Source organism: Mesoplodon bidens (assembly GCF_964165515.1).
Source record: "Mesoplodon bidens genome assembly, chromosome: X".
Lineage (NCBI taxonomy): Eukaryota > Metazoa > Chordata > Mammalia > Artiodactyla > Ziphiidae > Mesoplodon > Mesoplodon bidens.
The window spans coordinates 31533156-31605244 of NC_138163.1; positions in this window are offsets into that span (position 1 = coordinate 31533156).

Genomic DNA, 72089 nt, shown 5'->3' on the forward strand with positions numbered 1-72089 from the left:
GATTTATCACATCACCTATGAATTGCATTCCATTTCCTTTGAGACAACAGAACCAACTGCATTCTTCAAGTGTCTCAAGCCTTTTCTATAAGTAAGCCTTGCTGTTGCACAGGGTGGTAACATTGTCTGTAATAAATGAACTCTCCAATTTGTCTTAAGAATACTTATTGAGTTAATATGACTCAGCTTTACCATTATCAAGTCTGTAAATATCTATCCTATCCTTGACTCCTATTCCTCCCATCCCTAGCCCTGGATTCTATTAAATACTCTCTCCTCTGTGGTCACATAGTATCTCAAGTATATTTCCATTGTGGCACATAGCACATTTCTTTTTCATCAATGTCTTCTTTCCCCACGCATTGTGAGTTCCTTGAAGGCAGTAACTTTGACTGTTTTGTTTGTATTCCCATGGTGTCCCACTCAGAGGGAGCTCTCAATAATTGACTCTAAGATGAATCAACTTTACTTCGCATGCCATTGTGATTCATGAAAGTGTTTTAACAGGGGTGTGGCATTATAACTCTGCTTCAAGACTATTATCCTGGTAGCAGTGTGAAGAATGGGTTAGATGCCTAAGACAGAGAGTGAGTACACTAAGAACCCCTTAAATGAGCAGTAAAACAAAGTAAGCTTTAAAGTGAGCTTTTCCATTATCAATTAGGTTTTTTTTCCTTTAAGCTTTTAATGATCATATATAATCATCCTATTAAAGACCAGGAGAGGTTAAAGTCATGCTCTTTTGAATATTTTGCAGATGTAGCACTTGGCAAGTACAAAATTATGATGAACAATGAACAATGTTTCCTTCTATGAAGGAGTAACTGGTTGTTTCAAGGGCAGGAGATTATCCTAGGGGCCAGAGAGGAAGATCAAAGGGAATACTACCACCTTTAAGCTTCTGAAGCAATAGCTTACTAATTAGCATCCTCCAAACAAATAGCCTACATGTAGACACACTCACATGGAAATAAAGGAGATAATATTCTACCAAGAAGATAAACTATGGTCCCCAAGGGAATAACCAGCCTGTAGGATTTGTGACACTCCTGTACCTTTGAAGAAGTACTGACACTGGTCTGGGTAAGAAAGGTGTGGGAATTACAAAGATCTCAGCAGCTCAGTGTGAACTACTGTGCTTGGAAAAGTGGGATTCATGTCAATCTTTATTCAGGGGAGAGGAGGAGAAGAGGGATACTGTACATGAATGAACTTTGCTCCCTGGGTCTTTTGATCAGTTAGCCTTTTGTGAACAAATCTATTAGGCATGCAAAGGAAGACATATAAACTGGAATTAAGGGCTTAGTAACTGTCACATGCTAACTCTGTATTCAGGGTGAATATTTTTTTAAATCGTATATACAGGGAAGTACTTTGTATATGTGTGCTATACCCCATACTAATATATGTGTGTGTGTGTGTGTGTGTGTGTATACAGTTTTAAAGAACTTAAAATTATTTCCTCCAAGAACTTTTCTTATATTATTTTTAATGCACAAGGTAAATACAGGGTAATAAATGGTAACAGACATGGATTGTGATTCCTTTGCTCCATATCTTAGCTTTGAAGACACTACTTCTGGAATCTCCTTTATTCAAACACTGGTGTTCCTATACTCCATAGTAGTAGTTTAACCTGAAAAGCTAGGCTCTCAAAGAAGAATTTTGGAAAATGTCTCAATATTTAGTTAACCATAACTAAAGTCACTTACAAGTACTATTTTAATGTTTGACCTCTAGGGCTCATAATTCTGATGGGAGAAAAACGTGAAACAGCTGACAGGGCTCGTTCTCTACTTCCTAGACTTTTGATTACACTACATTCCGTTTCACACTGGCCTCCTACAGCATTGCAAAGAATGAACCCTCAACAAAGTAAACCCTCTTCCTCAGCTAATGAGTACTCTTGAAGTTTTAAATGAAGTGAGTACAGGCACACCTTGTCTTATTGTGCTTCGCAGATACTGCGTTTTTTATAAATTGAAGTTTTGTTGCAACCCAGCCTCAAACAAGTCTATTGACGCTATTTTTCCAACAGTATTTGCTCACTTTGTTCCTCTGGGTGTCACATTTTAGTAATTCTCGCAATATTTCCAACTTTTTCATTATTATTATATTTGTTAGGGTGATCTGTGATTGATGATTCTGATGTTACTATTGCAGAAACATTATGATTTGCAGAAGGCTCAGATTATGGTTAGCATTTTTTATCAATAAAGTATTTTTTAATTAAGGTATGTACATTGTTTTTAGACATAATGCTATGGCACACTTAAGAGACTATAGTAGAGTGTAAATATAACTTTTATACACACTAGGAAACAAAAAAATGTGTGACCTGCTTTATTACAATATCTGCTTTATAGTCGTGGTCTGGAACCACACCTGCAATATCACTGACATATGCCTGTTGTTGACTGAAGAAAAACACACAACCAAAAATTTTGAGTTAAACTTTATTCAGGGACCTTACTGAGAACTATAGCTGGGTAGACAGACTTTCAGCTCTGAGGGACTGCTCCAAAGAGATAAGGGAGGAGGAGCCAGAATATATAGAAGTTTTTGCTTAAAAAAAATGTAGTTGAACATCAAAAGATTACTGTTAATCCAAAAAACAGACATCTGAAATTAATGATTTTAGTGCTTTTCTACGTATGAGAAGAAGCAAGAGTCAGGGCTCTTTGAAATTATTCCTTAGAATAATAAGGGGGGGGGCGCAGCGCTGCAGTAGCTAATGGCTTTATGGCTGGCAACATTCTTTGTTTACTGGAATGGCAGGCAACATTCCCTTTACACACTGTACTTTGTGTTTAGGCTGAATTTTATGAACCTTTCCCTAATTCCCTGATCAAAATTTAATCCTTTTTTTTTTTTTTTTTGCCTCAATCTGACAAATGCTGTTTCAGAGCAAAAGTTGTGGTAACGTGTCTAGGGAAAAAAACCTCTTTATTTGGGCTTCCCTGGTGGCACAGCGGTTGAGAGTCCGCCTGATGATGCAGGGGACACGGGTTCGTGCCCCGGTCCGGGAAGATCCCACATGCTGCAGAGCGGCTGGGCCCGTGAGCCATGGCCGCTGAGCCTGCGCATCCGGAGCCTGTGCTCCGCAACGGGAGAGGCAAAAAACCTCTTTATTTGCCCTTGCTTCAGTTTTCTCAACTGAAAAATGGGACCGATAATTACTATTTGGCTCTGCAGAAGGGTTTTTTTTTTTAATAGATAAGCCAAGACACGTTTAAAAATCATATATGTTCGCTTGTAACTCTAACTGTTATAATAATTCTTATTAATAATTACTGGCTAGTGCATATGGACAAATATGAGGTAGAGATGATTTTGAATTATGTTTAAAATTTAGAATTTCAGCAGAGAATAACTCCAACTCTAGAACCATCTGTCTATTCTGCACAACCCACTGACCTAGTCTCTGAAATCAAGCAGAGCACGAACCTGTATTCACAACAAATGGGAGCTATGTGTTTGTAGCTTGCCATGCTCTGTTTTGAATCTTCCTCCCCAAATCCAATTACTCCAAAGATATTGTCAAGGAGCCAAATTGCCTTATTTTTCTTCCCTCCTGCCTACTTTGTGAGGTGCTGAGAAGTAGCTCTGAGCCCTAAGGGTAAGCAGCCAGAGACCTGAGACAAGCTACAGCCACTTATAGCTGAAAACTTGTTAATTGGCCTTCAGATAATCAAGAGTTTATAGAAAATTTAGATCTACTGATACTCGCTGAGTTTTACTATAACTACACGATCTTTGTTTTGCAGTCATCAATCCGTAAAGAAAAGAAATTAGCTTTCAGAGTGGAGAACTAAATGATAGGGCAGCTTTGCTAAGGAGAATGTTTTTCCTTATTGTCTTCTAATACAATGCTTATCAAAAGTGTCTTTGAATTAAATGGAATCCCTTAGAACATTATGAAAATTAATGATGAATTAAATGAGAGTTCAGATAAAAATCATAATGCTCTATAAGAAAATACAGTATAAATAAGAAGCTTTATATCCATCCATTAAAAAAGCAACAAAATATTTTTAATAATATTATGAAATATATTTATTGTATATTTATAGTTAACATTGAAATAATATTATGATAATAAACGTTCTGGAACCAATTCCAATGTGCATGTGTGGAGATTTCCCCACACCATAAAACAAGTCTCTAACATCAGCAGGGGTTCTACAATTCAACTCAATTCTGACACTATCTACCAAGAGATAGCATCAGGTTCCACAGGTTAAGGGCCCAGTCCCACAAGACTGCCCCCCCCACTTCAGTGCCAATCACAAGCCCAGGTTGTTACTGACTCACCTGTTACAGATTGGAGTTCCCCATGACCCCATCTTTGGGTTCAATTAATTTGCTAGAGCAACGCACAGAACTCAGAGAAACATTTTACTTACGTATTACTGGCTTATTATAAAAGAATGTAACTCAGGAACAGCTAGATGGAAAAGATGCATAGGACAAGTTATAGGAAAAAGGCATGGAGCTTCTGTGCTCTCACCAGGTATACCACATTCCCTGAACCTCCACATGTTCAACAATTGGGAAGCTCTCTGAACTCAGTCCTTTTGAGGTTTTATGGAGGCCTCATTACATAGGTGTGAATGATTAAATCATAGGCCATTGGTGATTGATCCAACCTCCGACCCCTCTTTTCTCCAGGAATGTCGAGGGTGGGACTGAAAGTTCCAATGCTCTATTCTTGGTTGGTTCCCCTGGCAACCAGCCCCCATTCTTAGGTGACTTCTAAAAGTCACCTCAGGAACTGTAAACCTAGTTGTGGAAAGTGGCTCGTTATGAATAACAAAACATCCATGTCACCTTTATTGCTCTAAAGCTATTTCAGGAATTGAGGACAATAGACCAAATATGACAAAAGATGCTCCCATTGCTCTTATTGCTCAGGAAATTCCAAGGGTTTTAAGAGCTGTGAGCCAGGTACTGTGAGGAAGACCAAATATATATAAGAAATATATTTTAGTCACTTGAATGACCAAATATATATTTCTTATAAATCACAATAGCATAGATTGAAATGGAGCAGGACCCTATGGGATTCCCAGGTACAGATCCATGTCCCTGTTTCTTGTTTGTAAGAAAAAGGCTTCATTCAGCTTCCATGAACTTCCCTGGGTTCCAAAGGGCAGATTCAAACAGTTGCTAATCAGGGAAAGGAGGGAATGCAGAAACAAAGAAGGAGCAGTCAAGAAACAATAGTGCAGCCTTGGGGCAGCTTCCTGGTTCCTCCACAGGAATATACATAACATCTTTGAATTCTTCTGCAGGAACTAAGGTCCCTATCCAGGTGGAGGATGGTATCTTCAGGCTGAGCACAAAATTCCTGGAGCTCTACCCTGTTATCTGACCACCAGCCAATCAAAAGGAAGTCAAACACCCTGCAGCCCTCACCCCAAATTTTGCCTATAGAAACTCCCTGAAAACCATTGGGGAGCTTGGGGTTTTTGAGCATGAGCCATCCATTCTCCTTGCTTGGCCCTGCCATAAACTTTTCTTTGCTCCAAACTCCTACGTTTCGGTTCGTTTGGCCTCACTGTGTGTCAGGCACAAGAACTTGCATTCAGTAACAATTTAATGATAAGTTTTTATAGGTTATTTAGATTTAAAGAGCTTAAAATATCTTATAAAATTTTCCTTTATGCCATTGCCACTGTTGGGGCTCAGGGCAGGCCACCCCAAAATTTACCACAATGGCATATTGATTATTTCAAATTAAAGTTACTTAAGAAATGGCCAACACAAGAGTAACACTCTGACCCTCCTCTCTTGTCTCCCTGAAAGCAGGAACCATATTGCTCATGTAAAAAGTGCACTCCCTTTTTTTTTTTTTTTAAGTTTATTTATTTATTTTTTTAATTAGTTTCTGCTTTATAACAAAGTGAATCAGTCATACATATACATCTGTTCCCACATCCCTTCCCTCATGCATCTCCCTCCCTCCCACCCTCCCCATCCCACCCCTCCAGGCGGTCACAAAGCACCGAGCTGATCTCCCTGTGCTCTGCGGCTGCTTCCCACTATCTATCTACCTTACGTTTGGTAGTGTATACACGTCCATGCCTCTCTTTCGCCTTGTCACAGCCCACCCTTCCCCCTCCCCATATCCTCAAGTCCATTCTCAAGTAGGTCTGCGTCTTCATTCCCGTTTTGCCCCTAGGTTCTTCATGACATTTTTTTTTTAAATTCCGTATATATGTGTTAGCATACGGTATTTGTCTTTCTCTTTCTGACTAACTTCACTCTGTATGACAGACTCTAGGTCTATCCACCTCATTACAAATAGCTCAGTTTCGTTTCTTTTTATGGCTGAGTAATATTCCATTGTATATATGTGCCACATCTTCTTTATCCATTCATCCGATGATGGACACACCAGTGGACCTACTATATAGCACAGGGGACTCTGCTCAATGTTATGTGGCAGCCTGGATGGGAGGGGAGTTTGGGGGAGAATGGGTACATGCATATGTATAGCCGAGTCCCTTTGCTGTGCATCTGAAACTATCACAACATTGTTAATCGGCTATACTCCAATATAAAATAAAAAGTAAAAAAAAAAACTTTCCCCTATCAGCTATTGGTTTACCTTGAAATTCAGTCTGTATAGTGAGGGGAGTTTGGGGGAGAATGGGTACATGCATATGTATAGCCGAGTCCCTTTGCTGTGCATCTGAAACTATCACAACATTGTTAATCGGCTATACTCCAATATAAAATAAAAAGTAAAAAAAAAAAAAAAAAGTGCACTCCCTGCATCAAGAGATAGACGAGCACACTTATGGCCAGTGATAGGGAATTTGGACTGAGAATCCTGTTTAAACAAACCTTGTTACTTTAATTTGCTACCTCAAGCCCAAACTCTGCTTAGACTCTTCTCTAACCAAGCACCTGTTATCAAAGAGAACTTGGATTTACTCTCCCACCATGCTGCAAAGCCAATTTACTGATACTGGGTTGTAGTAAGGAAAGTACAGAGTTTATTGCAGGCACGAAGCAAGAGGAAAGGATGGCTCACAGTCAAAAGACTGAAACTCCCAGATAGTTTTCAGGGAAGGGTTCTTAAGGCAACATCAGGGCTGGGGTTTGCAGGGTATGTGATCAGCTCATAGACTATCTTCTGATTGGTTGTTTTTGGTGAGGTAACAGGGTGATGTTTCAGGAATCCTAATCATCAACCTTCTGGTTCCAACCAGTCTGGGGTCTCTCTGCTTGTGCTCAGCAAGTAGTCACTATCCTCCACCTAGGTGGGGGAGTGGGTGTCTTAGTTCCTGCAGAACAACTCAAAGGTATGCATCAGATTATTATTATGTATATCCCTTGGGGAGGAATTAGGACTATGTTTTATCTCTGAACTATTGTGTCTTAACTACTTTTCTTTTGCTTCTGCATTTCCTCACTTCCCTAATTAGTAACGGCTTGAGTCTGCTCTTTGGAACTCAGGGAAGGCCGAGGAGACTAAAGGTTTTATCTACAAACAAAAAATGGGGAACACAGAGGGGCTTGGTTTCATAACCCAAACTTAAGTTTCTTTGTCCTGTCAATTCCTCACAAATTTATTGTTTCTTTGTCTAAAAAGTATAAAAGCTACCTGCTTTGGCCACTTCTTAGGTGCCATTTCTATGAGACCTCTATGCCCAAGACTTAAAATTTCTTTTTCTCCTATTAATTCGTCTTGTGTCAATTTTGTTATTAGTTCAGCCACAAGAACTCAAGAAGGATTGGGGAGTTGGGAGAAATTTCCCCCTCCTTGACACCACTTATATCACAATGATAAATTTTAAAAGGTTTATATCTATTTATAGATACTTCATGGGCTAAATACCCATAAAAGTTGTATGTGCATATAGGTAAAGTAACAAATGATGAGCACATATTGAAAATTCATAATTAAATGTTTTCTTAAAATACATCATTGAACAAAGAGGAAATAGTTTAGGGTTGTGGAAACCAGAGAATTGAGTAATCCCTGATTTCCTAAATTTCATATTAAATTAACACCATACTCAACTTACATTCAAAGCCCTGTAAAATTTGGCACCAAACTAACTTTCAAGCTTATTTTCCTTAATAAATCTACTTCAAATTCAATTAAGTTTATTCTCCAAGCAGTTATTTATTCACTTATTCAACAAATATGCATTAAAATCTTTCAATATATCAAGTACTGTGGTAGGTATTTGGAATAGAATATATAAGACAGTTATCTGGCGCTCAAGGACTCTAAGTTCTAGAGGGACAAAGAGACATAGAATCACATAATTACAAAACAATGTGGAAGTGCAACCAGTGAGAGGTATGCAGGATATTAGGAAAGTACAGAAGATAATGAAATAAAACATGGTCTGTGGATAGGGAAGTGCTTCAAGAAAGGGCTTTTGGAGGAAGTAACCTTTGGGTGAAGTCTTTAAAGATAAGTAGGACTTAGTTCAGTAAATAGACATATGGGCTGAAGGCGTAGGGCAAACTAGGCAAAGAAACATGAACAGAAGCATAGAAATGAGTAGTAGTATGGTATGGACAAAGGACTATAAGTAGTTTGGTATTGTTGAAGCATGAAGTAGGGAGTGGTAGGAAATGAGGCTGGAAAACTAAACAGGCTAAATCATGAAAGGCACATAATATAATCTTTTACGTCGTTGCTAGGTTTGGAAAGTTTAAGCAAAGGTTTTAGGCAAAGCAATTTTCATTTTATATTCACCTTAGTGGGCATATAATAATTACAAACAAGATCACGAAGGCTGAAACTATTCCAATATTATCATGGGTATAGAGGAGGAGATGGCTTCAAGAAAGGTTTGATAAAATGTTGTCAAGACACATGGATAATTGAGTTTATCAACTGGACACGGCCATCCACTTCTGACAACAAAGCTGACTAGATAATGGGAAAAACCTACTACTATAAATATCAAGAAAGGCTAAACAAAATATAAAGTATAATAAGAAAATACATTATAAGAGAATACTATGAATGATTTTATGCCAATAAATTATATGAATTAGATTATTTCTTAAAAAATAACTTTTCAAAACTGATACAATATAAAATGGAAAAGTGAGTAGAATTATAATCAGTAAAGAACCTGGGGACTTCCGTGGCTGTCCAGTGGTTAAGACTCCACACTTCCACTGTAGGGGACATGGGTTTGATCCCTGGTTAGGGAACTAAGATCTCACATGCCACGTGGCATGGCCAAAAAATAAAAATAAAAAAATAAAAAATAAATTGAAAAAAGAAGAACCTGAATCAGTAGTTTACAATCTAAGGAACCCATGGGCACACAGAAACATACACACACACTAGTCCCAGACAGTTTCATCATCAAGATCTGAAACCCATATTACACACTTTTCCCTTTTTGTGATATAATTCACATACCACAAAATCTACCTTTTTAAAATATGGAATTCTGTTTATTGGTATACTCACAGAGTTGTGCAACCATCACCTATATTTAATTCCAGAATATTTTATTACCCTAAGAGAAACCCAACAGCTATTAGCAGTCAATATCCTTACTCTTCTACCCTCAGCTCTCATCAGCCACTAATATGTTTTCAGTCTCTATGGATTTGCCTGCTCTGGACATTTCCTGTGAATGGAATCAAACAATATGTGGCTTTTTGTGACTGACTTCTTTCACTTAAGAAAATGTTTTCAAGGTTTATCCATGTTGTAGCATGCATTAGTACTCCATTTCTTTTAATGGCTGAAAAATGTTCCATTGTTTGAATATATAATTTTTCTTCCCCTACAATAACAACTTGAGGAATACAAAGATCAATACCAAAAACTCATCTGCATTCCTGTGCACCGTAGGGGAAGAAAAATCGTTTTGCTTCTACCTGTCTAGTTTCGTGACTGAGAACCCCCTGTAATAAGAAGACAGGTTAACAGGAGAAAAACAAACAGAAGGTTAATAATATGCATACTTCATGGGAGAGACCCAGGAAACTAAATAATTCTCCAAAATGGCCCAAGCCACCACCTTAAATATCATCTCCAGCTAAAGACAAAAGATGTTGGCGGGGGGAGGGAGGCCAGTTATGGGAGCTTATCAAGAAAAGCACAGTAAACAAGAGTAAGGCAGTTATGCAGATTTAAGCCATTGCCTTCTCCATTAATAAAAGATTCTAGAGTTTTAGTCATCCTCCTCTTCCTGGTACAGAAAGGGAGAGACACATTTACAGATGGAGATTTCTATCATAAATGTAAATAAATATCTCTTACAAAAAGGTAACGTCTACTCCATTTTTCAGAGCTTCTCCTGTGGCTGCTATTTCTTAAAAATACCAGGTGTTCCCTGGTGGTGTAGTGGTTAAGAATCTGCCTGCCAATGCAGGGGACAGGGGTTCAAGCCCTGGTCCAAGAATATCCCACATGCCATGGAGCAACTAAGCCCGTGCACCACAACTATTGAGTCTGTGCTCTAGAGCCTGCAAGCCACAACTACGGAACCCACGTGCCACAACTACTGAAGCCTGTGCACCTAGAGCCCGTGTTCTGCAGCAAAGAGAAGCCACCACAACGAGAAGCCCGCACACCACAACAAAGAGTAGCTCCTGCTCGCCACAACAACTAGAGAAAGCCCATGCGCAGCAGCGAAGACCCAACGCTGCCCAAATTAATTAATTAATTAAAAAAATAATCAGCTGAAAATAATCCTTATGCCAAAGAGGCATGTTTTGGGGTGGCATATTCTGATCCCCTTCTGCACCAATAATAAGCAATAAAAATTTTAACTTTTAAGGTCCTATTTATAAGGACAACCAAAAAATACAGTGCCTAGGAATAAAACTAATAAAATTAGGCAAAATATTTTTGCATAAATCATAAATATGTGCGAAAATTATAAAATAAAATTAATTATATGGAGTGTATATTGTAGTCTCAGAAAGGAAGACAAAACAGCATAAATGACAGTAATCCCTTAATTAATTTATAAATTCAATGCAATTCCCCTGAAAATTCTAAAAAAGATTTTTTGTCATGAAAATTGACATATAGATCTGAAAACGTATATAGATAAACAAGATATCAAGAATAGACAATATAATTTTGAAAATCAAGGGGGTACGTGCACTACAATATATCAAGATATTATAAATACTTGGTAAGGAATACATTATTACAAGGATAGACCTTCCCCAGTGGACACATGAGCCCATTCAAATATAAGGATCTGATATGTAAAAGAAAGGGGTACTACAAATAAGTACAGAAAAATATGGATTTTTAAATAAATGGTACTGGGACAATTAGTTATACTTAAGAAAATATTTATATTTATTTCATATTTTAAACTACAAACAAACATAAATTTCAGATTGAATGCAGATTTAAACATGAAAAAAAAAGAACACCAAAATTTTACGAAGAAAAGATGAGAAAATATATGTGATTTTGGAGTAAGAATAGATTTTGTATATAAAACACAGACAAATACCCTTAAATCTTAAAAAAAAAAAGAGTAACACATTTAGCTATATTAAAATTAGGCACTTCTGTACAAAAAAGATAAGTACAAACAAAATTAGAAAAGCACCTCTCAAATTGGAAGAATTCTTTGCAATGCATCAGACAAAAGATTATGTTTAGAATGATAAACAATATATATATCACAAAAGACTAAGAAAAATATAAAAATTCAAAATGAAAGACAAAGAATGAACACAGGTAATTTATAAAAGAAGTAACCTTGATGGCTAATGCATATATGAAAATCAGGAAAATGCACATTAAAATAAATGAGACAGCTTTTCATACATATTAGATTAAAAAAAAGTAAAATCCAACAATATCAGGTGTTTGTGGAGTTGTGAAACAATGAGACCCTTACATGCCACTGGTAAGTGCACAAATGGGTACAACTACTTTGGAGAAGAAGGAGAAATAGATACTAATGATAAAGATGAGCATACCAAGCAATTGCACTCCAAGTTATTCCTTAGAAAAGTTCCTATACATGTACACATGGAGACATTTTTTAAAGAATAAAAATTGTAGCGCTAGTAGTAAAAGAAAAAAAAGAAAACAAATTCAATCAAGAAGGTGGATCATGGTATGCTTCTACAATGGATTATTATAAAGCAATAAAAAATGATTCAAAGCACATGGACCTATATTATAATTATAAGGCTGAACAAAAACATCAAATTTTAGATGTATATGTGCAGGATCATTCTATTTGTTAAAGTTTAAATCATGTATATATTCAGAATATGTGTATGGATACATATGTTTGTGGATACTTTGTTATGAAAGTACAAAAACATTCTTGGATGTTTTTGAATACTAAGTTCAAAATATTGGTCACTTCTTGGGCTTCCTTGGTGGCACAGTGGTTGGGAGTCCGCCTGCCGATGCAGGGGACGTGGGTTCGTGCCCTGGTCTGGGAGTATCCCGCATGCTGCGGAGCGGCTGGGCCCGTGGGCCATGGCTGCTGAGCCTGCGCGTCTGGAGCCTGTGCTCCACAGCAGGAGAGGCCACAGCGGTAAGAGGCCCGCGTACCGCAAAAAAAAATAAATAAATAAATAATATTGGTCACTTCTAGAGAGGGAGGGAGAAAAATGGTACTTTGGAGGTATTTACCTACATATATATCTCCAAGGATTTGTTTATTTAAAACAAGGACCTAAAACAAATACTGCAAAAACTTAAGTCTTGACAAGCTGGTTGATAGACACATGAGTGGATTTTATGTTATACTATAAGTTTTATGTTTATCTAAATTATTTCACAGCATTATTTTTTGAGGGGAAGGCAATTCAACAACATTGCCAGGTTCTATCTAGGATGAACGGATGGTGTGTTTGTGACATTAGGCAAGATAGAGAATAAATAGAATAGAGCATGTTCTGGAGGTAAGATGATGAATTTTGTTTTGCTGGTGTTTGATTTGACAAGCCTTGGAAAATCTAGGAAGAGAATTCCAACAAACACTTAATAAATATGCCCAAATATAGTATCAGTGCAGCAATGGGGTTAGAGATAGAGACTTGATGTTCAGAACTTATATGGCTTTGATGAAACCATGTACTTTTACAAGAGTCCTGGGGAGAATGCATAGACTGAGGCAGTCAGTGTTTTGAGGGCAAAGCCATAGACAAATTAATTTCTATGGCATAGGTAAGGGAAATAGATCCACAAAGAAGCAGGAGAAATAACTGTCAGAGTTATTGGGAGAACCCAGGTATAGTTGTTTCCCAGAAGTTAGTGAAGCATGGTGTGTTAAGAACAAGGAAGTTGTCTACTCTCAATTAACAGAGATGACCAGGCTGATAGCAACTGAGTACTTGTTGTATGTGCAGCAACACAGAAGTCCTATAAATTAGCTAATACTCTTGTTTCTATTTTAAAGATGAAGAAACTGATGACAAGAATACAGGTAATTTACCTAACATAATGCCGATATTAAACACACCCCCAAAATTCAAACTCAGGTCTGAAGGCCTCCAGAGACTAAGCTTTGATAAGACCCAAGTCTTTTTATCTCTGTATGTTTAATGTCTGAATATAGTTACTGTTCAATACGTTGAACAGATGCATGAGTGAAAGAGGACATACAGATGATTTTGAGAGAGTTTCATTTTTCTCTAGTGGTGTTTATTGAGTACTTGTTAGGAAGAAGAGATTTACATGTAACAATTATTTTCTTTGCTTGCATGACAGATGAATTGGCATCCATTAGAGTTTTGTGCAAATATCATGTGTTGCAAATCAAAGTAATTTCTGAAAGGTATGTATTATTCCAAACTGGTTGTTTACAACATTTTCAGAATTACAATGACCTAATGATTTGCATTACTCCTGAAATATATGAGATATTTTTATTAAATAAATCAAAATAACTTATTTTCATCCATCTTTAATACTTTTCTGTCACTTTATTTCACATACTGGAAAGCTCTTGAGTCCATTTAACTATCCTCACGATTGATATCACCTAAGAACAAACTACAGTTATTTCTTGCCTACACTACTATAACAGCCATCCATTTTCCCGCATCAGCCGCTCTAATTTATTCTGCACAGTTCAACAGAATAATATTACTGCTTGGAATATTCCTCCCTCCCCCGCAACCAGTTATCTCCTATTCATATTCCTATTTGAGTCCAAATGTCTCCCCCTCAAGAAAGCCCTCTTGATTCACCAGATCTACTCTATGCTTTCATAGCATCGAGCACTTTTATTTTTCATTTTGAGATAACTGTAGATCCATACACAATTGTAAGAAATAATAAGAGTGACTGAGTACTTTTTACTCAGTACCTTTTACTCTCCCAATCATAACATTTCGCAAATATATAGAACACAGTAGTGTTATGATGTGATTTCTTTTGTGTTCTGATTCCTACTCATCTTCTGTGAAACACGTAGGATTTAAGTTATGTTCAGCTATGTTAAGTAGTTTAAATGGAGTCACAGTGGCCCATGTAAACTTCGATAGTAGTGGTTTTGAAACGTCTGGTATAGGACTGCGAGTGTGATAAATCAAAGACTATTATTTTAGATAAGGACTTTGTTTGGCCACATCCACAAAAATTCTTTGATTCAATAATTTGTCATTATTTACTATGTATCTGGTACTTTTCTAAGCACTGAAGATGCAACAGTAATAAACCAAACAAACCAAAACAAACCCTTGCCCTCTGGAACTTACATTCTAGTCTATGGAGCTAAACAATCTTCAAAAAGTAAATGATATTCAATATTAATTTATTGATAAGTTCCATGCATATGAATAAAGCCTGGGAAAAGGCTAGACAGCCCAGGGGCACTGCAATTTTCCATAGCATAGTCGAGGAAGGTTTCATTGAGAAGATAACATTTGACTAAAAACCTATAGGAGGCGAGGGAGTAAATCAGTTGGGTAACTGGGAAAAGAACATTCTAGGCAGAAGGAACAGCACATGTAGTGTCTTCCCAGAGTGTCTGAGTAAGCAAGTGCTAGAGGTAGGTGAGCAGGACGGGAAGTATTAGGAGATGAGGTCAAAGAAATAATGAAGAGCTAGATCTGCACTGTCCAATACAATAGCTACTGACCACATGTGGTTATTGAGCCCTTGAAATGTGAATAGTTCAAACTGAAATGTGATGTCACCAGTTTTTGGACACTTAGTATAAAAAAGAGAATGTAAAACATTTCATTAATAATATTTTATATTGGCTACATGGTAAACTCATAATATTTTATATATATTGGGTAGAATTTATTAAAATTAATTTTGCCTCTTTTTTAATGTGGCTATTAGAAAATCTAAAATTGTATAAGTTGCTCACATATATTTCTATTGGAGAGTACCAGAACTTATCATATAGGCCATGGTATGTGATTTTAAAGCTTTTGTCTTTTACTTTGAGGTAGGGAACTATGGGAAAGCGTTGATCAAAGTTTAAATTGTCTAATTTCCACTTAAAAGATTATCCAGTCTGCTCTGTTTTGAATGGAATGTAAAGACAATAATGGAAGCAGAGAGACCAGATTTAAGGCTATTACACTAACTCATATGAGAAATGATGCTAGCTTGGGTCATTTGGTAGTGGTGGGTATGATGGGAAGTGATCAGACTCTGGATTTATTTTGAAGATAGAACCAGTAGGATTTCATGACAAATTGAATGATGTGGAGCATGAGAAAAAGAAAACATCGAAAATCACTCCAAAGTTTTTGGCTTGAGTTACCATTAATGGACACAGAAAAACTGCAGTTGGAATAGATTTGGAGAAGGAGATCAAGAGTTTGGATTTGAATATATCAAGTTTGAGATGCTTACTAGACATCGACATGGAGATATTGAGTAGGCAAATGGATATAAAAGTCTAGCTTTGAGGAAAAATACCTAGACTGGAGATAACATTTGATATTTAAAGACTTTTAAAACTGGATGTGATCACCAAAAATTAGTTTAGATAGAACAAAAAAAAAGATGTAATAAATGAATCTTGGAGCCCTCCAACTTTACGAAGTTAGGGAGAAAAGAAAGCCTGCAAAGAAAATTCTCCTTCCATGCATTTTACTGCTAAAAAATTGTTTTTGTTATTGAACTTCATTATATGAAGTTATTAGACATTCCCTTTGCAGTTATTAAAGCATGATTCCTTCTTTCCTTTAATCCCTCTGGTTTTCAAAGGTCCCCAGCCCTTGGTCATATACTTCATGCCCTAAAATGACCAGTGACTAATCTAAAAATCTGACAAATTAATGTTAAGTGAATGATAATGATTTATTGGTTATCACATCCAGATAGCACATTGACCTTTTAAAGGGGGACTTCAAATGTTCTAATTCAAGGATTTAGTTATGGAAAACTATTCTTAGGCTTATGAAGTAGACCTTTTTGTGTCCTGGGTCAACCATAAGAAGTAGATGACTAATAACTAATGATGTACTGAAAAGAGCACTGCACCAGGGAGTCAGGAACCCCAAGTTCTATTCCCAGCTCTACCATTCATCAGCTGTCTCCCCACAGCTGGTCTGAATAAAGTGATTAGCAGCTTCTGGTAAAGTTGTTACTGGTTAAAAGTAAGGACAATGTAGAGGGCTTTCCAATATTTAAATATATGCAATTTTAATAACTATCCTTATTACTGAGAGTATTTTCTAATTGTTGCATTAAAATGGGTGATAGTAGATGGGAATTGGTGTAGTAGGTATGATAGTAGATGGCATTTTAAAGATTTTTACTTGGCACATACACACACACACTGGTGGCAACCCCTATTTATGGTTTATCTACAAATCCATTTATTTATAAATGTTTCTCCTCCATGAAGTCCAGAAGTCTGAGAACCACTAATATTAGATAGGTCACTTCAGCTTTCTGGGCTTTGTTTGTTCTGTATACATAACTACATAGTAAGAGTATATATAAATGCAAGGAAATAAAACACACTGACCTCAATATAAAGCAATCTTTAGAATGAAGGAAGGAGAAATTAACAGGGATTGGGCTTCAGCTGTAGCTGTAATATTTTAAAAGAAAAAGATATGAAGCAAATATGGAAGTATGTTAATGTCTGTAAAAATGGGTGGTGAGTACATGGGTATTATTGTCCCTTCTACTGATATTTTGAACAACATCATCATAAAAATAAAAAATAATTAAAAGTAAGTCAGACTATGCAAATATGTTTTGGAATCAGAATCAGAACAATGTTCAAATCCAATCTCTGTCATTTGCAACTTCCATTCCCTCCAATAGCTTTCCAACAAGCTATTTGACCTTGGAAAAGTCAATTAACCATTTTACTTACTCCTCAGTTACTTTTTAGTGATAATAACCCCTACCTTGCAGAGTTGTTGGTTTTTTTTTGGTTGTGTCGGGCCTTAGTTGTAGCACACGGGATCTTCCTTGCGGCATGCAGTCTTCTCTCTAGGTGTGGCGTGAGGGTTTTCTCTCTCTGGTTGTGGCACTCATGCTCCAGGACATGTGGGCTCTGTAGTTTATGGCACACAGGCTCAGTAGTTGTGGCGTGTGGGCTTACCTGCCCTGCAGCATGTGGGATCTTAATTCCCCAACCAGGGATCAAACCTGCAGCCCCTGTACTGGAAGGCGGATTCTTTGCCACTGGACCACCAGGGAAGTCCCCAGAGTCATTATAAATTAGACTCTTGAAGGCAAGGAACAAGATTTCACTCACTTTAACTAGTAAGGGTTTTATCGTGGTTTTAGGCGGGTGGTCAGGCCTCATCAGAATATCCATGCAATGAAAATGTCATAAGAACTTAGAGAGTTGAAGAATTAGAAGTGTCCCAACCAACTCCAATGACTCACTTATTTCTTACCTTTGTAAAAAATTAATAAACAAAAACCTCAGTTAAGTAGAATTAGGAAACCAGAAGGGGGAGCTCTCGTGCCCTGTGAAGATCGCAGAGCCCAACAGGAGGAAGAATGACTCTTCTTTCCTGGCAAGGACTCAGTCACTGAAAAGCCATGGACTCCTGGTTTACTCTAGCCCTGCCAACTTCCCTTTCCTCTCTGGAGAAGCCTTCTCCTTCCCTTGCCACGTGGGGGACTTGCACATGGCTTGCCATCGTTTCAGACCCCAAATTGCAATTCTCTGCTGATTCCAAATAAGCCTGTCTTTGCTGGATAAATAACTGACAGTCTTTTTGTTTTAGGTTAACATTTTGGTGGTCTGTGTGAGGACCAGAGAAGATCCAGGATGGCTCCAGGGCTGGTGAGCAAACAGGTGCAGTACCTACAATTGAGACCACTGAGCTCAATGCTTTTCTCACCAACCCCAGAAATTGAAGATATGTCTTGCTCTTGGATCTGAGCCTCTGCCCTCTTTGTGTTTGAAGCTGTCCAGGCTTTATTTGGATCTACTTTATGGTGTCTTTCTTTCTGGTTAGAGCCTAGTTCTGTATTCAAGTACTTGTTTGGCACTTCAGTCTGATTTTGAAATCAGACTGTTGCAACAGAAACCAGTTGAGAATCCTTCAGCCCACTCCTTTGGGTACAAGGGCTGTTTCACTGAAACTGTCCCAGTTCAGCTATCCGCCCATTCCTTTGGAATAGGAGCTGTTCTATGTGAACTGACTGAGAAGCCTTCAGCCTGGATACTTTAGGACCAAGTTGTTCGCTTAGAACTGGCTGGTATTAAACCTGTGGGTTGTTTGAACTTTTGGGTTGCAAGCTGTTTGAATTGAGCTGTTTGAAAAATTGTTATTTTACTCTAGAGAAAAAACCTCTGAGAAATGGGATCCCAGTTATCTAAGCATTTTGAAGGCGCCCCCTCACAAGGGGCTCTGCCCAATTTTAGGTTTAAAATTTATGTTTATGAGGTCCCTCCTCATGCACGTTTCTAACTAAGTGGAGAGACCTAACCAAAGGAAATTTAGAATATCAATGGCCATTATGGGGAACTTTTGAAATCCCTAAACTTAACTTTCTTAACACAGAATTGGAATGCAGTGGCTCAAAATTTTCCAGAACTGAATGGTATGCCAATTTCAATTGGTAATTTGAGGCTTCCAAATGTAATCAGAGCTTAAAATTGCCTCTGGAAAAAAAGATTTTAAGATTAACTGAAGCATTAAAAGATTGCAGAAAGATAAAATGGCTCCTGAAGCCTCATGCTCCACTTCTCTGGCTTCTTTGTCTCAGACTCCAACTCCAGTGCCATCTTGTCTCTCCCCCTCAGTTCCTAGTGGTCAGACTCCACCACTGGTCCCATTTTCCTTCCCTTCCATGCTGCTTACACCTCCTCTATACCCTCAGTTCCCCCATGCTAATTATTTTCCCAAACTTCTTTTTTTCTCTGACATTTCTCCCCAGTCCCTTTCCTATCCTTTCAACTTGTCAGAACCTGTTCATTTAAAATTAAGTCTTCTGAGGACCTAGAAGTTAAACCCTTAATTTCTTATATTCCCTAGACTAAACCTTAACTGCCAGCCATAGTCAAAGATTTTCCCCAAAGTAACTGAAGATCCTCACAGCTTTGCTGAAGAATTTAATACAGTCATTCAAACTTATCAACCTGGGGTCTCTGACTTACATACGTTAGTGCATTTGCTTGTCTGTGAAGGCCAGGCCCAGCATTGGATGAAAACCACTAATTGGGAAAATCCTGACAGGTCTCCAGAAGTACAAGCAGGAGACCAGCCTGTTAACTTATTACATGATCAGGCTCATGCAATTGCTAGGCAACTTCAAGCAATTCCTAAGACTTTTCCAAACCCTGTTGATTGGAACAAAATTCAGGCTTGCACACAAAAGTATGATGAATATGTTTATGACTGTTACAGTCAACTTCAGACTGTTTATAAAGAAAATTCTGGTCTTCCTTCTGCTGTTGATAACACTGCAGTAGCTTTTAACTGTATGTTTACTAATGGGCTGAACTGGATCCTTCTAGTAAAAAGGATAAGAATGAAGTGGGAAACTATGTCCACTCCAGATTTAGTTAATCTGGCAAAGCAGCTTTGTCCCACTGTAGATGAGTCACCTAAAAGAAGGATCACCAAAATTCTTAATCTTCAACTCCAGTAGTTGAAGGCCCCTAAATGAAACCAAAACTCTCCTAGTTTCTGCTATTATTGAAAAGAGCCAGGACATTGGCAAAAAGATTGTTACAAATTTAAGCACTTCAGGTGCCTTCAGCCTTCTAATCAGCCTTTCCAACATTCTCCCAATTCTCAGTGATGGGCTTCCAAGGAAATACATGGGCTCTTCCCAATCCTCCTTCTTAATTGGCTTGGAAAAATATGTCTCCATATTAGGGATGAATCTCTTCCAGTCCAACTAACACATGAGCCACACTCTCAGTGTTCAAACCCACTACTATAAAGCAGCCCCTGCCTTGGAGTAGTAAAACAGTTCAAATGGTGGGGATCTCTAATGAACCTCAAGAGGTTCCTGTCTCTGAACCTATTCTGTTTTGTTTAAGCCCACTAAGGATACCTACCCTTTTCTCCTTAGTTCTTCCATCCCTACACATTTATTAGGCCAAGACTTCTCAGAGGAGTATCATGTTGAAATTTCTTTCTTCCAAAAAGGGGAAATAATTCTGGATTGACAGTAGTCATCAAAGTAACCAACCAGGTGAATTAAATGACCCTTTGACATCTTTCGTTTGTTCTGTTTCTGATGGTACTAGGGCCAATTATGGAACCACTAATCATTTGTCCCTATTAAATCAGGTACCACTTTCCTTAGCAAAATCTCCAACAGATATTGGCAAAATTCCCAGTGCACCTCCCATCAAGTTTCAAATAGACACCTCAAAATCACTTCCCAGAAGTAATACCCTATAAGTAAAGAAGTCCTTCAAGGCATAAAGCCCACAGCAGAAGATTACAGGCTCAAGACTTCATTATCCCTTGTGCTAGCCCCTGTAACACCCCCATTTAACTGGTGAGAAAACCTAAAGGCCAAGGGTGGAGGTTTGTCCAGGACCTACAAACAAATAAACAACATTGTTATTCCCTCAACAGTGCTGTTTTTAACCCTCATAGGTTTCTAACTTCCATTCCCACCAGAAGTAAATTCTTTACTGTAATTGATTTATGCAGGTATTCATTCTTTAGTATTCCAGTTGGTGAAACTAGCCAATACCTTTTGACCTCCACTTGGGAAGAAAAACAATTTACCCGGACAGTAATGCCTCAGGGTTTTACTGAGAGTCCTTATTTCTCACAAATCCTGAAGGCTCATAGGGATGATATAAAGTTCCCTAGAGGTTCTATCTTGTTGCAATATGTAGATGATTTTCTTTTTTGCTCTCCTTCTCAAGGCTCCTCACAGGAAGAGAGGATCACTTGCTAAAGCTTTCAGCCTTCAAGGGACATAAGGTTATGAAAGAAAAACTGCAGTGTGTCTAAACCCAGATTTGATGTTTAGGGCATCTGATACCAGAACAAGGAGTACAACTAGACCCAGATAGGCTTCATTGTTTTGTAAGTTTCCCAAAACACAAAACTAAGAGCCAACTGTGAGGTTTTCTCGGACTAGTTGGTTGTCAAAATTGGATTCCAAATTTCTCTCTATTGCCAAACCTCTGTAAGTTTTACTAAAGAATAACAACCCCAACCCAATTTTATGGGAAAAACTGGATATATATATATATATATATATATATATATATATATATATATATAGGGTACTCACTCCAAAACACAGGCACAACCATTGACTCATGATATAATACAGTTAGCAACTGGACCCTGTGGCATGGGCATACTCCTCTTCTCTTAGAGCCATTATGGCCACTGCCTTTTTAGTAAAGGCCATTGAGAGAATAATTGTGGAGTTCTCTTTAACCATTTTTGCACTTCACCCAGTAGAAGCCCTCCTGAATTCCTGTCACACTTGTTGCCAAATCTGGCTCCCTGTGCACCAATGCCAAATAGAAATATGGAGACAGAGAACTGGAAGATAAGAAATAGAAAGGCTTTTTTATTTTCTTTGCCAGGCAAAGGGAAAACGCAGCAGGCTAGTGCCTCAAGAACTGTGCCCCCCTTCTTGGGGAATCAGAGAAGATTTTATACGTGGGGCTCGCAGTCCGGGGTATATGATAAGGATCAAAAGTAGTGAAGGTCTTGCATTTCTTTTTTCTGCAAATTCGTAGCCAAAGCTGGCATCAGGCACCTCAACAACAGGTTCTGGTGTCCCTGAAGTCATCGGCCCGTCACCTTCTTTCTGAAATAAAGAGTGCTACAAGGGAGTGTAGGGGGAGAAGAAATGCCAGGTGCAAAGGATAATTTGTATGGAGTCAGAGAGTAATCAGCTTTGTGAAGGACAAGTCTAGCTACAAGTGTTTGTTAGTAGTCACAGCTAAAGAATAACCAAGATTGCCTAACTCCTTCAGGTCCGTTTATGTTGTTTCCCCAGCCTGTTCGTTTTTTCCTTATTTTCCTTGTTTATCAGAAAAGTTCTCATTTCTATTTTTGCTGCAACACACTCAACATTTCTCAGCCGCCTCATCTCCTATGAAATCCTTTTGTTACCTGCTCCGCACATAACTCTTTTACATTGTTATAACCTTAACACTGATACTCTTCTCCCCTCCATCACCAATGAAATCCATTATGACTGCATAATGATGATGGAGCACCTCCTGACTACACTACTGCAACTCCTCTAGATGTTACTGAGGCAGTATTTTTGCCTATGGCTACTTAAGTGCAACAGGCTGAATTATAAGCTCTTACATAGGCTTGCATTTTAGTCAAGGACAAAACTGCCAGTATTTACACTGATAGCAGATATGCTTTCAGAGTAGCTCATGATTTTGGAATGTTATGAAAACAACGTGGCTTCCTTGCTTCCAGCAGAAATAATATTTAAAATGACCTCTATGTTTAGGAATTATTGGATGTAATACTTTTACCTACAACTTTAGCTATTATTAAGATTAGGGGACATTCTAAACTTGACTCTCTGTAAGCTAAGAGAAATCACCTGGCTGACATTTCTGCAAGGAATGTTGCCCTTAAAGGAACCAGCAACAGCCAAACCTCAGTCATGGTCCAAAGGGATATTTCCTGAAACGATACTTTAGAAAAAATGGCTAGAGAAGCCCAACAGTTATCTTCAGAAAAGGTAAAACAAGATTAGAAATTCAACAATTATTTGTTTGATAAAAAAACAGAGCTCTGGTTCACACCAAATAACAACCCAGTCCTCCTGGAGACTCTAAAAGTTCCACTCCTTACCACTGTACTTGGATTAAACCGTTGATCTACCAGAAAGACAATAGCCTCTGTGAATCATTATTGGTGGGGAACCATTAACAAGGACACAAAAAGCGTCTACCTCACTTGTCCCACTTGTCTGAAGTACAACCCAGGGAAGCCTGTTCATATTGCTCCTGGACATTTTAAACTGCCTAATGGACCGTTCAAGGTCTGGCAAATGCATTTCATACAACTTCCTTCATCTCATGGATATAAATATGTTTTAGTCATGGTCTATGTTTTCACACTGGTAGCCTTCCCTTGCAGACAGGCTACTACCTGTTCTGTGGATAAAGCCCTTTTGGAAAAGGTTATCACTACTTTGGGAACTCATTTCAAACTTCATAATAACTGAGGAACCCATTTTACTGGTCAGGTACTTTGACGAGTCTGTGCTCTTTGGTCACTTTTACCACTCTTTCACTGGTTTGACCCTCAATCCTCTTAATCAAACACACTAATGGCATCGTTAAGACTCAACTGGCAAAATTTGTAGGGGTTCTCCAAATACCTTGGCCAAAAGCATTTCCATTTGTCCTTCTAAATCTCAGATCCATCCCTTTCAGGACTCATAAACTGTCACCTTTTAAGATAGTCACAGATTGCCCAATGCACGTGGCTCCTGTTTCTTTTAACCCACAACTGATAAAAAGGAGAGATACTCCAATATTGCAAACTCCTAATTTCTTCCCTTAAAAATAACCATGTTTTGGTACAGCAATCTTTTCACAGTGTGCCCTTGGAAGATGAAGACTTTGAGCATCAAACCTTAAAAATTGGAGATTTCTTCTATTGAAAAAGACACCTCCAGAAGAACTCTATTCACCTGCACTGGAAAGGCCCATATCAGATACTGCTGAGTGACCCTTGTGCCACTGAATTCCAAGGAATAGAGTCTTGGATTCAAGTGACACATGTAAAGAAAACACCGAACTGTGACTGGACCTGCACGTTGCCTGGTGACCTGAAACTGAAGATTTTCTGGAATTGAAGCAGATGACATTTAATGAGACAACTTTTCCAAATATCTGGACCAGTCCTGTTGGAAGTTTGTCACCAAACCTTCGATGATGACATAACACTTCAGATGATCTCCAATGTCTATGATCTTGATAACTAACATATGAACTTTATTTATTTATTTTTATTTTATTTTTATTTTTTTTATTAGTTTCTGCTTTATAACAAAGTGAATCAGTCATACATATACATCTGTTCCCACATCCCTTCCCTCATGCATCTCCCTCCCTCCCACCCTCCCCATCCCACCCCTCCAGGCGGTCACAATGCACCGAGCTGATCTCCCTGTGCTCTGCGGCTGCTTCCCACTATCTATCTACCTTACGTTTGGTAGTGTATATATGTCCATGCCTCTCTTTCGCTTTGTCACAGCTTACCCTTCCCCCTCCCCATATCCACAAGTCCATTCTCAAGTAGGTCTGTGTCTTTATTCCCGTTTTACCCCTAGGTTCTTCATGACATTTTTTTTTAATTCCGTATATATGTGTTAGCATATGGTATTTGTCTTTCTCTTTCTGACTTACTTCACTCTGTATGACAGACTCTAGGTCTATCCACCTCATTACAAATAGCTCAGTTTCGTTTCTTTTTTTTTTTTTTTTTTTTTTTGCGGTACCCGGGCCTCTCACTGTCGTGGCCTCTCCTGTTGCGGAGCACAGGCTCCCGATGCGCAGGCTTAGCGGCCATGGCTCACGGGCCCAGCCTCTCTGCGGCATGTGGGATCTTCCTGGACCGGGGCACGAACCCGTGTCCCCTGCATCGGCAGGCGGACCCTCAACCACTGCGCCACCAGGGAAGCCCAGTTTCGTTTCTTTTTATGGCTGAGTAATATTCCATTGTATATATGTGCCACATCTTCTTTATCCATTCATCCGACGATGGACACTTAGGTTGTTTCCAGCTTCGGGCTATTGTGAATAGAGCTGCAATGAACATTTTGGTACATGTCTCTTTTGGAATTATGGTTTTCTCAGGGTATATGCCTAGTAGTGGGATTGCTGGGTCATATGGTAGTTCTATTTTTAGTTTTTTAAGGAACCTCCATACTGTTCTCCATAGTGGCTGTACCAATTCACATTCCCACCAGCAGTGCAAGAGTGTTCCCTTTTCTCCACACCCTCTCCAGCATTTATTGTTTCTAGATTTCTTGATGATGGCCATTCTGACTGGTGTGAGATGATATCTCATTGTAGTTTTGATTTGCATTTCTCTAATGATTAATGATGTTGAGCATTCTTTCATGTGTTTGTTGGCAGTCTGTATATCTTCTCTGGAGAAATGCCTATTTAAGTCTTCTGCCCATTTTTGGATTGGGTTGTTTGTTTTTTTGCTATTGAGCTGCATGAGCTGTTTATAAATTTTGGAGATTAATCCTTTGTCAGTTGCTTTATTTGCAAATATTTTCTCCCATTCTGAGGATTGTCTTTTGGTCTTGTTTATGGTTTCCTTTGCTGTGCAAAAGCTTTGAAGTTTCATTAGGTCCCATTTGTTTATCTTTGTTTTTATTTCCATTTCTCTAGGAGGTGGGTCCAAAAGGATCTTGCTGTGATTTATGTCATAGAGTGTTCTACCTATGTTTTCCTCTAAGAGTTGGATAGTTTCTGGCCTTACATTTAAGTCTTTAATCCATTTTGAGCTTATTTTTGTGTATGGTGTTAGGGAATGATCTAATCTCAAACTTTTACATGTCCCTGTCCAGTTTTCCCAGCACCACTTATTGAAGAGGCTGTCCTTTCTCCACTGTACATTCCTGCCTCCTTTATCAAAGATAAGTTGGCCATATGTGCGTGCGTTTATCTCTGGGCTTTCTATCCTGATCCACTGATCTATCTTTCTGTTTTTATGCCAGTACCACACTGTCTTGATTACTGTAGCTTTGTAGTATAGTCTGAAGTCAGGGAGCCTGATTCCTCCAGCTCCATTTTTCGTTCTCAAGATTGCTTTGGCTATTCGGGGTCTTTTGTTTTTCCAAACAAATTTTGAAATTTTTTGTTCTAGTTCTGTGAAAAATGCCAGTGGTAGTTTGATAGGGATTGCATTGAATCTGTAGATTGCTTTGGGTAGTAGAGTCATTTTCACAATATTGATTCTTCCAATCCAGGAGCATGGTATATCTCTCCATCTATTTGTATCATCTTTAATTTCTTTCATCAGTGTCTTATAATTTTCTGCATACAGGTCTTTTGTCTCCTTAGGTAGGTTTATTCCTAGATATTTTATTCTTTTTGTTGCAATGGTAAATGGGAGTGTTTTCTTGATTTCATTTTCAGATTTTTCATCATTAGTGTACAGGAATGCCAGAGATTTCTGTACATTAATTTTGTATCCTGCTACTTTACCAAATTCATTGATTAGTTCTAGTAGTTTTTCGGTAGCATCTTTAGGATTCTCTATGTATAGTATCATGTCATCTGCAAACAGTGACAGCTTTACTTCTTCTTTTCCAATTTGGATTCCTTTTATTTCCTTTTCTTCTCTGATTGCTGTGGCTAAAACTTCCAAAACTAGGTTGAATAAGAGTGGTGAGAGTGGGCAGCCTTGTCTTGTTCCTGATCTTAGTGGAAATGGTTTCAGTTTTTCACCATTGAGGACAATGTTGGCTGTGGGTTTGTCATTTATGGCCTTTATGATGTTGAGGAAAGTTCCCTCTATGCCTACTTTCTGCAGGGTTTTTATCATAAATGGGTGTTGAATTTTGTCGAAAGCTTTCTCTGCATCTATTGAGATGATCATATGGTTTTTCTCCTTCAACTTGTTAATATGGTGTATCACATTGATTGATTTGCGTATATTGAAGAATCCTTGCATTCCTGGAATAAACCCCACTTGATCATGGTGTATGATCCTTTTAATGTGCTGTTGGATTCTGTTTGCTAGTATTTTGTTGAGGATTTTTGCATCTATGTTCATCAGTGATTTTGGCCTGTAGTTTTCTTTCTTTGTGACATCCTTGCCTGGTTTTGGTATCAAGGTGATGGTGGCCTCATAGAATGAGTTTGGGAGTGTTCCTTCCTCTGATATTGTTTGGAAGAGTTTGAGAAGGATGGGTGTTAGCTCTTCTCTAAATGTTTGATAGAATTCGCCTGTGAAGCCATCTGGTCCTGGGCTTTTGTTTGATGGAAGATTTTTAATCACAGTTTCAATTTCAGTGCTTGTGATTGGTCTATTCATAATTTCTATTTCTTCCTGATTCAGTCTTGGCAGGTTGTGCATTTCTAAGAATTTGTCCATCTCTTCCAGGTTGTCCATTTTATGGGCATAGAGTTGCTTATAGTAATCTCTCATGATCTTTTGTATTTCTGCAGTGTCAGTTGTTACTTCTCCTTTTTCATTTCTAATTCTATTGATTTGAGTCTTCTCCCTTCTTTTCTTGATGAGTCTGGCTAATGGTTTATCAATTGTGTTTATCTTCTCAAAGAACCAGTTTTTAGTTTTATTGATCTTTGCTATCGTTTCCTTCATTTCTTTTTCATTTATTTCTGATCTGATTTTTATGATTTCTTTCCTTATGCAAACTTTGGGATGTTTTTGTTCTTCTTTCTCTAATTGCTTTAGGTGCAAGGTTAGGTTGTTTATTCAAGATGTTTCCTGTTTCTTAAGGTGGGATTGTATTGCTATAAACTTCCCTCTTAGAACTGCTTTTGCTGCATCCCATAGGTTTTGGGTTGTCGTGTCTCCATTGTCATTTGTTTCTAGGTATTTTTTAATTTCCTCTTTGATTTCTTCAGTGATCACTTTGTTATTAAGTAGTGTATTGTTTAGCCTCCATGTGTTTGTATTTTTTACAGCTCTTTTCCTGTAATTGATATCTAGTCTCATAGCATTGTGGTCAGAAAAGATACTTGATACAATTTCAATTTTCTTAAATTTACCAAGGCTTGATTTGTGACCCAAGATATGATCTATCCTGGAGAATGTTCCATGAGCACTTGAGAAAAATGTGTATTCTGTTGTTTTTGGATGGAATGTCCTATAAATATCAATTAAGTCCATCTTGTTGAATGTATCATTTAAAGCTTGTGTTTCCTTATTTATTTTCATTATGGAAGATTTGTCCATTGGTGAAAGTGGGGTGTTAAAGTCCCCTACTATGATTGTGTTACTGTCGATTTCTCCTTTTATGGCTGTTAGTATTTGCCTTATTTATGTATTGAGGTGCTCCTATGTTTGGTGCATAAATATTTACAATTGTTATATCTTCTTCTTGGATCGATCCCTTGATTATTATGTAGTGTCCTTCTTTGTCTCTTCTAGTAGTCTTTATTTGAAAGTCTATTTTGTCTGATATGAGAATTGCTACTCCAGCTTTCTTTTGGTTTCCATTTGCATGGAATATCTTTTTCCATCCCCTTACTTTCAGTCTGTATGTGTCTCTAGGTCTGAAGTGGGTCTCTTGTAGACAGCATATATATGGGTCTTGTTTTTGTATCCATTCAGCCAATCTGTGTCTTTTGGTGGGAGCATTTAGTCCATTTACATTTAAGGTAATTATCTATATGTATGTTCCTATTCCCATTTTCTTAATTGTTTTGGGTTTGTTATTGTAGGTCTTTTACTTCTGTTGTGTTTCTTGCCTAGAGAAGTTCCTTTAGCATTTGTTGTAAAGCTGGTTTGGTGGTGCTGAACTCTCTCAGCTTTTGCTTGTCTGTAAACGTTTTAATTTCTCCATCAAATCTGAATGAGATCCTTGCTGGGTAGAGTAATCTTGGTTGCAGGTTTTTCTCTTTCATCACTTTAATTATGTCCTGCCACTCCCTTCTGGCTTGCAGAGTTTCTGCTGAAAGATCAGCTGTTATCCTGATGGGGATTCCCTTGTGTGTTATTTGTTGTTTTTGCCTTGCTGCTTTTAATATGATTTCTTTGTGTTTAATTTTTGACAGTTTGATTAATATGTGTCTTGGTGTATTTCTCCTTGGATTTATTCTGTATGGGACTCTCTGTGCCTCCTGGACTTGATTAACTATTTCCTTTCCCATATTAGGGAAGTTTTCAACTATAATCTCTTCAAATATTTTCTCAGTCCCTTTCTTTTTCTCTTCTTCTTCTGGAACCCCTATAATTCGAATGTTGGTGCGTTTAATGTTGTCCCAGAGGTCTCTGAGACTGTCCTCTGTTCTTTTCATTCTTTTTTCTTTATTTTGCTCTGCAGCAGTTATTTCCACTATTTTATCTTCCACCTCACTTATCCGTTCTTCTGCCTCAGTTATTCTGCTATTGATCCCATCTAGAGTATTTTTCATTTCATTTATTGTGTTTTTAATCGATGCTTGATTCATCTTTAGTTCTTCTAGGTCCTTGTTAACTGTTTCTTGCATTTTGTCTATCCTATTTCCAAGATTTTGGATCTGGGAAATAGAATCTTGGATCATCTTTACCATCATTATTCTGAATTCTTTTTCAGGTAGACTGCCAATTACCTCTTCATTTGTTAGGTCTGGTGGGTTTTTATCTTGCTCCTTCTCCTGCTGTGTGTTTTTCTGTCTTCTCATTTTGCTTATGTTACTGTGTTTGGGGTCTCCTTTTTGCAGGCTGCAGGTTCGTAGTTCCCGTTGTTTTTGGTGTTTGTCCCCAGTGGCTAAGGTTGGTTTAGTGGGTTGTGTAGGCTTCCTGGTGGAGGGGACTAGTGCCTGTGTTCTGGTGGATGAGGCTGGATCTTGTCTTTCTGGTGGGCAGGTCCACGTCTGGTGGTGTGTTTTGGGGTGTCTGTGGACTTTTTATGATTTTAGGCCGCCTCTCTGCTAATGGGTGGCGTTGTGTTCCTGTCTTGCTAGTTGTTTGGCATAGGGTGTCCAGCACTGTAGCTTGCTGGTCGTTGAGTGAAGCTGGGTGCTGGTGTTGAGATGGAGATCTCTGGAAGATTTTCGCCATTTGATATTATGTGGAGCTGGGAGGTCTCTTGTGGACCAGTGTCCTGAAGTTGGCTCTCCCACCTCAGAGGCACAGCACTGACTCCTGGCTCCTCAATTTGGGATGATTTGTTGTCTATTCATGTATTCCACAGATGCAGGGTACATCAAGTTGATTGTGGAGCTTTAATCCGCTGCTTCTGAGGCTGCTGGGAGAGGTTTCCCTTTCTCTTCTTTGTTCTCACAGATCCTGGGTCTCAGCTTTGGATTTGGCCCCGCCTCTGCATGTAGGTCGCCGGAGGGCGTCTGTTCTTCGCTCAGACAGGACAGGGTTAAAGGAGCAGCCTCTTCGGGGACTCTGGCTCACTCAGGCCGGGCGGGAGGGAGGGGCACGGAGTGCGGGGCGAGCCTGCAGCGGTAGAGTTCGGCGTGATGTTGCACCAGCCCGAGGCGTGCCGTGCGTTCTCCCAGGGAAGCCGCCCCTGGATCCCGGGACCCCGGCAGTGGCGGGCTGCACAGGCTCCCGGAAGGGCGGTGTGGACAGTGACCTGCGCTCGCACACAGGCTTCTTGGCGGCGGCAGCAGCAGCCCCAGCGTCCCACGCCCGTCACTGGGCTCCGCGCTTTCAGTCGTGACTCGCGCCCGTCTGTGGAGCCCCTTTAAGCATCGGTCTTAATCCCCTCTCCTCGCGCACCAGGAAACCAAGAGGGAAGAAAAAGTCTCTTGCCTCTTCGGCAGCTCTAGAGTTTTCCTGGACTCCCTGCCGGCTAGCTGTGGCACATTAGCCCCCTTCAGGCTGAGTTCTCGCCGCCAGCCCCAGTCCTCTCCCTGCGCTCTGACTGAAGCCCGAGCCTCAGCTTCCAGCGCTGCGCGCCCCGGCGGGCGAGCAGACAAGCCTCTCGGGCTGGTGAGTGCCGCTCGGCACTGATCCTCTGTGTGGGGATCTCTCCGCTTTGCCCTACCCAGGTATGTGGGGAGTTTCTTGCCTTTTGGGAGGTCTTGGGTCTTCTGCCAGCATTCAGTAGGTGTTCTGTAGGAGTTGTTCCACGTGTAGCTGTCAACATATGAACTTTAGATAAAAGTACCTGAGAGTTTTCCCTTCTACCTGTCTTTCTTACTAGAATGTGACCTCAATAGGTTTCCAGTCTGTGTACTTTTCCTCTGATGTGAGACACTACACTCAGGAAAGGTCCTTCCTGGTGCTGAGGGGAAAAAAAAACAGCAGAAACCAGAAAACCTGACCCTTGATCTGTGATGCTTTCAGAGAAAGACCTTGATCAATAGGAGGAAATGTAAAAAAACAGATAATAAACAGAAACGTCAATTAAATAGAGTTGGGAGACCAGAAGGGGGAGCTCTTACACCCTGTGATGATAGCAGAGCCCAACCGGGAGAAGGGTCTCCTTCAGGCCAAGAACTCAGCCAATGAAAAGCTATGGACTCTTTGTTTACTATAGCCCTCCCAACTTCCTTTTCCCTTCTATAAAAGCATTTCTCTTCCCTTACCATGTGGGGGAATTACATGTGGCTTGCCATGGTTTCAAACCTCAAACTGTAATTCTCTGCTAACCCTCCATAAACCCATCTTTGCTGGAGAAATAACTGGCAGTCTATTTGTTTTAGGTCAACACCTTCTAAGCAAGAATTGATGACTCTTCTACAATAATAGTTGATTGGCTTTTCTTTCCCCGCCACATTTACCACTCCTACCGTTACCTGCTCAGTCTCCAAGCCTTTTTTCACTCATAGCTTCTGCCACTTCATGCTATTTGCATAGTACCTTCACCTTGGAGTTGTTTTTGCTTTGGCACCTGCCACTAGCCAATAAAATCTCCTTCTATATCACAATCAACTTGATTCCCTATGCAGACCTGGAGGACCAGAAAGTCATTCAAGAGATGATCATGACTAAACTGAGCCCTAAAGGAGGAATAGGAGTCAGATAGGCAAAGTTACAGGGGAATAGGAAGAGAAAGATAGAGTATTCCAGGCAGGGAGAGGAGCATGTCCAAAGATCTGAAAGCCAGAGAGAGTGTAGGAGGCTTTGGGTCCCAGAGTTTGGTGGAGCATAGAATTTGAGGTGGGAGAAGCAGTCATTGTGAAAGTTGACCAATTAAAAAATGCAAAATTTCAGTATGCATTTATATTTGTAATGGAGAAAAGTAATTTTTCCTCTATCCTTCTAGGTTTTTGACTGAGACCCCTCTATATTAAAAGACAGATTAACAGAAGAAAATCAAACAGAAGTTTAATCACACACATACCTCCTGTATACATGGGAGATACCCAGGAAAACTGAGTAACTCCCTGAAATGGCCCAAGCCATCACCTTAAATACCATCTCCAGCTAAAGAAAAAAGAAAGATTGGGGGCAGAGGGGGCAGAGGCCTGTTTTGGGAGGTTACCAGGAAAAGCAAAGTACACAGGGGTAATGTTGCTATACAGATTTAAGTCTTTGCCTTCTCCATTGATAACAGTTTCTAGAGATTTAGAGTCATGTTTCTCTTCCTGCTACAGAGAGGGAGACAACCTTACAAATGGACAGTTTAGTTATAAATGTAAATGTTCCTTACAAAAGGGTAACTTCTACTTGGTTTTCAGAGATTCTCCTGTTATTGCTGTTTTTCTTTTCTTTTCTATTTTTAAAATAATCAGTTCATGATAATCCTATGACAAAGAGTAATATTCTGGGGTAGCATATTCTGTTTCCTTCATGTTCAACAAGTCATAATACTTGAGGTTTATCGAGAACCAAGATCATACTCTACAGAACGTGCAAAGTTTTTACCTGATGTGCTTAACTTTTAAGTACAGTAATAGCAGGCAAATAATTACTTTCATGTATAGTAAATTTTCATTCTTTTGTAGTTGGAAGAAGACCCATCTGAATTGCCAAAATTATGAATTATGAGATATTTTAAGAGGAATAGTTTTTAAACTTTCAAGGTTATAAGACTTTAATATATACAATTAGTAGTCAAATTTGAAAAATGCTTTCATATAAATATTATTTAATTGTTCTTACTCTTCTATAAATTAGGTCTTATAATATGCATCTCTATCTTTTTTCCTATAAACTCACTGTCTCAGAGAGGCTAATAACTTCCTGGAGTTCTCAAAGCCAAATCATGGAAGAACCAGGTCTAGAGTCATTTGTTTCATTCCAAATTCCTTGTCTTCTTCATTGCGTGAGCTGTCTCTGAAAATAACGCCCTAGCTGTTCTTTAACAGTAGAGCATTTACAGTTAAGGATTATTTTCTTTTTCTTTTCTTTTCTTTTTCTTTCCTTTTTTCTTTAAATTAATGATGAATAAACTGCAAGCTGCTCTGCTGACTGTACATGCTGAAATGGAGCAGGACCTTGTGGGGCCCTCCTGGGTACAAATCATTTCTGTGTCCCCTGTTTCTTGTTTGTAGGGTTCATTCAACTTCCTTGACCTTCCCTTAGTTCCAAAGGGCAGATTCAAATAGTTGCTAATCAGGGAAGGGAGGGAATGCAAAACAAAGGAGGAGCAGTCAAGAAACAATAGTGCAGCCTTAGGGCACAACTACTACTCATATAGAATATAACGTGAATGATGCCTCCCTTACTTAGAGTTGTAGAACAAGGGCAGAGATCAACCAACATTCCTGTAATTAACAGTTGACACTTACAAGGCAACTAAAATCATACTAGGGCTAAAAGTGAGTTTAGAGACCATCTAAATCCAACTACTTCACTCTATAGATGAAGAAACTGAGGCACACAGATTTTAGTTCATATTTATAAGACCAGAAATCAATCTTTTTGATTCCCAATGCACTGTTTTTTGCACAATACACAAGTTTTAAGTATAGTTTTTGGAGATGGAGGAAACTAATCTCCCAAGAAATGAAATTCTTTGTTTTGTTTTTTAAATAAATTTATTTATTTATTTTATTTTTGAGTGCATTGGGTCTTCATTGCTGAGCACGGGCTTTCTCTGGTTGCGGCGAGTGGGGGCTACAGTTCGTTGCGGTGCACGGGCTGCTTACTGCAGTGGCTTCTCTTGTTGCAGAGCACAGGCTCTAGGCTCACAGGCTTCAGTAGTTGCAACACTCAGGCTCAGTAGATGTGGCTCGCAGGCTCTAGAGTGCAGGCTCAGTAGTTGTGGCGCACGGGCTTAGTTGCTCCGTGGCATGTGGGATCTTCCTGGACCAGGGCTCGAACCTGTGTCCCCTGCATTGGCAGGTGGATTCTTAACCACTGCACCACTTGGGAAGTCCCAAGAAATGAAATTCTTAACCTAGTAAGCTAGTAACCTCGGTATTAGTTTGTAGATGAAAAATTAATCAGTCAGTCTAAGAAAGAAATGAAAAATTTTATTCGAGCCAAATTTGAGAATTATAACCCAGGAGCAGCATCTCAGAAAGCTGTTCCTCCTCTTAGAAGTTACGGCACAGATATATAAGATTTTTGGGACAGCGGACAGTTCACACAATCCAGATCTAAGCGTCACTGTGGCTCCTTAAAAGATGAAGAAGGGGGCTTCCCTGGTGGCGCAGTGGTTGAGAGTCCGCCTGCCGATGCAGGGGATGCGGGTTCATGCTCCGGTCCGGGAAGATCCCCCATGCCACGGAGCGGCTGGGCCCGTGAGCCATGGCCGCTGAGCCTGCACGTCCGGAGCCTGTGCTCCGCAACGGGAGAGGCCACAACAGTGAGAGGCCCGCGTACAGCAAAAAAAAAAAAAAAAAAAAAAGATGAAGAAGGAATGTTATTGACACAGGAGCTAGATGTGCCACAGGCTGAGCAGCTTGAGACAGATACTCTTAAGATGAAGAGGAAGAGGAGCTGAGCCCTGCCCAGATAAGAGACCAAATATTTCTCATTCTTGAGGTCAAGGAGACCTTCCTGACTACACAGGTGCAAAAAGGCTCCTTGGAGGTCAAAAAGGGAGTGATGTCAACCTGCCCATTGGTCCTCTTCTCTAGAACCCATCTTGGCTAAGGGATGCGCATGCACACACATGGGAGGACCCTGAGATAAACCGAATACGGACTCAGAGCCAGGCAAAGCAAGATGGTCTGCCAGAGGAAACCTGGGAGAAACACCCCACATAAGTGATTCAAACTACCATGAGGGCTCGACTCCCTCTCTGAGTCCGCCCATGTGTCTATCCACATGTACTCCTCCTAAGAAACACATTACTTGTTTCACTACTTTCCGTCTTTTTATGGAAATTTATTTCTACAAAGCTGATGGGCAAGGGCCTTGTCCCTGGCCACTGGTCATCGTGGTCCTGTGGCTAGGATTCAGCGCTCTCGCTGCTGAGGCCTGACTTCAGTTTCTGTCCAGGAACCGAAATCGTGCTTCAAGCCACTGCAGGCTGAGGTCCCCGAGATCATTATCTTTTAAGGCGTTGTCTTATTGATGCGAGGAGAATGTTGCTCTTTATGGTTGAGTAGGTATTTTTGCCGATGGAGGAGATTTGGTAGATGCATCATGCAGATACACAGTGCACAGTACGGGAGACAGAGGAGGCCAAAGGGCAGAGAACATTTTTTTGTGTGTCAACTTTTCTTGTCTTGCCCTAAAATATGAATTTTATTCCACAAGTCAAATGGTTAATATAGTACAGTAATATTATATAGTGATATATATAGATATTATTTATTATCTATGATATTTACTATTTAGATCAGTTGTTCTCAAACTTTGGCATGTGTCAGAATCACCTGGAGGACTTTTTAAAAACAGATGTTTGGGGCTTCCCTGGTGGCGCAGTGGTTGAGAGTCCGCCTGCCGATGCAGGGGACACGGGTTCGTGCCCCGGTCTGGGAAGATCCCACATGCCGCGGAGCGGCTAGGCCCGTGAGCCATGGCCGCTGAGCCTGCGCGTCCGGAGCCTGTGCTCCACAACGGGAGAGGCCACAACAGTGAGAGGCCCGGGTACCGCAAAAAAAAAAAAAAAAAAACAGATGGTTGGGCTCTACCCCCAGAGTTTCTGATTCAGCTGGTCTAGAGTGGGACCTAAGCATTTGGATCAGCAGCTACCGGATCAGGGACCACACTTTGAACCCTATTGTTTTAGATCTAAGCCCTTAAAGCCAAGTTATCTGCCACTGAAAACTGTGTGAACTGTGTGGCGCATTAATCTTTGAGCCTTAGTTTTTTATCTGTAAAATAATAATATGTACCTTATATGGACTTAGTGTAACACAAAGCAATATATGTAAAGAGCTTGAAGAAGTTCAGTACAAACTTCCCCAAGATGTGTCACTATGGCGTGTGGATTATTTTGAGCTAAAGGCAATTGAGACCCTTCAGGCTCATGAGAAGCTTTTGCTCCTCCCTTTACATTAACCTAGAATAATTTAAATCGCGGGGGTCTTTTCCAGAATGAGAGTTATTATCAGAGATAAATTTTATCTGAGTGACTCATCTGTATGGCAGGGCAAAGATCTAATTACCAAACGTATGCTCTTCTTATTGCCCTGTGAATTGCCCTCCTCCCCTTTGAAGCCCCAGGGTCCCTCTCCCACTCCTTAGCTCAGGGTGACATATAAACCTCTCCTTACTTTTCTGTCTTTGAACCCCTCAGGTATGTGGGGTTTCCATATGTAAGAAATTAAATTTGTTTTTTTCCTGTTAATGTCTCATGTTGATTTGATTATTAGAACCAGCTGAAAGAACCTTCAGAGGGTAGAAGAAAATTCTTTTTTCCCAACAAGCTATATGCCTGGTGTCTAAGGATACATGGTTACCATCATTATATTTTTTATCGTTATCATATTGATTCCCTAAGCATTCAGATTCACCAGACACAGGTAACTAAGTTAATCAAGTATAGCCTAGTAGGGTTCCTTTGGGACTCTATTTAATACATGGAAAGAATGATTCTGTTGGCATAAAAATACTTGTAATTCTGTACCACTGAAAGTACTTGAAATGGTTTCCTAGTTAAAGTAAAAAGTTTAGCCAGCCCTCTTTCCCCCATTAAGTTTAATAAACTATCAATTTGTTTGGTAGAACCCTTCTTTATCTTCAGAAGGTAACTAGTTTAAACTGTCATCAATTTGAGTTACTGAGGTCTGCATTAATGAGGTGTTACTGTGTGTAATATGTTTAAGTGTGGGTGTCTTTGTTTAGGAAATAGAGTTTTTATGGAGGTCAAATACCCTTATTGATTGTTTGACAAAAGTCTTTTCAAATGCAAATGCTTCCTGTTTGGAGGTAAATAATCTCAGACAGTTGAGCAACACATAAAAAGAAAGCCAACTCTTTTAAACCCCAAATGTCAGCTGGGTGGTAAAAAGAATTTTGTTGAATGTATTCAAGGGGGAAAGTAATTTTTTTCCTGAGCTCTCCTTGCTACTGTGCCACTCTATATTCTGGGGCTTGCCTCCTGGCAGATTGTTTCATTATCCAGCAGTATCATTAATCTTTTTTATTAGCACCTTAAAAAATAAACAAACAATGATTTTGTTATGTTTGACACAAGTAGTGCATTTTAATTTTGTAGGCTTGTATTATTGACTTGAAAAAAAACTGCAACAATTCACATTGAAATACCACACTCAATTCTTAACAATATGAAAACACTACTTGATGTGTAGGAATATAATGGCATCTGTTATGCATATTAAATGAAGCAAGCTATTTTTGCATCTTCCACATGGAGCTTTAGATTAACTAGGAAAGTTAGTATTAATTACCACTGAAAAATTAAAACTTGTCATTCAATTTTGTACTCTCCATGAAAACTCTCCATGAAACTGAATCAATGCTCCATGAAATATACTCAGAATTATTTGATGAAGACCACACAAAAGAATGCATATGGATCGGTTAAATGATAAATTTCAAAGTTGGTAAATAAAAATTAAAGATATCTGTTGCCCTCACACAGTATTTTTTCCAGCTTCTTAAGCCTAGATTTTCTTAATATGTGTATTAGGCATGAATAAAAATCATTAATTACAACAAAAAAAGGGTAACTAAACATAGCAAAAACTAATATTGTTACCGAGCCCAAGCTCGCTCTGCTCGCCCCACTACAGGCCAAAAAATCGGAGACGAGGTGTGGAGGCAAGGACTTTATTTGGAAAGCCGGCAGACCGAGAAGATGGCAGACTAGCGTCTCTAAATAACCATCTTATGGGGTTTAGATGCCAGTTTCTTTTATAGCACAGAGAGGCGGGAGGAGATGAGGAAGTAAAATAAAAAGGCCGTAAGTTTTGCAAACATCCCCTGGAATGGCCAGCCTTAGGGGAGGGGATGTGTTAATTTCTTCTTTCTTGCAGCCATCCACAGGTGGACAGGTTCCGAACGTTTCCCTGAACAAAGGCACTTTGGTTTTAACATTCAGGCAGAGGGGCAGGGTTCCCCGAGGCAGGCCATTATGTATAGACAGTGTTCTTTTAGTGAGCAAAAGCAACGGGAAGCAAAGGTTAAAGTAAAAGAAACAGATCCAACATGTAGTCAGATTTGGCTCTTCCCTGTTACAGCATTAGTTAGATGGTAATATTTGCTTTTATTCAAGATTTTCATATCTTTCATGTTACAGATTTGTTTACTGTATGCAGGTTTTCCTAAATCTGTGCACATATGAAAATTTTCTCAGAGATTTTTTTTAAAGGAGTGATTTTAGAGGCTACATACTAAATCATTAAATCTCAGTCTTCAGGGCTGAGGCTCAAGAACCTATATATATATATATATATTTTTTTTTTCTTCACTAGTGGTTCTACTGCAATTAGCAGGTCACCAGGCATTTGAAGAATATTATTATAATGAACAATTCATGAGTGTTTTTATTCTAAAGGATTTATATATGATCTTAAATGTGAATTTCAGCTTCTGAGAAAAATAAAAAAGCAGAAATATCAGAGATGTCATCTTATTGTTTCCCAGAAATTGTCTATAAAATAATCAACAACAGAGCTAAAATAAATGTCAAAAATCAAATATACTGTACATTCTTATACATATATCTTTCATAATCCACCATTAGCTGACATGTTATCAAAACTTGACTGCAAAAGAACACTTACTTTGAAGCCAAGTTCCTGGAATGGAGGTAGAAATAGATCCTGGCCTCTTCTCCAGCTTTTGATCAAGCCGTGCCTTAATAAAAGCACAACATGTAACCCAAACATTGAATGAGAGTAAGAATACATTCACCAAGTAGCCTGATTATCAGCCCTTATTATATGTCAGCATTTCAATGACAACAAAATTACCTCCTTCATTGAGCTCTAAGGTTCCTCGAAAAATGGGAGCAAGTCACCCTAGATTTTTGAAACTATCTTAGGATTCAGATACAAATCTAAGAGGCAAAATGTTTTCCCATGGTGCTGGTCTCTGAGGATTAGAAATTAATTACAACCATACAGAAAAAACTACTGTAAAATAAAATACAATGAAAAAAGAAAGGTCAGAAAAATGCATTTGATGTGGTACTACAAATTTGTAGTAAATACATTGTTTCATAAATGGTTTTAGAAAAATTAGCTTGCTATATGAAGAAAAATAAAGCTATTTATACATATCCAAACATAAGCATAAGTAGATTAAAGACCTAAACTAAAAGATGAAAAGAGGGAGACTAACTTTTTAATCTCATAGTAGGGAAACAGCTCTCAAGCAATGGCAAAAAAGAATATACCATTAAACAAACAAACAAAAGATAAGATTATATATTTAAAAATGTGAATAGAAATTATGTATAGACTCCAACTTCCTTAGTTTAGCAAAGCAGCCTGATTTGGTCATTTTCACTTTTTAGCTAAACTGCTCTCAGTTGCACCCCTAATTAGGCTCAGCTTGAGTGGAAGATAGCTCAGCTGTTCTGCATAAAAATTGAAGTTGAGTGCTAGAGTCAGAGCTGAAGGAGCTAGTGATTAGATGGAAGGAGGAAATGAGAACAAAGAGAGGGAGAGAGGAAGAAAGAGGGAGGGGGGAGAGAGAGAATTTTAAGGAAAGACATATATTATTCATTTTCAGATTTCCTTCTGTTTGTTGCTGATATGTAAAAGCCTCCTACACTCCCCTCTGCTGTTCCGTTATCCTTAAATCTTCCATTCTATAATACTATTACATACAATGGCTATGGGTAAATACACAAAATCAAGGAAGGGAGACCATGTTTCACATGTGGGTTTGTGCAAAGTGGCAAAATGGAAACAGCCGCAAGAACCCATTTTGGTAGAATTTAAATATTCAACAAAAACAGAAAAATAAGAGAAAAATGACCAAGAGTACATCATGACAAAGATATCTGGAAGGATGAAAATTTCTTCACTATATGTGTGATAGGGTTTCAAGCAAATATAGGTGCATCACAAATGGACAGGGTCATCCTAAACTGACAAACTCGTATAGGACACAGATTAGGCCAATCAGATCCTTTCTTCCTGGATTTGAATATTGAGAGTGGAGTAACACAAAGGTCAAACGTGGTTGGTGTTCATTCATCTCAACAATGATTTCTTGATGAGGCTGCTCATTATATCCTACTCCCTAAATTTCCAAAGTTGCCTCAGTCCTTTTACTTTCCAAATTTATGCTGCAATCAAGAATTTTTAAAAATGCACCTGTAAAACCTGTTTGGTATACGTACCCCAAGTTTGTGAGGTGGGAACTGCATACTTTTTACTACCAATATTCCATTCAAACTATAACTTCTCTGTTCCCATGTTAAAGCATTATTCCGATGTCTCTGCCATCCAGTTGTGTATCTATCTTATTCCTCCTTGTCTGTGACTTTTAAAAAAACTTTTGGTGATTATTTAATATTCATTAAAGGTATTGGTACCTACTCACAATTTTCTTCTGTACCCCAATCCCTGCCATCAATGCACAGTGAATTCTATGTTTATATGTACAGTAAGTAACTACAATTTTTTTTCATGCCACTTCAGCCACTCACTCCCACATCATGAATCTTGCTATGTCTCATAATTCTTCTATTTGTGAAATAATTAATTCAAATAACCTACTTTATAATGACTTCTTTTAATTCCCATTCTCTCTCTCTCCTCCCAACTACATATGCTCTGATCTCATTGAATACACCAGTCCCTTAGTACTTCATTTTCTCATTTTATTAGACCCTCATGAATTTATTTCCTTTTCCAGCCAATGTGTTCCTCCATGACTTACCATTTCATTTTCTTACTATCACCCTTAATTCTCTTGGCCGCTTGTCCTGCTTTTGCATCTGTCCTTCACAATCTCCAACCCTGGATTAATTGAAACTTCTGCCATAGTCATTGTTACACCTGAATAGTTGAAGATTGAAAGGAATCTCTGTGGATTAGTACCATAATGAGTTGATGGCATTCAATCTCTCCTTTATCCTTATTTTTGATCACTGTACTTTTCCTTGAACTATTCCTAACCTTTTCTTCAACCTTTCACTCTATCCCCTTATCTTTAGCCTATAAGCATGCTTGTCTCTTCCATTACAAAGAGACCCTCTGTATATCTATTTTTCATTTACTTCTAGCTAAAAATCATCTCTCTCTTCTCCACTCCCATAAGCTCACCTGATTGTCTTATGCTCTTCTTTCTCCAAATAAAAATGGTTATCACATACTCTTGCTCAAAAAGCCTCACATTTTGATGTAACATCCTTCAGTTATAGGAGATCATACTTATTCTGTTCACTTACTGGTTTACCTTCAGGTGTCAGTTAAAACCATTTCACCATCCCTGATTTTGTGACTTAATTTGCTTAGTGTATATGGTAATGATTTCTTATAGGACACTGGTTCTCAGCCAAGAATACTAAATCAGAACTTCTGGTGGTGATTTCCAAATATGAGTGTTTTTATTTATTTATTTTTTGAAGTTATTAACTTTATTTACTTGGTCATGCCATGCAGCATGCAGGATCTTAGTTCCCCGACCAAAGATCGAACCCGTGCCCCCTGCATTGGGAGCGTGGAGTCTTAACCTCTGGACTGCCAGGGAAGTCCCAAGTGTTTTTAAAATGTAACCCAGGCAATACTGATATGCACCCCTGGTTAAGAAAGAGCAACTGTTTAGATACTCTAAACATAAATAGTAAAAAGCTTCAAAACTTACTAACCATTTTATAAGAAAACAAAATTAAATAACTTTTTATTTTGATAGTTCACACAAGGGAAAGAGGAAAGAATTTCAGTTATGGTTGTCTGTAGTTTCCTTAACACCACTGGAAGTATCTGAGGAATAGGGACTGTGCCTTATTGTTACCCAACTCAGGTCCAGATGCTTGCTGCTTGAAAATCAATACCCGAGAGGCATTTGTTGGTAGAAAGAAAAGTTGCTTTTAATCAGAACACCGGCAATCTGGGGAGAAGACAGACTCATGTCCCCCCGCAAAACCAGCTCTGAAGATTCTGTTCTGCCATGAAAGTCTTTAAAGGGAAGTAATCTCAGTTAATCATTGAGATAGGGGGTCAGAGTCATCACCATCCCCCACTGCACGTAGGCTTGTTGACTTCTTGACATCTTGTGATCTTTCTTTAGATGCTACCTTGTTCACACAGTTTGTTCTTAAGATTACTGAAGGGGAAGCTAGGGAAGAGATCTGGTCATCTGTTAATTACTTATTCTTCATTTCTTTGATCTACGGAAAGAACCAACAGATAAGGCAAGGTATTGTGTGATCAAAAGTCTTGAAATGTATTCTAGGGCCAGAGATGAATAGAGCACAAGGGTGCCTGGTTTAAGGTTAGTTACAGTATAGCTTTGCTACAGTGACAAGAGAAAAAGGTTTTCCTCCTGAGAGCAGTTTCTGCAAAGAGCTCCTTACATTCTATCTTGGTATCAACCATGCGCTTGGAGACAAGGGTGGGTGGCATGGGCTTTGGATTCATACAGGCCTTGAACTCATCCTACTCTAGCTATTTACCTTTGAAAAAGTTACTTAACCATTCTGAACCTCAGTTTTCTCATTTGTAAAATGAGATAGTAAGAATACCTACCTCATTGAACTGTTGTAAAAATTAAATGAGATAATGTATGCAAAGAATTTAAGCCCCTGGCACATTTTAATTGCTCAAAAAAAAAGTAACTGCTTCTGGTCTTGCTCATAGTACACATACTAGCTTATAGTACACATACTAGGCACTTGAAGTCCTGATGTTTCTCATGTTTGCACTTAGAAAAAAAATTACTACCATTTGTGTAGTACTTTACAGCTTACTAAGTGTTTTAGCTTATGCTATTACAATCTATCCTTGCAAAGCTCCTTAAGTTAGGCATATTATACATATTTTACAAATTAGAAAATTTAGCCAAAAATTGGCAATCCAGCTTACATAGGAAACCTGAATATGAGAGAACATAATGTGTTCAGGGAACTTCCATAGATTGCGAAGGAAGAGTACAAAAAGATGAGGCTTGAAAAGTAGTATACTTGAACCTATAAATCATATTGTGATTTATAACCATGCTCAGGTTAATACATACATACACAATCATTTTATTTCAGAGTTGCCTCCAGAACTAAAACCAGACTGGACAAAATAACATAAATGGTTATTAAACTAATCTAAATCTCTAGGTTTTCTTCTGAGATGCGTAAATATTTATAAGACTTTCCCATAACATCATCTGGTTAGTGACACAGTAGAATCAACGTAATGATATATGGAGAAGATTGATAAATAAGCATCTCACCTACATCTTTCTATTTATTTAGACTATTGATTTCAGACTCTAGCTGATCTTCTTTCAAAAAGCCACACTTTTAGTTCATTTGATCAGCATGGGTTTTGTTGATTTTATTTTTTAACCAACAGGTGTTTGTTTCTTTCTACCCAGCTGAGGTGCGGATTACTATGGAAGAGCTGCTGGACACTGTTCTCCTACAGGCTTCATATATTCTTCCTCTCCCTTGGATTTCATCCAAAGCCAATTTTGTTTAATCTGCCTGCTGCTGCTCTAGAAGTGACATCTGTTCAAATTTACACTCTTTATCATGGCTGACATGTTGTTTGTGTGTCTGTTTACCTCAAGCCTAGTTCCAACTGCCTCTTGCTGATAATTTGTGATTTCTTCCTTCAGTCTATCATAGGTTGGTAGGCATTGTGTTTGTTTATGCAACCTGACTCATATACCTAACTTTCTGTCCCTTGTACTACTTGCAATTATGCCTTGAAGGGAGCTGGAACTTATAAGACAGGAAAAATATAGATTAGTGAATTGAGTGGGAACAAAAATAATCTTCCTGCTTGCTCACCTTCAGATACCACCAAAATATGCTCCAGTAATTAGGCAACCTGACCTCCATGAAACCCAGAAAACATATATCAAAGGACTTAACCACATACTGTCTTTGCAATGTGTGTGAAGAGAAATACATAGCAAAGAATGCTCACTTCCAGTTCTCTTTTTTAGAAGAGGTCCTGGCAAAGGTTGAGAGTGAGCAGAATAAAAATGTATTCCCACAGTAAAAATATGAAATTGTAATTTTGCCTCCAAATTTACTACAACTGGATCTAAGCCAATTAATTTTAAGAGAATCCTTTAAAATTGAATATAAAAATAAAGGTGAGAAAAGAGTAGACATCATTATTCCCTGCATATCACAGTAGTGAAAAGAGATTAAGATAATATAAGAAGCAGTAGCAGGAAGGCAAATTATTTAAATTCTGCAAGGTGAATTAATTTTGAATACTGATGTTAGTAATATCAAAGAATACATTATGTATTAGTAAGATCATATATATGAACAATTAATAGCAATTAGAGCAGAAACCCATGAGAAAAAGTTCAATAGAAATAAAGAGTAAATGCATATAGTAGAAGGGGCACATCTGAGCAATAGAGAGTAGCAGAGCCAGGCATACCGATGAAAAATACTGTGGATGAAAAGCCAGAATGGTAAAAAAAAAACAAAAAACTGATGTTATTACTCAAAAAAAATCTGAATGATTATTGAGTATCTCATACTGAATTTTTTATATGTCTAGAAAATCTTCTGAGATTTCAATGACTTTCATGACATCTCCCAGGGAAGAGAATCAGCCAAAGAAAGATATGTGAGCAATATTTATGTACAGTAAAATAGTTCCAATTGTCTACACAGGAAACATTTACATTCTCTATCAATTCTCTGCCCAGGTTCCAGATATTGGTATCTATTTCATTGGCTGTCTATGTACAATGTAAGAAGAGTTGCTTTTCTGAACTATGACATTATTATAAATGTCTCAGAACCATTTACAAGAATAAGAAGGGACTACAAGATTAAGAGGGGAAAAAGGAAAGTGACTTTCAGTTCTCAATGTTAGATTATTTCCTTTTCCTTAATGCTCTTCCATGCTATATAGTCCATCTAATTTATTTTTCCACTTAGGCTGTCTGGGCTAGGTACTGATAATATGACGATACTTTCAGCAATGGCAGTGAACAATTATGACACTTGGAATAATTTCAGTGGTGCTGGGAACACCTTTGCTGCATTTTTTTAGGTACCATATTAGTCAAATTTTCCTTTATTGAGGAACCTTGGCAGATAAGGGATTTCAAAACCTGGTTTTCTCTAATTACCTGAGATATATGAAGATTAGTAGCAGAGAGGTATAAATTATATCACCTTGAAGACAGATAGGTTAATGAAAAAAGAAACCAGATTTCAGCACTGTAATTTTTAACTCAAGTACAGGTTAAAAGGAAATTAAGTGCCCTAAGGTGGGCACTTGTTTTGGAACAGAAACATAATAATGGATCTGATTGATTTCCATAAATTCTCAGCAAATGTCTTCATGTTTATATGTTGAAATCATGAATTCCACAACTCCTGCTGCAGTAAGTCAGCCACTACTTGGTGGGGGAAAGCTATGACAGTTGAAATCGTTGGTGAAGACATTTTTAATGCTATTTTGACCTAGAAAATTGCTTCATTATTAGGGAATTTAGCAAGTGAAACCCTTGCTAAAGATCTGAGAGTCTTCTTCTTATAGATGATTAATCAACATGTAGAAAACTGTATTGTCCACCTCTCATATGTAAAAGCCCTACGGCATATACCCAGATTTTTGCATAGTCAAAGACCTTCCTAATTTTTAAATTCTTATTTAATAAGTATATATTGTTAAAATAAGTGTACGATCCAGGACAATGATCTCCCTAGTTCAGTGTTCTATCTCTGGACAATGGGTTCCAGGAGGGGCTTTTTGTTTTTGTTTTGCTTTATTTCCTTTTTCTTTTAAAGAACATAATTACTGCAGACAATGTTAACCTCAAAAAGTTAAAGGTACGTGTTTTTTTTTTTTAACATCTTTATTGGAGTATAATTGTTTTACAGTGGTGTGTTAGTCTCTGCTTTCTAACAAAGTGAATCAGTTATACATATACATATATCCCCATATTTCTTCCCTCTTGTGTCTCTCTCCCTCCCAACCTCCCTATCCCACCCCTCTAGGTGGTCACAAAGCACCGAGCTGATCTCCCTGTGCTATGCAGTTGCTTCCCACTAGCTATCTATTTTACGTTTGGTAGTGTATATAAGTCCATGCCACTCTCTCACTTTGTCCCAGCCTACCCTTCCCCCTCCCCGTATCCTCAAGTCCATTCTCTAGTAGGTCTGCATCTTTATTCCCATCTTGCCCCTAGGTTCTTCATGACAATTTTTTTTTTTTTAGATTCCATATATATGTGTTAGCATACGGTATTTGTTTTTGTTTTTCTGACTTACTTCACTCTGTATGACAGGCTCTAGGTCCATCCACCTCACTGCAAATAACTCAATTTCGTTTCTTTTAATGGCTGAGTAATATTCCATGATATATATGTGCCACATCTTCTTTATCCATTCATCTGTTGATGGACAATTAGGTTGCTTCTATATCCTGGCTATTGTAAATAGGGCTGCAATGAACATTGTGATACATGACCCTTTTTGAATTATGGTTTTCTCAGGGTATATGCACAGTAGTGGGATTGCTGGGTCATATCGTAGTTCTACTTTTAGTTTTTTGAGGAACCTCCATACTGTTCTCCATAGTGACTGTATCAATTTACATTCCCACCAACAGCGCAAGAGGGTTCCCTTTGCTCCACACCCTCTCCAGCATTTATTGTTTGTAGAATTTTTGATGATGGCCATTCTGACTGGTGTGAGATAATATCTCACTGTAGTTTTGGTTTGCATTTCTCTAATGATTAATGATGTTGAGCAATCTTTCATGTGTTTGTTGGCAATCTGTATATCTTCTTTGGAGAAATGTCTATTTAGGTCTTCTGCCCATTTTTGGATTGGGTTGTTTGTTTTTTTGATATTGAGCTGCATGAGCTACTTGTAAATTTTGGAGATTAATCCTTTGTCAGTTGCTTCATTTGCAGATATTTTCTCCCATTCTGAGGGTTGTCTTTTGGTCTTGTTTATGGTTTCCTTTGCTGTGCAAAAACTTTTAAGTGTCATTAGGTCCCATTTGTTTATTTTTGTTTTTATTTCCATTTCTCTAGGAGGTGGGTCAAAAAGGATCTTGCTGTTATTTATGTCATAGAGGGTTCTGCCTATGTTTTCCTCTAAGAGTTTGATAGTGTCTGGCCTTACATTTAGGTTGTCAATCCATTTTGAGCTTATTTTTGTCTATGGTGTTAGAGAGTGTTCTAATTTCATTCTTTTGCATGTAGCTGTCCAGTTTTCCCAGCATCACTTATTGAAGAGGCTCTCTTTTCTCTATTGTATATTCTCACCTCCTTTATCAAAGATAAGGTGACAATATGTGTGTGGGTTTATCTCTGCAATTTCTATCCTGTTCCATTGATCTCTATTTCTGTTTTTGTGCCAGTACCGTACTGTCTTGATTACTGTAGCTTTGTAGTATAGCCTGAAGTCAGGGAGCCTGATTCCTCCAGCTCCGTTTTTCTTTTTCATGATTGCTTTGGCTATTTGGGATCTTTCGTGTTTCCATACAAAAAATTGTGAAATTTTTTGTTCTAGTTCTGTGAAAAATGCCATTGGTAATTTGGTACAGATTGCAATGAAAATGTAGGTTGCTTTGGGTAGTATAGTCATTTTCACAATGTTGATTCTTCCAATCCAAGAACATGGTATATCTCTCCATCTAGTTGTATCATCTTTAATTTCTTTCATCAGTGTCTTATAATTTTCTGCATACAGGTCAGTTGTCTCCTGAGGTAGGTTTATTCCTGAATATTTTATTCTTTTTGTTGCAATGGTAAATGGGAGTGTTTTCTTAATTTCACTTTCAGATATTTCATCATTAGTGTATAGGAATGCAAGAGATTTCTGTGTTTTTGAAACACAGGTGTTTTTGAAACGTCCTGTTCTTCTCATTAATAAACTATTATGGGCTTCCATTCAAATATTTAAAACATGCTTGAAACTACTATATTTTTTAACATTTAGGTGGTTTTTTAGAGCAGCGATTTAATAGAAAACCAGCCCTAATAGTTAACAAACTGTTATAGTACCAGTTATACCAAACTTTGTGAATCACATTGATGATGGGGATAATAAATCAGGAAATAGTTCTGACAGTATGTTCCACATTGAATTTTCTATGTAAATATCACTTTAAACATTAAAATTGGTCTGAGTTGTTTGGTTTACATCAATTACTTGCAATGACTACTTCACAGATAAATAGGAATATTAGATTAATTTAGATTTATCTCGATTCTAGAGCACTTCATTTTTCCACGGTATTAGATTAGGTTTTGGTTTTCTCTTGAGCTGATGTGGTGATGAATGGTCTGTGTATATGTGGCTTCAGTTATTTCTTGTGAAGATAAGATTTGCATAGGGTACTTATAACTTGATTTCTTTGGCACAGACTATCATACAGCTTAAACTACCTTTTGATGTAAAAATGCAATCTCTTTAATTTCCTTCAAGAGTAATAATTGTAGATATACTTATGTCATTTTGCTTGTTGAAACATTACTTCTTTCCTCACTTGAAATAATGAGACACTTTTTGCACACTGCCAACCATGACATTCAAAGGCAAAATAATGCCATTATGTCTTCTCTCAAAAGAGTGGCAAAAGAGATTGAACAAACTGGAAGTGCTATCATTTTGAGGATTTTCCTGCTGCTGTAGAATAATATATGCTTCTGGAGTCACTATATAAATTCAACCTCTTTCCAAATATATCGATAGTATAGCAAATATGGCTCATTAAGACATAATAGAGTATACAATATATATTCCATGTAAATTACAATGTTTGAAAAAATAAAGTACGTTGACTATGGAAATATTTGCATGAAGTAAAAGTATTTGAATTTATTAGCATTTATTTTTTATAGAATTTGCCAAAACAATACTTTCCTTGGAACTTTTTTTAAAGTCCAAAATCCTTGTCAATGAAAAATAAGTCTAATTATACTCCTCATATTATTTTAAAATATTTAATGTATATTGCTCTTTTAATATATAAATGTTAGGAGAATTGGGAATTTAATGTTACTTGTTAAGAACTATATTTGAATTTAGAAACTATTAATTTCTCATTTTTTTCCAGCATTGCTCCTTGCTACCATTCTTCACATAAGGAAAAGTTCACATTTTGCTCTATGGTTTTGTAAGAAGTACTACACTACAGTTGAGCATTATCTCCGATTCAAAGGGTATCTGAGAAATCTGCCCAAATGAGAAATTGCTTTCTAATATGCTCATTGTTTATTTCTTAAAATATTAAAATGAATCTATCTTCTACATGTGTTGATAAAACAATGATCAGAAGTGTAGTACTTGAACTCTCAATAGTTGCAAAACAGTAGTGTTTCCCCAATGTGTTGGAAATACAAATTCACTCGTAAATGCAAGTTCACTTCTTAATGGTCCAAGACAGCTGTTGCTGGGTGGACTCTGGGGCTTCTGTTTTTGTGTCTCCTTACATCACACAGACATGACATATTGTGAACTCATAATACCTTGTTTTTTCTTTTTAGTGAATGATTTATAGTAAAGTATAGAAATGGTATCCACAAAACTAATTGTGCTAACACAGCATATGTTGTTATTTAACTTGTCAGACATCTGGGGCTACATTTTTTAAAAAGCTTAACAGAATGTTAAAAATGTTGTGATATGTATATGTATAATATATTTTTGTAAACTTAAAACTTGTTTTACATATGTTAAATTATCATTTAATAATCATCTATACTTTTCCCCTCTTCTTTTTTTTTAATAAATTTATTTCTTTTATTTATTTATTTTTGGCTGCATTGAGTCTTCCTTGCTGCGTGGGTTTTTCTCCAGTTGCAGAGAGCAGGGGCTACTCTTTGTTGTGGTGCGCAGGCTTCTCTTGTTGCAGAACATGGGCTCTAGGTGTGCAGGCTTCCGTAGTTGTGGCTTGTGGGCTCTAGAGCACAGGCTTAGTAGTTGTGGTGCACAGGCTTAGTAGTTGTGGCGCACAGGCTTAGTTGCTCTGCAGTATGTGAGATCTTCCCAGACCAGGGCTCAAACCCGTAACCTCTGCATTGGCAGGCGGATTCTTAACCACTGCGCCACCAGGGAAGCCCCTTCCCTTCTTATTTTGTAAGATGTTTTCTACTCTGAGATTGGTGGTGGTAATGGCAATAATACATAAATCTCTAAAACACTGCAGATTGGTTTCAGATCTTTTAATTTTCCGAAAAAAAAAGAGACAGACATAGGTATGGGGATCTGAGGAGCACAGTGGAGGAAAACAGGGAGAAAGGGGGGAAAGTAGGACATCACTAAAGAAAAGATATCTTTTAGTAATTAGGCCAGAGATAGTCCTGAACAGATGTATTTGGAAAGTTACTTAACCTCTCTGTGTCTCAGGGTTTTTTAAAGTTTTTATTTTAAATTATATTTTAAAAAATATTTAGAACCATTTTAGCTTTACAGAATTATTATGAAGTAGTATAGAGAATGCCATATATCCCACATCAAGTTTCCTTTATTAGCAGTATTAAGCTTACATTACTAAGGTACATTTTTCACAATTAATGAAACAATATTGATACATTATTGTTAAAGCTCATATTACAGATTGCCTTAATTTTTCTCTGTGGTCCTTTTTCTGTTCCTGGGTTCCATCCAGGATACCACGTTAACACATTTAGTAGAGAATAGGCTCCTATTCTCTGTACAGTTTCTCAGACATTCTGTGTTTTTATGACCTTAATGATTTTGAGGATGACTGGTCAGGTACTTTATAGAATGTCCCACAATTTCAATTTGTCTGATGTTTTTCTCATGATTAGACTGAAGTTATGGGTTTTGGGAGAAAGACTGCTGAGGTACAGTGTCACTCTCATCACATTTTATCAAAAGACATACTATCAATACGACTTATCACTGTTGACACTGATCTTGATTGCCTGACTGAAGTAGTGTTTCAGGTTTTTCACTGTACATTAACTCTTTTTTTCACCTTTTCCATTTTTTAATCTTTAGAAGGAAATCATTATGCACAGCCAACAATTAAGGAGGGGAAAGATGTATTTAACCTCCCTAAGTGGAGACTATCTATGTAAAGTATTTGAAATTCTTCTATGTGGGAGATTTGACAATTTTCCTTCATTTGTTTATTTATTCAATTATTTATTCATATCATTGTGGACTCATGGCCTTTTAAAAAATACGTTGGGTTAAAATCCAGTACCATTTATTTATTTTGTTGCTCAAATTATTCCACCTTTGGACATTGGGAGCTTTCAATTGGCCGTTGTGACCCCTTTGATATACTCCCATTTTTTTTGTTTAGAACTTTTTTACTTTCTGGCGCTAAAAGATGCTCCATGTGTATTTTCTACCCCAGTCCTAAAAACGGCCATTTTTCCAAGAAACTCTGGAGAATAGCAACAGAAACCTTTGCATATACTCACTCATGTACTGACAGTCTCCCACTTAACATGCTTTGACTTTTCAATTTATGATTTTTTAACTTTATGATGGCGTGGAAGAGTTACACATTCAGTAGAAACTGTACTTTGAATTTTGATCTTTTTCTGGGCTAATGATATGTGGTACAATACTCTCTCCTAATACTGGGCAGCTTAGGGAGCTGCAGCTCCCTATCAGCCATGTGATCACAAGAGTAAACAACTGATACACTTACAACCCTCTGTACCCACGCAACCATTCTGTTTTGCACTTTCAGTACAGTATTCAATCAATTACATGAGATATTCAACATTTTATTATAAAATGAAATTTTGTTAGATGATTTTGCTCAACTGTAGGCTAATGTAAGTGTTCTGAGCACGTTTAAGGTAGGCTAGGCTAAGCTATCATTTTTGGTAGGTTAGGTGCATTAAATGCATTTTTGATTTATTTTCAATTAATGGTGGGTTCGTCAGGACATAATCCCATCACAAGTCAAGGAAGATCTCTATATATAAATATTTCTATATGTAATCATCTGTATCTCTAGTAAGTTGAGTTGAGTATCTATTCATACTAATGTCTCCCACTCAAAATCACTACCACATGGATCATACTAGCCTCCCTCCCCTTGCTTATCTGTAATCCCACACTCCAACAGTGAGAAACATGGCTCTTTCCATCCATTACCCATTTACTTAATTGTTAAATTCCAGTATATATTGGTTTTAGAATTATTGACTTGTACCATGTGGGGGAAAATCTTATCAACTAGAATACATTGCTTTTATATACAGTTTATTTTGCATTTATTTTTATAGACTCTACTCATTTCAACAGTTATTTAGGTTAGGACCTTATTTGCCCACACCTTTCAGTGAGATTGTTTCATACATTTGTCATACAGTTAGATTGTTTTGTCATATGCTGCACTCCATCCTGGGATTTGCTCCAACTTCCTAAATGGATATGTTAAAATTTACCATATATTCAGTTTAACTCCTTGGGCTGCAAAAAGTTCAATGAGTTTTGACAAAGGAATTGTGAATGCAAGGATAATGTAATGTGGATATCCACAATATCCACAGTTACAGCAACAGAAAGAATAGTTTCATCACATTAAAAAAAAAAAACCCTATGCTTTACCTATTCAATAACATCCCCTCCCAAAAAATTTAGAAATCACTTATATTTTTACCATCTCTGTAGTTTTGCCTTTCCAGAATGTCGTATCATTGGAATCATATAGTACGTCGCTTTTTAAGAATGTTTTTTTTACTCAGCAATATGCATTTGATTTTTCCATGGCTTGGTAGCTCATTTCTTTTTATCACTGAATAATATTCCAATGTATGGATAAATACAGTTTGTTTATCCACTCAGCTATTGAAGGATATCTGGGTTGTTAACAGGTTTTTGTTTGTTTGTTTGTTTGTTTTTGTGGTACACGAGCCTCTCACTGTTGTGGCCTCTCCCGTTGCAGAGCACAGGCTCCGGACGCGCAGGCTCAGCAGCCATGGCTCACGGGCCTAGCCACTCCATGGCATGTGGGATCCTCCCGGGCCGGGGCACGAACCCGTGTCCCCTGCATCGGCAGGCGGACTCTCAACCACTGCACCACCAGGAAAGCCCTGTTAACAGTTTTTGTCAATTATGAATAAGGCTGCTGTAAACATTTGCATGCAAGGTGTTTTGTGGTTTTTAAGTTTTTAAATCAGTTGGGTAAATACCCAGGAGTGTGATTGTTGGAATGTATGGTAAGACTATGCTTAGTGATCTAAGAAATGCCAGTCTTCCAAAGTGGCTGTACCATTTTACATTACCATCAGCAATGAATGAGATTTCTTGCTCCACATCCTTGCCAGCAGATTGCATTATCAGTGGCTTGGATTTTAGCGGATTTAATACTTTTTTAGTGGTATCTCATTATTGTTTTAATTTGTAATTTCCTAATAACGAATAATACTGAGCATATTTCCCAATGCTTATTTGCCATCTGTATATCTTCTTTGGTAATGTGTCTGTTCAGATCTATTGTCCATGTTTTTAATGGAGTGTTTGTTTTCTTATTGTTGAGTCCTAAGGGTTCTGTGTGTATTTTCAATACAAGTCCTTTATCAGACATGTGTTTTCAAATATTTTTCCCAGTCTGTGCCTTATCTTTTCATTTTTAAGACACCATATTCTACAAAGCAGAAGTTTTTAGTTTTAATAAAATTCAACATCATTTTTTTCATGTATAGTGTTTTTGCATTTTATGTAAAGACTCATCACTGAACCCAAGATCATATCAATTTTCCTCTATGCTTTGGTTAAGAGGTTTTAAAGTTTTACAGTCTACATTATGTCTAAGATCCATTTGGTTTAATATTTGTGAAAGCTGTAAGCTCTATTTATAGATTCTTATTTTTGTATATGGACCTCCAATTTTTCCAGCACCTTTTGCTGAAAAGACTAATTTCTTCATTGAATTTTCTTTGCTACTTTATCAGTGATCAGTTGACTATATCTGTTTGGATCTATTTCTGAGATATATATTCTGTTCCATTGATCTATGCTTCTACCCTTTGGCCAATACTACAGTGTCTGGAAGACTGTAGCTTTATAAGCAGGCTTGAAATCAAGTAGTAAATCTTCCCATTTTGTTTTGCTTCAGTATTGCATTGGCTATTCTAGATCTTTTGCCTTTTCATACAAGCAGAATCAGTTTGTCAATATCTACAAAACAGTTTGGTGGTATCTTGATTGAAATATTGTTAAATGTGTTGATTGAGTTGGGGAAAATTGGGACAATATTGAGTCTTTCAATCCATGAACATGAACTAGATAGATGATAGAGCTGTTGTGAGAATTAAATGAGAAAATATGTACAATATGCATTAAGCAGCGCCTGGCACAGTGAAATCACTTGATGATGATGATGACACCATAATCATTATTATTTGTGAAATATGGTGGGAACATTCAGTGTGATGAGGATGGCAAGAACTCCTTTTCCATATTAAGCTTATTAATTTGCAGTTTACAATATTTAGTGACAAGAAACAATTTTAGATGTCTTCTGATTATGTGTATGATTTGTGATTACATTGAATATTGTACTATATTTGGTCAGATTTACTCTTCTTTTTAATTTTCATTCTGTATTCCTTCCTTCCTTCCTTTCTTCTTTCCTTTCTTCGATTTTTGTCTACAAATATTTATTGGCATTCTCTTTTTAAAATGTATTTATTTTATTTTTGGCTGCGTTGAGTCTTCATTGCTGCGTGTGGGCTTTCTCTAGTTGTGGTGAGCGGGGACTACTCTTCCTTGCAGTGCCTGGGCTTCTCATGGCGGTGGCCTCTCTTGTTGCAGAGCATGGGCTCTAAGCACGCGGGATCAGTAGTTGTGGCTCGTGGTCTGTAGAGCACAGGCTCAGTAGTTGTGGCACACGGGCTTAGTTGCTCTGTGGCATGTGGGATCTTCCTGGACAAGGGATTGAACTCGTGTCCCTTGCATTGGCAGGCAGATTCTTAACCACTGTACCACCAGGGAAGTCCCCTTATTGGCATTCTAGTATGTGCCAGCATTGTGCCAGAACCTATGATAAATCCTGAGACTACAGAATGAATAAAGTATAATTCCCATCTTTGTGAATTTCACAGTTGGGAGAAAGGTTAGGACAGAAGACAAAAAATAATCATCTCAATCTAAGTAATAATAATATAATGCCATAAATACTACTAAAAGCACCTGTAAAGTGCCATAGGGATACACTTAAAGAAAAGGTTGGAAAGCATAGGTTAATCAAGAAATATCTTCTCAGAGGAGATGACTTTTTAACCAAGTCTTATACAATATAGAGAATTTTTCCAGGCCAATGGGAGCAGCAAGGGAGTATGAAAGAACATTTGGGGTGTGTGTGTATGTGTGTGTGTGTATGTGTGTGTACCATAAATAGAAGTTTAATATGGTTGAAGCATATGGTTTGTATGTTGAGATACAAGGATGTTCAGGGCACTAGATGGTCATAATCTGTTAATGTACGTAAGAGTTTGATCACAAAGTATTTTGTATTTTATGCTAAGAAATTTATATGTTATCCCATAGGTTATAGGCAGCCCTTAAAAGAGTTTATGTCGGATTTGTCTTGCAAGCTCTGATTTGGTTACCCTGGCCATAGAATAAGATTATCGAATCCATATTTTTGAAAAAGGACTCTGATGATTGCAGTAATAACTGGAAAAGGGAGACGGAGAGCCAGGAATACCAGTGAGAAGGATTTGCAATAATCCAGGTGGAATGTAATGAAAGCCAACACCTGCACAGTGGCAAAGGAGACAAATAGAGCAATTATTATTATTTTTTGGGGGGGAAATATGCTGAATTTATTCAATAAAAAAACAATAAACTTGAGATTTTTGAAAATTATTGACACATTGTCACAAAAATAATCCAAGCATATACTCTTTCTTTTTTTTTTTGCTTTATAACAAATTTAATCAGTTATACATATACATATGTTCCCATATCCCCTCCCTTTTGCGTCTCCCTCCCACCCTCCCTATCCCACCCCTCCAGGCGGTCACAAAGCACCGAGCTGATCTCCCTGTGCTATGCGGCTGCTTCCCACTAGCTATCTACCTTACCTTTGGTAGTGTATATATGTCCATGCCGCTCTTTCACTTTGTCACAGCTTACCCTTCCCCCTCCCCATATCCTCAAGTCCATTCTCTAGTAAGTCTGTGTCTTTATTCCTGTCTTACCCCTATGTTCTTCATGACATTTTTTTTCTTAAATTCCATATATATGTGTCAGCATACAGTATTTGACTTTCTCTTTCTGACTTACTTCACTCTGTATGACAGATTCTAGGTCCATCCACCTCATTACAAATAGCTCAATTTCGTTTCTTTTTATGGCTGAGTAATATTCCATTGTATATATGTGCCACATCTTCTTTACCCATTCATCTGATGATGGACACTTAGGTTGTTTCCATCTCCGGGCTATTGTAAATAGGGCGAGCAATTATTTTTGACAGGACTTCATAACTGATTAGATGCAGGAAAAAGGAATTTTAGAGTCAAAGCTGATTCTACTTTTCCAGTTTGGGTGAATGGGCAGAGTATGAGTTAGAGAGGAATGGGAAGAGATTAATAGAATACTCAACTTGAGAGAAAGCAGAATTACATAATGAAAACCTCAATGCAGGGTGAGAACTTATGATCTCAGGTCCAAGTGACTTCAAATGTTTTTAGCTATAGAAATCTCAGAAGAGATTTTAATAAAATCTAATAAATAGATATAAACCCTGAGAATTATAAATGCAGCAAAACATAAATCAATAAAAATCTATGCCCCTTATCAGAATGTCAAGGAACCTAGAAAGGTGGCCATTCCATTAGATCCCTGAGCCCATTTCTATTTTAATCTTTATAATGGAAAAAAAGTAATACCACAACATTCTCTTTTGGTTTTGAGAAAGAATTGAGGGTACTTTTTGAAAATGTATTGCTAAATCTAATTGCCACTCATGCCTTAGTATGTGTTTTTTTTCCTTAATGCAATTTACAGAACAAATATCTTCACTCCCCACCCCAAGTAAAGCAAATCATTACATGGCAAGTAGCATTTCAATTACATAGCATAATAAAAAACAATATCAACTATCTAGAGAGGAAATTGAGCCTCAGGACTACTATGTTGTCACATACTTCCAGTTTAGTGCTTTTTTACTGACCACTCAATGAACGTAAACTACTTTTGGAAAAGTACTCTTATTGTCTTTATGTATTCTACTGTTTCATTGCCGTGTTGAGTTTAGACTTTTGAGATTAAAGGTAGTCTCTTTCATCTTTCTGTCATATCTTCCTAAGTAGAGAAGAAATTGGAGCAGACAGCTTTAATAACTTTACACGCGGTAAGGAAACTAGGCACAGGCAGAATATAAAAATGTAATCTAAAATTCAGCACTTTAAGTTGCCGAGAGCTTGAAAATGACTAAGGTGTTATAGCTTAATAACATCTTTTCGGAATCACATTTTGCACTCAAAAAAAAAAAAAAAAGGAGGAAATGCAACTTGTGATTTGTAGTACAGTATATTGCCCTTCTGAGGATAATCTCCTGCTTGTTCATTATTACATGCAGCTTGCTCAGAAGCAAGTCCAGGTTTAAATTAGCATTTGCAGATTATTGCGATTCTAATTTACAGTAGGTGAGGTTAGTAATTAAAACCAGTTGTATCTGGTACTAAAGTGTTGTGGGAACCTACTTGGGATGTTCAAACCTAAATATTAAGAAAGGTTTCTTTTAAAAGATAGGAAATGATTTTTATTTCACTATAAAAGAAATTGTCATAAGCAACTTGAGAACAAGTGTAATGTTTTGAATTTTGTATTTGTTTTTCTTGTGTTTCCCTGATAGGAGTCATTTGAAGACAGGTAATAGAATCCAGATTAATATGTTTTGAGTCAAATATTCATTTAGAAAATTTTTCAAAACACACTTGTGAAACTTGAAAAGAAATTACAACAGTCTCAGTTCCTCCACTCTGATCCCATCATAGTTTAACTTGGTGCTTCCAATGTTATCATGACCTTAGACTCCAGTGGAAGCAGGGGGGAAAGAAGTAAGGAAAAATAAGTATAAACTATTCGAATCTCTATGAAAAACAGGATTAAAGCTGTCCCAAACTGTGTAGCCATTGCATTAAAATGACTCCTACATCATTTGCTGGATAAATCCATGCTTTTGATAAGGAGTCTAATTGGGTTGTGTTTATATATTTAGGGGTTACAATGTGATGCCATTCAAAAACTTGGAGATAAGGTAAATAGAGTTTCCTTGGAAGGCAAACTGCAAAATCAGCACCTAATGGATCAGACAGAGATAAGCAAAGTCACCTAAAGGAAAAAGAAATTGGCTGGCAGGCCTTTAAGATCAGATTTTGTAATGTTCTAAAAATAAATGAACAAATTAGTGATTTGGTTTTTTCCCTATTCTTATATTCAGTTTAATTAGTACAAAATAGTCATTCATCGGGCATTGACAATACCTGGTCTTGTCTAATCAGAAGGACACATTCAGTACAGCCTTTCCTCAAATAAAACAGAAATAAACAGGTACATACTTCTGTATCAATAGAATTATTGCACTGAAAGTCAATCTCTTTTTTTTGCCACAGTTGGACTGAATAATGGTAAAGAGCCTTAAGTTTGATGGGCTTGTTGGGAATTCCCTGGTGGTCCAGTGCTTAGGACTCTGAGGTTTCACTGCCAAGGGCCTGGGTTCAATCCCTGGTCGGGAAACTAAGACCCCACAAGCTGCACAGCATGGCCAAAAAAAAAAAGAAAGAAATTGATGGGCTTGTTGTCTTCAGGTAAGAATTCAGTTTTAAGAGTAAGGAGTACAAAACATCAGGCAGTAATAACAATTATTACTGTACATACTGACTTATTTGATCCGCATAATGATCCTATGAAATAAGCAGTTACCAGGCCCATTTTACAAGGTGAAGAAGAGAGAGGTTAAGTAACTTGCTCAATGTAACCCAACCATTGAGTAATAGAAGCAGGATTTGAACTGAGGCACTCTAGCTATAGAGACTGTATGTCTAATTATCATGCTACTTTATCTCCTGGCTTACTAACTTTTACACAGTAGTCACAACATATATGTTGACAAATGAATCTAATATGGTGTTTTATTTATGTGAAATACATTATAGTTTTCAAGGTGACTTCCTATCACTTACATCGTTTGGGTTTTTTTGTTTTGGGGCATCTGTAGGTATGCAGGGGAGGTGCATTTAATTTGCATTTAATAGATGAGAAAGCTGAGAACCTGGTTGTTGGATTACAGAAAGAAATAAGGTTCAGTTGCTGCCTTGAAGAACTGAGGGTAAGATGTGGGGGAAGATATCTAAATAAATAAGTGCAGAAACTTTGATAAGAGCTCTGATCACAGGCATAATAAGCGAAACATAATATGTATTATTATTTTTAATAACAGGGGATATGTTTGTTTTCCTTCATGCTTTTCTTATTGCTCATCCTTGAGGTACTTTCAGAGAGGTTTGTTGCATTCTTAATATTGAACCAGTTATTGGGAGGATGGAGAAGCTGTCAACTGAGAAATGCATATCAGGAGTAAGATTCAAAACAGGGTTTAAATAACTTAGCTTAGGTTGAAGTGGGTTTAATTTGAGGTTCTCTGGAATATCCAGATGGAAGGTTTAGCAGGCAGTTTGAAATATAGATCTAGAGTACATTTATGATTCATTTGTGTGATAGCGCTGGGAGTGAGTCAACTCATTAAGAAAGAAAGGGAGCGCAGAATCTTGGAGATCAAGATATTTTCAGGGAGAAGGAGTGTGGACAAATCCATGACTGAGACAAAGAAGAATCAAAGGAGGGCAAAGCATACATATGGGTGCACTCTCATGGAAACCAAGGAATAAAAATAATCCAAGGGGAGAGAAGTTAATGGCACCAAGTACTGGGAAGAGATCAATAAGATATGGACAAGGATGCATCCATTAAATATCATCATCCCCCTCATTTCATGGAGAACTTTCAGGAGAATAGGGCAGGAGTCATATTTTAAGAGCTTGAAGTGTCCAGGGGTATGGTGTAGAAGTATCAATGGAAATAAGGAGAACACCACTTCTTTCTGTTTGTCCTAGGACAAGCAGTAGTCTTCTTTGGAATATGTAGCCCCAAAAATGGCATTGTCAGTAGAGCCAGATTTTAATTAAGTCAAGGGAGTTTTAAAAGGTTGAAGAAAGACACTAAATATTTAATAAGGTTGTCAGCAACAAAATGGGGACTTTGAGGACCACAGAATAAGGTGCTAAGTAAAAGAGTCAGCGGGGGCAAGTGAAACTAAAATGTAGTATTGAGGTGAATTAAAATTGCTACTAGCTACCTTAGGTTACACCATTCAATAAGTAGATTTTTTAGTGTTTCAATAATTTAATTTGTTGCATAGGATTCAAGATAGTTCCATATCACACTGAATTTTCTCTCTATGTAATATGCTAAGGATTAAGTTGAATTACGTTTAGAAACATGAGGTAGTACCTTTCTGAATTAGTCCCTGGTGGTCCAGGAAGATTTATAGTATTTCTGAAGTTGTCATTTGTATAATTAAGGAGAGGTCATGAGAATGTGACTTTAAGAAATTCTTTAAGTTTAGATCAAACTAAAATAAATTATAAAAGAAGAAGCATAGAGTTAGATGTATGATTGATGCCCTTCAAAATTTGCTTGAAAATTTCCTTCATGTATGTTAAAAGTTTTGGACTTCAGGGATATGGATTTGCTTTATACTTTTTGAAGGTAGCACCAGCCAACCCATAGCACAATTTTGATCCCTTGCACTGTTAACATAGAATAAAATAAATATAATTTATATGTTTATGTTCGTTAGTCTCTTACATCATTTAAACTTGAGAATTCAATTAAGAACACTCAGAATGATTTAATTGGAACTAGGTTTTACAGTTTGCATTTTCTTGAAAAATCAGATCATTTCATATCAAATAACATCATTTTATATGATATTTTTCAAGTACATATTTCAAGTAAACACCCCTCTGTGGCAATATAAGCTATCATAAATCATATTTTTGAAAGTTACACGCACAATATATCATTAAATATGGGCACACAAATAAGTAAAGTGCATGGTTTATTTATGTAATGATTCAGGAAATTCAACATTGGTTTCTAGTGCAATAAAAAGGATGTTGCCAGAGGATGTAAAGCACACTGCTCCATCAGGAGTGTTGCTTTAATCTGGAAGCAGCTATAATTTAAGAACTGAAGGTTGAGACTCTTCATACATCTGCTAGTTAAGATCATTTCCCTACTGGTATTTGTTTACAGACTTTGTTTTGACTTGGAGAATTATAGTACCCATAACAGAGCTTCTTATTCCTTCTTTTTAATTTTTATTTTTGTCTAAACTGTACCAACAATGAGTTGTGCCATTCTATTTTATAATTATACCTGCCATTAGAAAGTGGAAAACGAGCCAGGTAATTGGAAGTTGGATGTTTTTTCCTCCCTGATTGATTCAAATACAGGCTACATCAAATAAAATTAGAAAAAAGTCAACATTTAAGGTTTTGTTATGATAAGTTACAGATTGAAAACTCCTTACTCATGGATATTTTTTTTTTCATGAACAAATACCATTGTCCCTTTTGTGTCCTAGAAAACGTAAAGCATTCACTGGAAATAGACTCAGTTACTCTTTGGATAACTATGTAACCAGAACTTAGAAACTGCATCAGAAATTATCACTACTACTATATTTGATTGCTATACTCTGCTTCTGTTGATGATGCAGGGTTTAGCTGTTTACAGGTCTCAATTTTTATGTAATTTTTTATAAGGACTCTGTACAAGGCATACACCTGCTCACAGCTTGAACAAAGACATTATTTTGGTTTTTCTCCAAGAAATAAATATTTCATTCCATCTTATTTAAATGTGTATCTGCTCTTTCTACCTTTGACTGGAAAATAATCTGGCATAGATTTAGGTTTGATCATGTTTCAAAGATATTCCAGACAAAGATCATTGCACATATCTCTGAAGAGTTTGGCTTATTATAGGCCAGTGTGTTTCCATGTACATTCAAAATGAAATAGCAACACAGGGTCAATCAATGAAGGCCAAGTAAGTTGGCCATCGTAAGCTTCATTTAGTATAATATTAAATTAGTGAACGTTCAATAAGCAGCAATTGCACTTTATTACTGCTAGTCCATACTTTCAGATCATGCTGCTACCCATGTTCGAATTCTGTGAATGTATAATGATGGATAATGATATCCACATATCCTTTTGTCTTCTCAAAAATATGAAATTGAAACATATTTGGTGTGTTAAAAGGAATTTTAACATGGATCTTGGGAGAATAAAAGAGTAAAGACCTGCATTTCAAATGAAACTGAACAATTTGGCATCTCTATTTAAAAACAGAGTAGAAGCTCCTAAAAGATAAGGGTTATGTCTTAAAATTCTTTGTAGCTACGGAATTTCCTAGGACCCAATAAATACAGTCTAATAAGTGAGATTAAAAAGTTTACTGCACATGAATTCAGATATTTCACCCAGTTCATACCAAGGCATATGCATCGTGCTGTGTCAAAGTGAGGACAGATGCTTTGGAGATTATCAGTATCCTCTTACCACTCAACAGAGGAGGAAATTTGCCAGGCATGGTTCAAGATGAAATGAAGTCAGCTCTTTATTCTTAGTAATGGTTCCTCCCTCACACTAAGAAATCACATTCAGTTAAGGCAAGGAGTCCCATGTATTATATGTGCACTGTGTGAAAGGCATTATTCTAGGCATTCTTCTCATTTTATTTAATTCATGAAAATTTAATTAATGGTACAACTTAGGGGTGGATAATGATGTTTGGAGGAAACTCTGTGTGTGTGTGTGTGTGTGTGTGTGTGTGTAGACAGAGAGACAGAAAATGTATATCAGGTAAACAATTTATTACAATGTTGGCCTGTATCAATAAAATATATCTCTCTAACACATTTCAGTATATTCTGTTTTATTTTAAAACTTTTGAGTACTAAGAAAAATGAAATGAATTGAAAAGAAATATTATGATACAATTTTTAAAGGCTTAACACATACCAAAATGGATGTCACAAACCTCTGTATGTAAACAAATTCTACTACAAAGCATACAGTTTATTGAAACTACAGTTGAAAAAATTTGGGAGCCTCAGGAAACATATTTTGCCTTGTGTTCCTGAATTTTTATTTTTTGTAATGAACATTATATGTGTAAGTATACAGAATCACCATAAAGTCTGGATACATAAGTGAAATACAGAGTTTATTGATAATACATTACAACATATGATAAATTAAATGACATTAAATAGTATATTCAATGTGATGTCTCTCATTAGCAATGCCTAGGTCAATGTGTTGTGCAAAATTGCAATGGATGCTGTATATTAATGCATTTCCACCAGTCTCAGCACATATATTCATGATGTGTTGCTTTGCATGATCTGTCTCTCTGATTCCCCTGAAACACCTGTGCCATTAGTATACCCCAGAAGAAGTAATCAAGTGGATGCAATTGGTTTAAAAAAATAAAATACAGACTTAGGGCCACTCCAAACCCTGTAGATCATTTAGCAAAGACCATAGGTCTATTTCATGTGTATATTCCCTTTCTTCTTCTATTTTACTGCATACTTTAAAATTCTTTACATAAAATACATGTTCTTTATTATTCCTTTCTATTGAATCTGTCTTTTGAGACTTGAGATTTTATATAATCGACCTTCATGTGTATCGCAAGATGTAAGACCTGATGGCAACCATTGTGTAAATCTTTCATAATGTTCATAGATTACTAAATCAATTAGGAGAAAAGTGTTGATAATTTAATGTGCTTGATCCCACTGCAAAAAGGCTGGTAAATTGAGACACTGAAGATAGCTGACTCAATATCCATCAAAAAGTTACAAGAGACAGGTAACAGCCACATCAGCGCACTCTTCCATTAATTCCCTAAGTGACTAGATTCATGCGATATTATTTTCTATTGACTTTTCCTCATACCTGCCCATGAGAACAGGTAATGGGTTACCTGAAACAAGCAAGGCTGTGACACTTTTCATTTCCCCAATATCAGTGGTAAAATATAAAGTTACAGAAATATTTTTAATTAATAGAAAATGTATATAGATACATATATCAATTATCAAATTAATAGACTTTTATGGAGGCTGACAATTTCTGGGCTGTTCAGTGTCTAAATGACTAGTTGCTTCTCCCATGGCCATTAACAAGTAAGTAGGCTGTTTCATTTTCCTGGGACCTCACCAGAGGTCTTCACTCTGTGTTTTACTTCTAGGTCTAAGATCGTGCCTTATAGCTTCCAAATGTGACTAGAATTTTACTACATGTGTTGCTTTCAGGCTGTTCCACAGTACCTATCCTTGTCTGGGTGTCTTGTTGCATTTATTTACCTGAGGCTGGCAGTCTTGGCAGAAGGCTGGGGATAAAAGAAACACTCAGAACTGGTCTGGTAGAACTTTTATGCTTTGACACTATTGCTTCTAACTCCTAGTTTTCCCTCTTCAATATTATCTGAGGAGGGAAAATAAGATCTTAATGACCAACCGAACATTCTCACTTCTTGAGAAGTGCTACGAAAAGTGCCAGAACCTGGCTAACAATTTCCCTAGACCTCTGAGTTTCTCCACACTTTAAAAAAAAATGACATGAACGTATTGCATTTAACTCAATTTTTAGATAGATGCCTATGGAGGCAAATCATTTGCAAAGAACCTGCAGAAAAGACCTTTGCTTTTAATTAGACATTTCAGTGGATTTCTACTTATCATTGCAAAATTCAATGTTGAACACACTTTGGAGTTGAAGCCTTTAGTAGATGTTACATGGTATGATTGTGGAAAATAAAACCAGAATTTCAAAGAGGACTCATGTACACCACTTAGGAATACAAGAGGGAGGAAAGTAGAAAGTGGGTTTCTACTTCAGATGTAAAAGAATTCAGATATAGGAGGTATTTGTGGGTTCATCAAACATTTGTTGAGTATTTAATGTATGTCAGGCACTCTGATAGGTATTAGGGAGGCAGAGATGAATAAAACATGGTCCTCACTTGTTTGTTATAGCTCATGATTAAGTGAAGGGGAGACAGATATGTAAACAGATCACTGCAGTACAGTGTGGCAATTTTCACAACGAAGTGCCATTAGAAACAGTTACTGAAGCAGCTACTTGGGAGCATTGGAATTGAAAAATTCTGGAATTCAAAGGAATTAATATGCAAACAATTAACTAATCCTTGAATTTTCTTTTAAGTTATATAAGATTTTTCTAGGCAACGAAGCAGAAAATGGTCATTTCACACAAAGGAAGTCACATGTATAAACTGTATATGAGTTCAAGTAACAAGGAGAAGTCCAGTGTGGTATAATATACATGTGGTCTGGGGACCTCTGGTAGATGATATGGCTCCAAGGATATATTCAAACTTGATTTCGAGTGGCCTTAGATGTCAAGCTATGGAATTTAGAAGTAATCTTACAGGAAATAAGGTTTCTTTTTCAGTAAGGCATTGCTATAATCCAATTTACATTTTAGGAAGATAATCATGGGGCTTATAGGTGAGGGAAGACTGGAGAGAATACTGGCTAGAGACAGAGTCTTTTGCACTTAGTCAAGGGTTGCCAGCTTAAGCAAATGAAAATATAGGGTACCCTGTTAAATTGAATTTCAGGTAAACAATGGATTTTTCTTTATTATAAATATGTCCCATGCAATATTTGGGGACATATTGATACTTAAAAAGATTTATTGCTTATCTGAAATTCAAATTTAACTTAGTATCCTGTATGTTATCTGCCAACTCTAACAGTGCAAGACAGAGAGAAATGATGAGAGCCTTAGAAAAGGTACTAGAGTGCACAGATTCAAGAGATACAAGGAGAGAGAACTGGTTGGATTTAGTGACCAGTTAAATATTGGAGACTGAGGAGGAAGAAGGGTCCTGGGTGACTTCCAGATTTCTAGCTCAAGAGACCTATTTGTGGATAGAATAAGTTCGTTGGTATAGAAGCAGAGTTCAGATTTGAATGTGTTGGGTTTAAACTGTAGAAAATATGTCCAAAGACTCTATACTTCCTACATTATTAGTAATAAAATATTATTTATTTTCTTAAGAGATATGATAGGATATGGTTAGTGATATTTCTAGAAATTCTATCTAAGAAAAGCTTTGGGCCATGAATGACTGGAAAGGAGCCACTTACACAGTAAGAACAATTTTTCCTTAGATGTACTTGTTTTGGATGGTTTTGAGGGAGGCAATGGAGATCATTGGCTGAGCCACTGCAAAAGTATTATTAGTTTACTTGTTGTGTGTATGTGTGTGTGTGTGTTTTGTTTTTGTTTTGTTTTGTTTTTGCTGTGCCATACCACTTGTGGGGTGTTAATTCCCTGACCAGAGACTGAACCTGGGCCATGGCGCAGTGAAAGCACAGAGGCCCAACCACTGGACGGACAGGGAACTCCCCTGTTGTGTTGTTTTAATGGCCTTACTTGGAAAATACCAACAAAATACTTTAGGAATACTGTCATTCTCAATTATTTTTTTAAGTTTGTGTTGGTTCATTAAATACAAAACTTAGGAAGCATAGCCTTAAGACTTCTGCATCTAATGGTTTTACCTAATTTGGACTGTTTAACCTTCCCTATGGACCCTTCCCAGAAGAGGTAGAGGTTGAGAGGATGGAATAGAATAGTGGTATCTGAAAGGCAAAACTTTGTAGATACCAAGACAAAAATTAAAAAAGCATTTCAACCAACTTCATAATAGAAATAACTTCTAAGCAGAAAACTCATCCTAAAATTATGAACTCCCTGGACACCTTACTCTGCAAGAAATACCCCCTTGCATTTTTTTTTTTTTTTTTTTTGCGGTATGCAGGCCTCTCACTGTTGCGGCCTCTCCCGTTGAGGAGCACAGGCTCCGGACGCGCAGGCTCAGCGGCCATAGCTCATGGGCCCAGTCGCTCCACGGCATGTGGGATCTTCCCAGACCGGGGCACGAACCCGTATCCCCTGCATCGGCAGGCAGACTCTCAACCACTGCGCCACCAGGGAAGAACCCCCCCCTGCACTTTTATCAATATTTTAAAGTTAGATGTCAATTAAGAAAAAGCATTAGCTCCGAGCAAGTGATTGGAAGCACTCAGAGCTGGGGTTTCTTTTTACTTATATATGTAAACATAAGGCTAGCCATTGGACATCAGTTACCACATGCTGCAGATAAGCATGTCTAGTCACTTGTTATGTAGATGATGTCAATCACATTATATCATTAGCATTTCAACAGGGATATGTTGGTTCATAAATTCCAGGATTAACCAAAATGCTTGCATCATATAAATGGAGAGAGGGTTCCATTAAGAACATATACTTGTTACACTGGTGCTTCTTATAATGACCTTGGGTCTTCATAAATGTCTGTGCCCTCGTTTAAACAATTAGTACAGACAAAGTTCATCACTTGAACTTGAACATTCCAACAAAAACAAATTTATACACCACATTACCCAGATTTATTTCTGAATGTATAATACTGGGAAGGCAATTGCTGCTTATTTTCATTTAATTAACAATGAAGGATAAATGACATCAGCAAAGAAATATCAGCCAAAGGGGACCAAGTGTGTTTGCTGCAGATAGCTTCATTAACTTGTTTCCAAAATATGTTCACTAGAGTGAAAAGCAATCACGTGACTAGCTGGGTGACAAAACATCTGTTGTATTAGCTCCAATAAGGCTACTGGGAGTGGGTAAGGACAAACTGTGTTCTTATTTAATCATATTAAGTGGAAACAGAGAGAGTCTGTCGTTTGTGGTCTTGTCCCAGGCTGCTGTTTCTCCTAAAGCAATAATAATAATAAGAATAAGAATAAGAATAATAACTTAGAAGGTAAGGGTTGCCATTTAAAGTTTTATGCATTTTTTGTAAGTAAATGATTTCCATCTGCTTTGTAATGAATATAAATGCCGTAGCTGCAAAGAGTCAAAAAAACACAACAGTCCCAGCTCTTGGAAAAACACACCAGGGGCTGAATGTACTTGTTATCTCTAAATGAAAGATTCCAATAAGTTTATAAGATGGATTCTTTGTATAAAATATCAGCCTAATTGTTCAAGCTATTATTAGTAAATGATGAAGATGAAAATAATTGAGCACACAGTTTTCATGTTGTTATCCAAATTCACATCTAAGGGAGACTATACTTAGTTACTGAGAAGCATTTCAAATGGCTATCTATGGCAAGGATAAGTTATTTATGTCATTATGTGATACCAAGATAGATAGAGTATATTTTTACCATGGAAAACTTGACTCTTCATTAAGGTACCTTGATAAATTAACAAACAGTGTGGAAGATTACACAAACACACACACACACACATTTTGTAAGTGTATGTCAGAATGAATAAATGAATTTAGTTTTAAATAGACAAAAATTACTGTTCTTAAAAAGAAGAAACATTTCTACTTGCTGTGATCCATTGGTAAATCACCTACTTAATCATTGCTCTAAGGAGTCTATTGTACATGGCAAGGTACCATTCCTTTGAGAGAATAGGTTCCGTGTTTCCAAATGTCCAGAAAGCGTCACTGGTAGATGCCTTCTTCTGTTTGTCCTTTCTGGGTATTAGTGTCACTCTACTAGGATGTGGAAAACTTGGTAAATGATTAATCAAATGAAAGGACCCTGTTAACTCCAGTGCATTATTAAACTAGTTTTTTATTTTCATATTTTTGGTTATACAACTAACTCTAACAGAGTGTCTTGAAATATCTTGTCCCTAAGGGTAAACAAAATGTAGTGTGATTTTATAATTGTGAAAGTGATCCAGGTAAAATTATTTTCCACTTCAGAATGTAACAATTGGTCATATATCTAATACCTATAGTATAAGTAAGTTTTTTTTTCAAATTTCTAAAGTTATGTAGTAGTGTATCCTCCCTCTAACTTCTATCTTTCTGAATGAATAGAGACCGAGGGCCTAGTAACCCACGTGTTCTACCATTTCCTTGTCTTCTTTTCTACTTTCTCAAGCAGATTTTGAGACACTTTCATAAAACACAACCTAAAATATGTCCTACACTGTGCGTGTGTTTGTGTGTGTGAATCACATTTATACACATATGAAACTGACTTCCTGATGTGTTGTTTTTACCTTCATTTTCCTAGCTCGAATTGTTAAATATTTCATGAATTTTACATGGATTTGCTATATTCACGACATAATCCAACCAGTATTTTTTCAATATCTTTGATTTGTCCAGCATTAGGTTTAGCACTGCAAGGGATAAATAAAGCATTTTTACCATAAATATATAACACAAAAAAACAATGATTGGAAGTGTGGGGTAGGCTGACATTTTTTTTTTAAACATCTTTATTGGAGTATAATTGCTTTACAATGGTGTGTTAGTTTCTGCTTTATAACAAAGTGAATCAACTATACATATACATATATCCCCATATCTCCTCCCTCTTGCGTCTCCCTCCCACCCTCCCTATCACACCCCTTTAGGTGGTCACAAAGCACAGAGCTGACCTCCCTGTGCTATGTGGCTGCTTCCCACTAGCTATCTATTTTACATTTGGTAGTGTAGATATGTCCATGCCACTCTCTCACTTTGTCACAGCTTACCCTTCCCCCTGCCCATATTCTCGAGTCCATTCTCTAGTAGGTGTGTGTCTTTATTCCTCTCTTGCCCCTAGGTTCTTAATGACCTTATTCTTTTTTTTCTTAGATTCCCTGTATATGTGTTAGCATACGGAACTTGTTTTTCTTTCTGACTTACTTCGCTCTGTATGACAGACTCTGGGTCCGTCCACATCACTAAAAATAACTCAATTTTGTTTCTTATTATGGTGAATAATATTCCATTGTATATATGTGCCACATCTTCTTTATCCATTCATCTGTTGATGGACAATTAGGTTGCTTCCATGTCCCGGCTATAGTAAATAGAGCTGCAATGAACATTGTGGTACATGACTCTTTTTGAATTATGGTTTTCTCAGGGTATATGCCCAGTAGTGGGATTGCTGGATCGTATGGTAGTTCTACTTTTAGTTTTTTAAGGAACCTCCATACTGTTCTCCATAGTAGCTGTATCAATTTACATTGCCACCAACAGTGCAAGAGGGTTCCCTTTTCTCCACACCCTCTCCAGCATTGAATCTTTGTAGATTTTTTGTTGATGGCCATTCTGACCAGTGTGAGATGATATCTCATTGTAGTTTTGATTTTCATTTCTCTAATGATTAATGATATTGAGCATTCGTTCATGTGTTTGTTGGCAATCTGTATATCTTCTTTGGAGAAATGTGCATTTAGGTCTTCTGCCCATTTTTGGATTGGGTTGCTTGTGTTTTGATATTGAGCTGCATGAGCTGCTTGTAAATTTTGCAGGTTAATCCTTTGTCAGTTTCTTCATTTGCAAATATTTTCTCCCATTCTGAGGGATGTCTTTTCGTCTTGTTTATGGTTTCCATTGCTGTGCAAAAACTTTTAAGTGTCATTAGGTCCCATTTATTTTTTTGTTTGTTTGTTTGTATTTCCATTTCTCTAGGAGGTGGGTCAAAAAGGATCTTGCTGTAATTTATGTCATAGAGCACTCTGCCTATGTTTTCCTCTAAGAGTTTGATAGCGTCTGGCCTTACATTTAGGTTGTTAATCCATTTTGAGCTTATTTTTGTCTATGGTGTTAGAGAGTGTTCTAATTTCATTCTTTTACATGTAACTGTCCAGTTTTCCCAGCTTCACTTATTGAAGAGGCTCTCTTTTCTCTATTGTATATTCTCACTTCCTTTATCAGAGATAAGGTGACAATATGTGTGTGGGTTTATCTCTGAGATTTCTATCCTGTTCCATTGATCTCTATTTCTGTTTTTGTGCCAGTACCGTACTGTCTTGATTACTGTAGCTTTGTAGTATAGTCTGAAGTCAGGGAGCCTGATTCCTCCAGCTCCGTTTTTCTTTCTCATGATTGCTTTGGCTATTTGGGATCTTTTGTGTTTCCATACAAAAAATTGTGAAAATTTTCATTCTAGTTCTGTGAAAAATGCCATTGGTAATTTGATATGGATTGCAAAGAAAATGTAGATGGCTTTGGGTAGTATAGTAATTTTCACAATGTTGATTCTTCCAATCCAAGAACATGGTATATCTCTCCATATATTTGTATCATCTTTAATTTCTTTCCTCAGTGTCTTATAATTTTCTGCATACAGGTCTTTTGTCTCCTTTGGTAGGTTTATTCCTAGATATTTTATACTTTTTGTTGCAATGGTAAATGGGAGTGTTTTCTTGATTTCACTTTCAGCTTTCTCATCATTAGTGTATAGGAATGCTAGAGATTTCTGTGCATTAATTTTGTATGCTGCTACTTTACCAAATTCATTGATTAGCTCTAGTAGTTTTCTGGTAGCATCTTTAGGATTCTCTATGTATAGTATCATGTCATCTGCAAACAGTGACAGCTTTACTTCTTCTTTTCATATTTGGATTCCTTTTGTTTCTTTTTCTTCTCTGATTGCTGTGGCTAAAACTTCCAAAACTATGTTGAATAATAGTGGTGAGAGTGAGCAACCTTGTCTTGTTCCTGATCGTAGTGG